The sequence below is a fragment of the Pogona vitticeps genome, chromosome 1 (genome assembly GCF_051106095.1).
Source record: "Pogona vitticeps strain Pit_001003342236 chromosome 1, PviZW2.1, whole genome shotgun sequence".
Taxonomy (NCBI): Eukaryota; Metazoa; Chordata; class Lepidosauria; order Squamata; family Agamidae; genus Pogona; species Pogona vitticeps.
This window is the reverse complement of record NC_135783.1, coordinates 284,973,684-285,045,772: the sequence shown is the minus strand read 5'-3', so window position 1 is coordinate 285,045,772 and position 72,089 is coordinate 284,973,684. Positions and strand designations below refer to the sequence as shown.

The 72,089-nt window shown below is 40.9% G+C and overlaps 1 protein-coding gene across 1 annotated transcript; it reads right to left on the bottom strand.

Moving 5' to 3' along the window:
* Nucleotides 1-35,299: 35,299 nt before the first annotated feature.
* On the bottom strand, nucleotides 35,300-65,434 carry LOC110082916 (cytochrome P450 2H2). The gene is made up of 9 exons (XM_020800875.3): nucleotides 58,281-65,434; nucleotides 54,338-54,500; nucleotides 53,285-53,434; nucleotides 47,995-48,155; nucleotides 46,531-46,707; nucleotides 43,608-43,749; nucleotides 40,516-40,703; nucleotides 36,947-37,088; nucleotides 35,300-35,842 (listed from the first exon to the last, which is right to left on the bottom strand). Exons 1-9 carry the CDS (start codon nucleotides 58,458-58,460, stop codon nucleotides 35,661-35,663), a joined length of 1,485 nt encoding a protein of 494 aa, XP_020656534.3. The 5' UTR covers nucleotides 58,461-65,434; the 3' UTR covers nucleotides 35,300-35,660.
* Nucleotides 65,435-72,089: the final 6,655 nt, after the last annotated feature.

Genomic DNA, 72,089 nt, shown 5'->3' with positions numbered 1-72,089 from the left:
CTTTTCTGATATAACAATATATTTGGCCCATTGCACTCCTCAAAGGTAGGTTAATACCTGTCCACACATATCCTGATGTCTTTGTCCATATGGCAAGGATTGGTTTATCTTCATGTTACCATTGTGATTTCCCCCCAGTTCTGCTGTCTTTATGAACAAAGCATCCATCTTTGTTGAAGAGAGAACTTCTTTTAGAAAAAGTGGAGTTTTAAAGTCTATGAGAAAATCAAAAACACCATACTATCCATCATTTTTGGATTCATCAAGGAGCAACTTTGTATCTCCTAGGCTTTCTTTTTCTTGAGCAATCAGGCAGGATACTGCCTTCCTCTGATTAAGATCTTATAGGAAAGCTTTTGCTCTAGGATGAGTAACCCACATTTCCTTTTTAGGTAAGAGACGTATACATAAAAGGGGCCCACAGAATTGTTGAACTGTGCTTAGAGTGAGAGGAGAAAAAGCAAGGTGCCAGCATCAAGGTATATTAAGGAGTATAAAAACTGAGGAAGTGTAGAAATAAATTCAGAATGTTCAGTATCAAATGACCTCCCTAAGTAGGATCATGTGATCTATTATATAGGGCAGTCTTTCATTTGAATGTCTCCCAGAGGACAGTTCTTCACTGGAAGACCTCAATTTAAAGGAAGCCTTAGTCATCCATCAAGTACTGTAATCACCTAGTCAACTAAGTATACAAGTCATATTCCTTCCTAATGAAGTGGAAATGTACAGAATTGCATACTATTGTAGTTATGCCTGCATATACATATATTCTCTTTTTATTTTATTTATTTATTTATTTATTTATTTATTTATTTATTTATTTATTTATTTATTTATTTATTTATTTATTTATGAATGAATGAATGAATGAATGAATGAATGAATGAATGAATGAATGAATGAATGAGGCATTTCTTACCTCTTCTGACCATCTTCATGCAGCCTGGCCCAAACATATCTATTCATTTTATACATTCTTAGTGAAAATTTCTGTTTTTACCAAGGAGTCTCAGGTTGTTCAACACGATCAAATAGAACATGTAGACCACCAGAGAAACTTACTAAGCCATGTTGAGCTTTATAGCCAAATTTTAGAACGTTTATAAAACAAAATATAAGAAAGAGTTATGGAAATCATATGTTATTTCTATACAGTTGATCCTAACGAAAACAGATTACTGGTGATACTCCCTTGTTAGTTGTTTGAGGAAAAGTCAGCTCTTGAGTGATCTCCACACAGCACAGTAAATATTGTCTTTATCATTTAATAAATAATTTTGCTTCTCTTTTTAAAAAATGCGTAGAGAAAACAAGCACAAAACAGAATTCTGTGTGTCGATGTATATGCACACTTAAATTATGTACTCATTATTTTGCCAACAGAAGGTGGTATAGGGTTGCGTGATACTCTGTGATACCAAATGCTAATCATCACTGCTGGCTAACTTTATATTTCCCACGAGGATACTGTGGTCAGCTCTGGCTGTGCTGACTTTATACAAATACTACTATAACTATTTGAGAGCACTGAGAGTGCTTTAATTATTCTGCTAGTTCCCTTTACCTTTCTTATATGCCCACACCTATATGTAAGGTCAGCATCATCTGCAATTTATATCACACACCATCACTGAAAATGCCCCGTTCATCATACAGTATGATCATAAAACTATAGAGCATAAGGAATAAAAGTACAAGCATTATTTTTTTCTTTTTTTATATAAATGTATATCTATATGATAGAAGCTCCTTAGCTAAAGAGAATGCATTTTTTCCCCATGACTGCTTACCAAATGATGTCAAATCTTTCACCATGTTTTACAAATAAGATCATACTTTCTATTGGAGTAACTGTGCAACATATTCCTCAAAATTTGGTAATGGGAAATTCCAGTCCTGGTCACAATTTTTTTCCTGCCTGCTGAACATAAAATCCAATGGTATGTACATCAACTGGCTTCTCCTGGTCCAGAAAGGGCAGTGATTCACCTTGCCATTGAGAGATTAGGCTTCACCCTGTTTGGACTACAACCTGCTCCTGCTTATACCTTTTCTCCTGGCAACCCCAGCTGAGTTTGTAGCTCTATACTGGGGCAAGATGAGCAACTTTGGAGTCCAGCCATGAAAATGAGAAGCAAAATACCAAAACAAAGCATCAAAAAAGCTACCATTGGAAACCCAATTCTAGTTCTATTTTCTTTCAGCTACATTGGAGAGTTTGTCTGCATTCCATGTTATTGCCAGCCAACCAACCCACCCACCCACCCCACTATTCCACGACACTTCTAGGAATTGAAATGACATTTTTTGTAGAACTTCTGACCCAGACGGACATCCAGGAACCTTGAAAACTGCCTTGTGGCTTAAATGCTGCTCTTTACCCACACCGACATACATCTAATCTTCTACTATGCATGCCTGACATTCACATGCAAAGCAATTTTCCTCCAAAAATCCAACAGAAAACATTTAAACTAGTGCAGACAGAAAATGGTGTCACAATTTTTGTGGCTCATGACAAGGAAGGGTTATTTTCAGCAGATAGGTGGCAAAAATGTGTCCAAGGTTTCTGGGGTGAGAAAAGATTCTGCTACAATATGCCATCATGGCAGGTGCCACAACCCCTAAAATTTAGAAAGCCATTTTCTCACATCCAAAAATGTCTGGCCATTTCACTCCCTCTTTCAAATTAATCATCTTGAATGTTGATTCAAGAGATGAAATACCATTTTTAAATTCAGCATTAAAATACTGAAAATAAATGATAGCTATTTTCCCCAAAACACACATGCTCCCTTTTGTCATATCTTCTAGAGCTATATAAAACTACAGTGGTGCCTCGCAAGACAAAAGTAATTTGCTCCGTGACTAGCGCTGTCTTGCAAAATTTTCATCTTGCAAAAAGTGTTTTCCCGTAGGAATGCACTGCAATGCATTCCTATGGGAACCTGGCAAGACGAAAATAATTAATTCGTCTTGCAAGGCATTGGTCTTGCAAAAAACATTTGTCTTGCGAAGTACAGCCATAGAAGAAGCCGTCTTGCGAGGCACCACATGATCGCAAAAACCATTCATCTTGCGGGGTTTTCATCCTGTGAGGCATTCTTCTTGAGAGGCACCACTGTAAATGTTTTACCACCTTAAACACATCTACAAAGAAAATTAGTTTTAACTCATTGAGGGCTTGTTTAGATCGGCTGTTTTGGGTGTGGGGTCAATCAGGTTACAAAGGGTCTGTTGAGGTCAGGGGGAGGGGTGATGTGCCATTTGGTGTGCTTCTCCCATCCAAACAGAAAATGATCTCTTGTAGCCCAGTCAGCTATCAATTAATTGCTTCCTACGATCAACTGTAGAGGATCAGGGAAAGTGAAATTGTGTTTTTTTTACATCACTCTTCTCTCTCTCTCTCTCTCTCTCTCTCTCTCTCTCTGTCTCTCTCTGTCAGTGTTGTTCCATTTTCTCCCTCCCCCATTCTTCACTTCCATTCTTCTTGCCCACTTTCTTTTTACTCTCCCTAAGAATCTGCAGCCATGATGAGGTGGCTGGATGCAACTAAACTATGAGTGTGCCAAAAAGAATGTATGTCCTACCTCTGGGCCCTGAAGGTGCAGAAAGCTCTTAAAGGGGAAGAATGGTTCATTCTAAATATAAACACATGCAGACATGGTATCTCTCTCTCTCCCCCAATCCAACTCATGCCCTCAGTGATCCCTGTATAATATCTATATACCAGTGTGGACACCCTATGTTTTTTCCATACAAAGAACTTCCACTGCAGAGCATTGTAGATAATGAATTAAAGCTGGAGTAGCTGATGTCAATAATAGGGAATGTTAGCATACAAAGTAGCACTAATGAGAATACAGAAGGGAGAGTGGAAAGGAGAACTGGGCTGAAAGTCTAGATTACATTACTTTCTTCGGTTTCTGCAAATTTGACTAACAGGCTCAGGCCCTAATTGATGGATATATGTCCCTATCTGTTCCATGTCCTTGGGCTTGGCATGCATGTTTGGCTGCTTGTTGCTGCTTAGCCTTCTAGCAAGTGCTTGGCTTCTTTTCGCATGTCCTACCAATTCCTCTTTGGATGTTTTTCATTTCTCTCATTGTGTTTCTCTTTCAACTTATTTGGCTTGCTCTGCCACCTACTTCACACAAGCCAGCTTGGCTAATTACAAGCTGAAATGATAAAGGACCAACACTTGTCCTTCCCTGAATATGCAAACGCAGTGCAATGCTTTGTTCTACTGATATCTCTTTCAAATAATTGTTCCAGATATTTTATTCTGGCTATGTGAGTCAGGGATTCTTGTCTTTTTAGATTCCAAACATCTTAATCTACCCTTGTTTTTAGACACCTTATTCAGGGAGAATGAAGCTTATAAAGCAGGCTATTATTATTTTTTTCCCCAGTGGTTCTCATGGAATAAACTGTCTGCTGTGTGTGGTATCTTTCTAACATCATGGGTCTCCATAAATTGATGGTGTGGAATTCATGAAAACTACCTCATTTTCTTGTGGATTGAAGTAAAGGTGTGACCATAGAGAAATGTGTCCCAGGTTGATGCAAATTTCAAATGATTTTAAAAATTCATTTTACAAATTATATTCCCGTTGTAGTCCTTACAATTTCTGCCAGCAGAAGGCAGGGAAAAGGAGTGCAATTCCCTTCCATACCACATCATACTCTGTGCATTTTGAATCATATTGTCTGGACATGACCACCAGATGCCCCAAAGGACTGATATAGTACTGTATTTAAAAAAAAAAAAAAAAAAAGCCCTGACAGTCTCACAAAATATAGCACAAGTGTGTGGTATATTTTGTGAGACTGTCAGGGCTTTTTTAAAAAAAATACTATATCAGTCCTTTGGGGCAATCAGATCCATTAGTGCTAACATTGTGTAGTCGATTGAACATGTTTTGAAAGCAACAACGAAGAACATGACACAAAAAGTGGAACAGATACTAGGCAGGTATCTGTGGGCCTAATGTCATGAAACATTAGGCCCCAGTAAGTGAATTAGTCTGTGCTGCAGGGTCAGAAGACTGGCAGTTGTAAGATCAAATCCACGCAATGGAGTGAGCTCCTGCCACTTGTCCCAGCTCCTGCCAACCTAGCAGTTCAAGAGCATGCAAATGTAGGTAGATAAATACTTAGCACCACTGTGGGAAGATAACAGTGTTCTGTGTCTAGTCGCGCTGGCCACGTGACCACGGAAACTGTCTATGGACAAACGTTGACTCTACGTCTTGGAAACGAGGATGAGCACCGCCTCCTAGAGTCGGACATGAATGGAAATTTGTCAAGAGGAACTTTTATTGTTTATTTATTTATTTATTTATTTGACTTATACACCACCCACACTACCCAAAGGTCTCTGGGCGGCTTACAACATTTAAAATACAATAAAAAGACAAAATTATTAAAATGCAATTAAAATATATACTCTAAAAATTGCCATCAGACCCACAGTTGATATTATTTCAATTAAAAGCCTTCTAGAACAGGAAGGTTTTGACCTGGTGCTGAAATGTCATCAGCATTGGCACCAGATGAATCTCAGTCAGGAGGGCATTCCATAGTCTAGGGGCAGCTGCTGAAAAGGCCCTTTGCCTACAAGCCATCCCTCTTACCTCCTTAAGGGATGGCTCTTTCAAAAGGGCCCCCTGGCTAGATGTTAACTGCCGGGTAGGTTCATATGGAAGGAGGCAGTCCTTCAGGTATCGAGGGCCCAAGCCGTTTAGGGCTTTATATGTCAAAACAAACACTTTGAATTGGGCCCGGGCAGCAGCTGTTAGCCAATATAACGTAAATAGAATCGGCTTGATATGTTCCCTAGCAGCTCCACCACTCACCAGCCATGCACCTTGATTCTGGACCAGTTGCAGTTGCTGGACTATCTTCAAAGGCAGCCCCACGTAGAGTGCATTGCAGTAATCTATGTGAGATGTTACCCCTGCGTGTGTAACTGTCATGAGACTCCTCTCATCCAGGTAGGGCCATAGCTTGTATAATTTCCGCATCTGAAGGAAGGCGCCCCTGGCCACTGAGTCCACCTGGGCTTCCAGTGTTAGACTGGGGTCCAGGAGCACCCCCAAGCTGCGGACCCTGTCCCTTAGGGGGAGTGTAACCCATTCAGGGCAGGGAAATGGCCCTCCAGCCTGTCCGGCAAAGCACCCACTAACAGCACTTCTGTCTTGTTTGGACTGAGTTTCAATTTATTAACCCTCACCCAGTGCATTATCAGGTCCAAACATGAGTTCAGCACAGAAACTGCCTCACCTGGATTGGGTGGAAAACGAGACTTAGAGTTGAGTATCGACAGCATATTGCTGACTCCTCAGCCCAAACATCCTGATGACCTCTCCCAACGGTTTCATGTAGATGTTAAACAGCATGGGGGACAGTATTGAGGCCTGAGGAACCCCATGATATAAAAGCCATGGGACAGAGCAACTGTGTTCCCCAGCACCATCCTCTGGACACGGTCAGCTAGGTAGGAGCAGAACCACCGAAAAACAGTGCCCCCAACTCCCAATCCAGCCAGCCTATCCAGAAGGACACCATGGTCAATGGTATCAAAAGCCACTGAGAGGTCCCAAAGTATCAACAGGGTCACACTCCCCGTCTCTCTCCCGGCAAAGGTCATCATACAGGGCGACGAAGGCAGTCTCTGTACCAAAACCCAGCCTGAAACCCGATTGAAATTGATCCAGAAAATCCATTTCATCCAGCAGTGCCTGGGGTTGCCCAGCCATAACCCGTTCCAACACTTTGCCCAAATAAAGGAGGTTCGCCACTAGTCAGAGGTTAACCAGCAGCCTTGGGCCCAGGTTAGGCTTTTTAAGTAGTGGTCGAATTACTGCCTCTTTCAAGGTGGTAGGGACCACTCCCTCTCTCAAAGAGGTGTTCACGGCCTCCTGGACCCAGGTGCAAACCCCCTGGCAGATCTTCCAATTAGCCAAAATGGGCAAGGATCAAGTGGAGTGGTGGTAGAACGGACAGATCCAAGCACCCTGTCCGCATCCTCAGGTCTCAACAATTGAAACTCATCCATTAATAGTTGACCTAAGCACAACACACTGGACACATCCTCTGATTCTGCAGTAACGGTGGAGTCCAACCCACTGCGAATCTGAGCTGCATTAATGGTGGAGTCCAACCCACTGCAAATTTTCCCCTCAAAATGGCAAACTCATCACAGTGAGTGGATGAGCAGTCCGGGACCTCCACCAGATTTCCTGGTTGAAGAAGATCCCGGACCACCTGAAACAGCTCTGCTGGACTACATTCTGAGGAAGCAATACGGCTGGAGAAATATTGCTGTTTCACCAGCCGTATTGCCACAAAATAGGCCCGATAATGGGCTCTAAGTCATGTTCGATCGGACTCCCAGCAGGATTTCCTCCACCTGCGCTCCAGCTGTCTCCCCTCTCACTTCATCGCCCACAGTTACAGAAGTATACCAAGGAGCTGTCTGGGCTCATTGTTCAGGGAGAGGGTGCTTAGGCACAAACTTGTCAACTGCCTGGGTCATCTCCCTATTCCATAGGGTGACCTGACCTTCGACAGGAGTGCCAACCATCTCAGACGGATAATCCCCCAGAGCATTCAGGAAACCATCTGGATCCATTAGTCTCCGAGGGCGGATCATCTTAATAGATCCCCCACCTTTGCAGAGAGGAGAAGAAGCTAATAGACTAAACTTGACCAGGAAGTGGTCTGACCATGACAATGGGGTCACAACCAGCCCCTCCACATCCAAACCCCCATCTTCCAGTCCCGTTGAGAAAACCAGGTCCAAGGTATGGCCCTTCTCATATGTCGGGCCAATGACACATTGAGACAGCCCCATGGTTGTCATGGTGGCCATGAAGTCCTGAGCTGCCCCAGTCAAGGCAGCCTTAGCATGAATGTTGAGGTCCCCCAGCACCAACAGCCTGGGAGTCCTCAACACCAGGTCCGAGACAACCTCCATCAGCTCAGGCAGAGAGACTGTTGGTACACAGCAGGGTGGGCAGTGCACCCACAGAATCCCTAATCTGTCTCGCAAGCCCAACACACAATACAGGCCCTCAAGACCTCCTCTCAAAGGGATAGGAAGCCTGGTCAAGGAGATAGAACTCCTGTAGACTATAGCAACTTCCCCTCCCCAACGCTCCGAGCGACATTGGTGCTGGATTGAGTACCCAGGCGGACACAGCTGGGAGAGGGGAACACCACCCTCCTCTCCCACCCAGGTCTCAGTAATGCACGCCAGGTCAGCATCCTCATCCTGAATTACATCATGGATGACGCAGTCTTATTTTGTACTGACCTGGCATTCATCAACTGCACTGTGTGGCTCGAGGGTTTGCTGATATGGTCACCTGATACCATCTGGTTGGGGGTAGGACTAGAAGAGGGGATAGATGTAAGTTATCTAATCTCTCTTCTCCTATGTGGGCACGTTCTACCACCACCACCATTCCTTTCCCTACCCAGCACCACCTCAATGGCTGCCCCCTCGAACACCCTCCCCCCTGCCTGTTCCCTCAAATCCACTGTGGGTCTCTCTTAATCGATGGCAATTAATAATCACAATTTAAAAATAAGCAAAAAAATAAAACCCTTCTAAAGCCCCTTCTGTCCCCCACCCCAGCCATATGGCTGATGTTGAGAGGGGGTTAGGCAGTCAGGAGCAGCAGGGCCCAGTCCTGCAATGATAGGGGGAGACTGAGCCAGCTCCCTTGGAAAGGAGCTGGCAGCCAGCAGGGGCCCAACCACAGTCCCACTGCCTCTCACACAGTGAGCTGTGGCTAGCAGATGGTCTTCGGCTCCTCTTGAGTGCAGGGACGCTGGTCCAGTCAGGTCTCAAGAGCAGACCTTTACCTTTACTAAGTGCATTAGTCACTAAGATGCCATAAAACCCTTAAGGCCTATTCAGTGACTTAAAATCATTATGAATATTGATGCATAATTTCTGTTGCTCTTCTAGACACAGAAGGAGATAGTTCTGCAGGGACTCCCCATTATCCATGGTGCCCCTTCACTTGAGTTTGGACCCAGAAAATCATTTACATGGTGAGCCATTCTGGAGGATCTTATCTTCATAACCATTGCCATCCGATGTGCAGATCACAGAGGAATCAGAGACAGAGCCCCTCCTAGCTATATATAAATATTCCAAAAAGTTTTAAGTGACTGCACAGGCCTTTTGTTCTGTTTGCCGTGACCAAGTAATATCACTCAAACTTTACAAGAGAGTGCTTCTTTTAAAAGGGACTCTTGTTTTTGAATCTCTTTCAGGGCCTTGATCATGTTAATCCATCCTTGCTTAGAATAAACAGAAGGACCCTGGATGATATCCATTCTGGCTTTCTCACTGACTGAATAGTGCAACCCTAATTGATTTTTGTCAGCCAGATTCTATTTGTGTGCAGTCAAGTGAAGTGAATGAGACACAGCATTCATCATTTTAAATGTCTATGAATTCATAATCCTAGTTACCTTGATTTTTTCTCTTTCTCATAAGATTATTTTAATGAGATAAAATTAGGGCATTTGAAAATTTAAGGCAGCAGCTCTAAAAATACTACAATGTTGAAAACATTTTTTTTTAAAAAAATGGAGAAAGTAGTGATGACTATTTCATATTTGATTAATGTGATTTGTTTCTTCATCCAAAGAGGCGGTATGGCACTGTAGTTTTACAAAATTGTTGCTATGAGTTGAATAGGGGGTAAAAGATTTCTAGATTTCTGAACTTCTTCATTTGAATTGAGTAGAATCATAAAATTCATAGAAACATGAAGTTGGAAGGGGCCTGTAAGGCCATCAAGTCCAACCCCTTGCGCAGTACAGGAAAACAGATCAAAGCATATCTGCCAGGTGGTTGTCTAAATTTGTCTCGAGTGCCACCAGTGTTGACACACTCATCATCACTTGAGCCAATTGATTCCATTGTTCTACTGCTCTTAGTATAGGTTTTTCCTGATATTCAACCAAAATCTGGCTTCCTATAACTTGAGCCCATTGTTGCATGTCCTATGCCCTGGGATGATTGAGAGCAGATCCTTTTCTTCCTCTGTATGTCAGCCTTTCATATATTTAAAAAGTGCTATCATATCTCCCTTGGTCTTCTTTTCTCAAGACTAAACATACTGAGTTCTTTCAGTCTTTTCTCATAGGGCTTGGTTTCCATCCCCCTGATCATCCTTGTTGCCCTCCTCTGACAAATTGTTGCCATCCAATTTGTCAGCATCATTCTTGAAGTGCAGTGTCCGGAACTGGACACAGTATGCATGATTAGGCCTAACCAGTGCTGAATAGGACGGAACTTCTACCTCAAGGGATCTGGAGACTATATGTCTGTTAATGCACCTTACAATAGCATTTGCCTTTTTTGTAGCCACGTTAGCACTCTGATTGCACCATAATGAAGACAGACAAGATGTACAGTGAATATATCAACCCTAAACAGTTATAGTGTGTTGATACACTTTTCAAAGGGGAGCCATTGGAATCCTTGCAATTTCCATTAGTTTATTTATTTATTTATTTATTTTATTTGTACCCCGCCTATCTAGTAATTGCGACCACTCTGGGCAGCTTCCAGACAAATAAAAATAATAAAAAAACACATATACATATAGCAAAATAAAAAAATACAAAGCAATAGACGATAAGCAATAAACAATAAACAGATACTTCAAGATGGCAAGATGACAAAGAATACAGTGGTGCCTCACTTAGCGATGTTAATCCGTTCTGGAAAAAAAATCGCTAAGTGAGTTAAGCACTAAGCGATATTAAAAAGCCCATAGGAACGTATTAAAACTCATTTAATACGTTCCTGTGGTCTGAAAACTTACCTTAAAGCAAAATTCCTCCATAGTGGTGGCCATTTTGGGTGCCTCCAAAGCGAGGCAAAACAGCGGTGGCCATTTTGTTTTTGTGGCGGCCATTTTGGAACTGCCAATCAGCTGTTTAAAAAAGTTCGCTTTGCCATGATTGCTTCCCTGCAATCATTGCAAAGTGAATTTTAGCCATAGGGGCCATCACTAAGCGATTACTCCAGTGATGGCCAAAAGTCCATCGCAAAGCGATTTCATCGCTCAACGGAGCGATCGCTAAGTGAGGCACCACTGTAAATGCAGAAAGAAGAATTAAGTATTATCTGGGGGGAAGGCCTGCTTAAACATCCAAGTTTTTGGTTGGGTCTTTAAAATAGTTTGTGACTTGATGTTCTATGAACTGCCATGGAGCCATCCTCCAGAATCTTGAGGTTTGTAGTTTAGAGGTACTTCAGTGAGTGGAATGGACTGGAAAGTTCCAGCAAAGAATTCTAAGTACATCAGCAAAATTACAGACTCTAGGATTGTATAGGGTAGAGCCATGGCACTTAATAAGGTATCCAACCACTATCATTGTGTAGATATGTTCATAGAGACTAATCTGCTAAAGTCATTCTAATGTTCACAAGGAACAGGCACTTATTTGGGAATTGTTTAGCAGGTAGATTCATAGAAGTATTTTACTTCATTCCTTTCTCAGTGGAATATTACATTAATGCTCTCTAATTTCTGTGGAATGGAGGAACTGTGTACTTGAATACCTTTCTCATCTTTCATAACAGATAGTTTTGAAGAAGAAATAACAAAAGCTCTGCCCTTTGCAGAAAAAGTGAAATGAAATGAAATGAAGCTGACATAGTCCCCAAGGCAGAGATGTGCTTATAAGTCTCAGCTGAGCCTTAGTCACCATCAATGCCAAATTAACTTTTCTAATATATTGAAATGCCACAAAGCTCAGATAAACAATGTTGAAAGAGAGATGTGGCTCTAAAGGGAATTGTATCTTTCATCTAGTTTGATAAAGAAATGAGGATAATGAAATGTTAGCTGTATGTCTCCTCTGACGTTAAGCTTGACATGCAACTAAACATCGGCCTTGGGTGAACTCAAAAGGAAATGTTGTTTTGCAGCAAGCATAGTGAAAAGACAGCTGAAGCCATTTATTGTCTTGTGGACATGAAGCTTATTGGGCAATGAATGTTATTGGGTAATGAATTCTTCTCACAAGCAATTCTTGCACTGTGATAGAACCTCCCCAGGGTCAGTCATGAATCTTTTTTCCAGACCCAGAACACTAGCTGTGATGTGCCCAGTTTCCCTCTTAATCACCATAATATCTGCTGCTCTACCAGATGTACTAATATTGTGGTTTCCTTCTGATTTGCCAAGACAGAATATTATTGGAGGGGGTTGTTGATACTGTATATACCATGATAGCAGCTCAATTATTGTGGGGAGAAAGTGAGGAACTAAATGCTTCGATATATAAAGCAAGTGGCAGTTGCTTGTCTGTTTGTCAGTTAGGTTGTTAATTGTCGGTAGAGAGGATGTCTGTTAGATGGTCTGGAAGTAATGTTAGTTGGAATTGTATATAAGAAGGAGTAACTACATTTGTCAAGTTTAAAGATAATATACTAATATAAATAAGTCAAGCAGAAGTCTGTGTGTAAAGTACGAAATGTCAAAGCACTGTTTATTCTAATCTATGTATTATACAATAAAAGTTCTTTAATGTTTTTTAACCGAGACTAAGTGATAATTTATTTTTAACCACTGGCACACAAACAAAAGGGAGAACACCATTTTACTTTGTATGGCTTTTTTATGTAACACTTTAAACCACTGTGTACAAATTCTCATGTACTGTACATATTTAACATAAAGACTATCCAGTTTGGCATTCTGTGTGCTAAATTTTTAGGGACCACTTAAAGGACTGTCCAGAAGGAGCCGGACACATTAAAAAGGGAAAACTACAGTGCAAGTGAATGCTGAAAAGTCCTATCTTTCATGGCCCTATCCTTACTAAACTTAAAGTAGATAGCGGATATATCTCCTGAAATTGATTTTTTTACACATGAAGCTTCATAGGAGCAAATTGTCCTTCCAGAAAATATGACCCAAATACTGTAGGACTGAAAAAGTTAACACCAGATCTCTAATCTGCGTGCAGAAATGTACCAGTGTCCCCCCAACCAGTGAGAAATATGTATCACATATGCTTCTGCCTCCTAATTTATTTATTATTTATTTATTTTATTTGACTTTTATGCGGCCTGTACCCTGCAAGGGTCTCCGGGTGGCTTCCAACATCAATTAAAACAGTTCAATTGAAACAAAGACACTAAAACCAATAGGGTTATCTATACTTTACAAAAGCAAAAATAAAACAAAAACAATCTACAAAAACAATCTAGAGCCATAACTCTATCAGTTAAAATTAAAAACCTTCAATTAAAAAACTTCTGGAACAGGAAGGTTTTAACCTGGCGCCAAAATGTCAGTAATGTTGGCGCTAGTCTGATGTTGTTTGGGAGGGCATTCTAAAGACCGGGGGCAGCTGCCAAAAAAGTTCTTTGCTTAAAGGCCATCCCTCTCACCTCACTGAGGGATGGCTCTTTCAAAAGAGCCCCCTGGCTAGATCTTAACTGCCGGGTAGGCTCGTATGGAAGGAGGCGGTCCTTCAGGTATCCAGGGCCCAAGCCATTCAGGTCTTTATATGTCAAAACAAGCACTTTGAATTGGGCCTGGGCAACAACTGGTAGCAAGTTTAACCTGGCCAGAATTGGCTGAATATGGTCTCTCACAGCTCACCAGTCGCACAGCTTGATTCTGAACCAGTTGTAGTCACCGGATTATCTTCAAAGGCAGCCCCACGCAAAGCGTATTACAGTAATCTAAATGAGTTGTTACCAGTGCACGTGTGACTGTCATGAGGCTCCGTTCATCCAGGTAGGGCCACAGCTGGAACAATTTCCGCAGTTCTACCCACTAACCGCACTTCTGTATTGTCTAGATTGAGTTTCAATTTATTAACCCTCATCCAGTCCATTATCAGGTCGAGACATCAGTTTAGAGTATGCCTCACCTTGATTGGTGGAAAAGGAGAGGTAGAGCTGAGTATCGTCAGCATATTGCTGACTCCTCAGCCCAAACCTTCTGATGACCTCTCCCAATGGTTTCATGTAGATGTTGAACAGATGGGGGACAACATTGATCCCTGAGGAACCCCATAACATAAACACCATGGGGCCAAGCCATTGTCCCCCAGCATCACTCTCTGGACATGGTCAGCCAGAAAGGAGCTGAACCACTGTAAAATGGTGCCTCCAACTCCCAACCCAGCTAATCTATCCAGAAGGACACCATGGTCAATGGCGTTGAAAGCCACTGAGATGTCCAGGAGTATCAACAGCGTCACACTCCCCCATCTCTCTCCCAGCAAAGGTAATCATACAGGGTGACCAAGGCATTCTCGATGCTGAAACCCGGCCTGAAGCCCAATTGAAATGGATCTAGAAAATCTGTTTCATCCAGCAGCACCTGGAGTTGCCTGGCCATCACCCACTCCAACACTTTGCCCAAATAAGGGAGATTCACCACCAACTGATAGTTAGCCACTGGCCCTGACTCCAGATGAGGCTTTTTAAGGAGTGGTCGAATCACCGCTTCATTCAAGGTGGTAGGGACCGCTCCCTCTCTCAAGGAGGAGTTGACAGCTTCCTGGGCCCATGTACAACCCCCCCGGCAGATTTTCCAAATAGCCAAGATGGGCAAGGGTTGAGTGGAGTGCTGGTAAACTGGACAGATCCAAGCACCCTGTCCACATCATTGGGTCTCAATAATTGAAATTCATCCATTAAAATTTTATCTAAGCCTGGTGCACTGGACACATCCTCTGATTCTGCATCAGTGGTGGAGTCCAGCTCACTGCAAATCTGAGCAATTTCCCCCTCGAAATGTAAAGCAAATTCCTCACAGCGAGCTGCTCAGTGGTCCTGTGTCCCCACCAGTTCTCCCGGCTGGAGGAGATCATGGATCACCTGAAACAGCTCTGCTGGATGACATTCTGAGGAAGCAATGCACGTGGTGAAATATTGTAATTTTTGCCAGCCGTATTGCCACAGAATAGGCCCGATAATGGGCTCTAAGCCATGTTCAGTCAGGTTCACAGTGTGACCTTATGACCTAATGACCTTAGTATCTAGATAGCAGCACCAGTTGAAGTTTCTACACCTTTAAACCTAAATAACATTACAGCAGTTTAATCAGAAGGTGACTAGTGCATGAGTAAATAAAATTATACCCAGACATTCTAAAGCAGGAGCCTCCAAACTATGGCCCACAGGCCACATCCGGCCCGCCTTGCTGTTTTATCTGGCCTGTTCCCTTCAGCCCATTTGTATGTGTGTGGGTGCATGCGTGCATGTGGCTATCCATGTGGGCAGGAATCTGTGTGAGCATGTGTGCAGGTAGGCATCCTTGCAGGCGGGCGCTGCTCATACATGTGCACATACTTTCCTTTGGCCCTCAAAAATGTGGAAAATATACGATATGACCCTCACACTCATAAGTTTGGAGCCCCCTGTGTGGTGTTTACCCCATGGCCCCTGTTTGTTTCACCAAACACAGAGCTCACATTTCCTATGAAAGACTGAGGCCCATTCAGTACTGAACTTTTAAACAGAAACAGGCTTATTGATTACAAGTTGTTTTAGGAATAGTTCTTAAGCACATTCTTAAAGTTACACAAACCTTCAGTATTTTACTCTTCTATCTTAATTAATACAGGCCACACTTTGACTAATCACTCCTTGCCTCAAACCCAAACTATCTTCCCTCTTCTCTGTTCCCTTGTTCTGCTTCAGCCCCCCTTCTAGATAGCTGGCTCCAACTCCCAATGTGACCGCTACACCCTGTTCTAGAGAATGGTGGTCAACCAGGCTAAGCTAGTGGCAGGTGCTCCTAGGCACTTAACTTCAGTCATGGAAACTGTGTTTCCACAACTAGAAAGTCCAAGAAAACCACCACATTTAACCTTGGTCTTTTGAGGGTCATGCAATCTCATTCAAGTTCCATAGCCAGTTACTGCTCAGAAACAAATTGAATGGGTATTATCACTGAAGTGCAATCCTATTCTTTTAAATTTGATTTAAATCAACTATTGAATCTAAAATACACAAATAATATAAAACTAATGAAAAAACTTCATACATGTAGCGAACACCCTGCATTCCCATATATGTAAAGGTATTAGCCTGCACCGATGGGAGTTGTTGGGAGGCGGAGCCAGAGTGAAACTAGAAGAGAGGAGTGAGTGAGAGTGAGGCAGTTGGAGTTACACAGTTGGAGTTAGAGGCTTGACAGTTGAAGAGTCATGGGCCAGGGCATGGACTCACCTCCCTCTATTACCATCTCCACACAAGAATTGGAGGTTGTTCTTAACTTTGTGTACCTTGGCTCAACAATCTCTGACACTCTCTCCCTAGATGTCGAGCTGGATAAATGCATTGGCAAAGCAGCTACCATGTTCTCTAGATTCACAAAGAGAGTATGGTTTAATAAGAAGCTGATGACATATACCAAAATCCAGGTCTGTAGAGCCTATTTCCTGAGTACACTCCTGTATTGCAGTGAGACCTGGACCCTTTGTGCATGGCAGGAGAGGAAGCTGAACATGTTCCATATGCGTTGTCTCCGACACATTTTTGGTATCACCTGGCAGGACAAAGTTCCAAATAGATTAGTCCTAGAATGAGCTGGAATTTTTAGCATGTATACATTACTGAAACAGCGATGTCTACGTTGGCTCGGGCATGTTGTGAGAATGGCTGATGGTCAGATTCCAAAAGACCTCCTGTATGGAGAATTAGTGCAGGGAAATCGCCCCAGAGGGAGACCACAACTGCGATACAAGGATATCTGCAAGCGGGATCTGAAGGCCTTAGGAATGGACCTTAACAGATGGTTAACTTTAACATCTGAGCATTCAGTTTGGAGGCAGGCGGTGCATCATGGCCTCTCCCATTTTGAAGACACCCTTGTCCAGCAGGCCAAGGAAAGAGGCAATCCTGAAACCAGTGAAATCAGGGAGCTGGACAGGGGACAGACTGTATTTGTTTTCAGTGTAGAAGGGATTGTCACTCTCATATTGGCCTTCTCAACCACACAAGATGTTGTTCCAAGACCTCTATTCAGAGCACACTACCATAGTCTCTAGACTGAAGAATGCCTAATACAATACAGACTGAAATCATGTTGCTTAGCACAATACGTCACAACTAGAGTAGGGGATACAATGAGTCAACTCTACAAGTTCCATTCATTCTATGGGTTCAGTGCCCATTCTTGTCACAACTTACTATGATAAGCAACAGGATTTTAGCCAGTTCCTTATTCTGTCTGCTGCTCTGTCCACTAAAAATTGGCCTAAAGTTAAATTTGTAATGAGTTTTACTTTTATGGAAAACATATAAGCTGCCCAGAGACCTTCAGGTGGTGTGGGCAGCAGATAAGTTAAACAAACAAACAAACAAACAAACAAACAAACAAACAAACAAACAAACAAATAAACAAATAAATAAATAAATAAATAAATAAATAAATATCTGAATTACAAAAACTCTAACAGTTTCAATAAGACCAGTAAAATTTGGGTGGGGTAGATTTGATATTTGTAGAGACATGTATTTTTAAGTTATATTCCTATGGCTTGGAACCTAATGGATGGTCATTGCAATTGTGTCCAGAGTGCCATTATTGTAGTAAAGTTGGAAAGAAAAGTGCTATCCATTCTTCATGAGCTAGAGAGTTTTAGTACTTTTTCTGTGCATTGGTGTGTATCTCACAGGAGGCAGCATCCATCAGTTTTGGGTAACAGAATATAGCCATCTCAATGTTTGTAGCTAATAATTGACCATATCTGATACCCCACCCCTTTGTGTCTGTTTGCAACAAAATGCATTTATTGGTCTTCTAGAACAGCCATTCTCAACCATTTTTTTGGCCACTGCCATAAATACAATGTGAAAGAAATATAGGCTGAATCAGGATTGTATAAATTGCATAAGCAATCTTATATGGTTTAGTGTGAAGAAATGTTTCCAGTCTGTGACGCCCTTCAAATACATCAGTGCTCCTCAGGGGGCCTTATTTCCCATGTTGAGAATAGCTGTTCTAGAAAAATCTATCTATCTATCTATCTATCTATCTATCTATCTATCTATCTATCTATCTATCTATCTATCTATCTATCTATCTATCTATCTATCTATCTATCTATCTATCTATCTATCTATCTATCTATCTATCTATCTGTCTGTCTGTCTGTCTGTCTGTCTGTCTGTCTGTCTGTCTGTCTGTCTGTCTATCTATCAGCTCTACACCTTTATTAATTTATGCTGTGAAATTCAAGACAAATTTGGAAGTTTCTGTTCAGGAGAAAAATCTGCAGTGACATGTTTCAAACGAAGTCCAAGTTGTTCTAACTCATTGTGAATTTTTTGAGGAAAATTCTACATTTTCCTGTTCCTAATTCCAAGTTTATTTTCTTAAAAAAAATACTAGACAAACTGCTGGAATTGCAATGTATTATTGGACAGATTTATGCAAAACATCACAAATCTGCCTTTTTATCCAGGTAAAAAAAATAAGTAATGTCCTATGTACAGTGATCAGCATGTTAAATAAAATATCTCAATCCTCTACAATAGAGAGTGTCTTCTGATTGTGATTAGCAAGTAACAACATTTGGGATAAATACAGCAGTTTCACAGACCCTTAAAATTGAAAGAAAGTTCTTTTATTAATACAAATACATTGTGTTTAATGGTTCCATACAATATATTTAATTCATCCTATTTTGTTTTTCAGTAAAACCTTTTCAAAGCTCATTAGCACATTGCTGCAGATATAATTACAATTTCACTTGGCACAGCATTTTCCTGCTGATTGCTGGGTAGAAAATGGTTCCCTTTGGGGCCTTTCTCTCTCATCTGGAGCACAGAACCTAACTGCTGTGACCACTTATGTGACAAAATTGGCAGACCGAGGACCCCAGATGGAAAGCTCTCCAATTTGTGTTTCCAAGAGTAGCATCTGGGCTTTTGATTGGCTTCCTGGCTTGATCCTTAGAAGTTCTCCTGAATTTTTCCACTGCCATTTTTAGTTATGGCTGCAACAGCACAAGATGTGGGAATGAGACATGAGAGGGTGGCCTGAAGAACATCTTAATAGGAGCAATATTCATTATTCTGTCTTATTCTCAACAAAGGAGGCCTTTTGCAATATCATTGTTGGTGATCTGTGCTGTGTAGTTGTTTTTGTCCCTGTGTAGGTGCTATGGAGACTATGTTTTGTATGTGCCAGATTTGTGCCATAACACTGTTACCTAAATGATCAGCATTATTGCAAAGGAATTATATGTAAACTTTGGGTACCTGCAATTACAGTAGTATGTCTGCACTTTAACTACCATGGCTCCATCATAAGGAATAGTGTGATTTGTAGTTTGCTAAGAGATTTGAAATTTTCCGCTAGAGAGCTCTTGAGCACTCTCCTGAACTGCAGCAGTTCCTCACCAAACTATGAATTCCAGCATTCAGTAGGTTGGGGACCTGAAATTTCAAGTGGCATCAAACTGCTATCACTGTGTATTATGAATACACCAGTTTCTTGAATGCTAGAGAGTGTGTTTCCTATTGGTAGCATTCTGTCTCATCTGGAGCAGATAGGGAAGTTGGGAATTGGTTGGTTGGTTGGTTGTAATAACACTTCTTTAATAGAGTCTTTAATACATGTTATCTTGGTAATCTTCTACAGCTTAACTTTAATATAGACACATATCAATGCATTCATACTTCAGTGGAAGATGGGGGCAGAAAATAATAGGGATATATACAATGAAAGTTTTCAGATGTTTCATTTTGTCTTCTTTCAAAGGGTGTCACTTTTTTAATATTTTTTCCACAACAGTCCTCTCATTTTTACAGAAATAATTCATCTTGGCTTTCCATTTAAGTTTTCAGGCATTTCAAAATCCCCAAAGAAACTGTAAACTAGTCCAAAATCAGCATAGAGGCAAACCAAAACAGAACCAGTGTCCTCTAAAGCAGTTACTAGTACAACCAACAACCACAACCACCCACATAATGGCAAACTGGCATAGTTATAATGTCTTCCCCTGCTCTCCTCCCCAGGAGCAAACAAAATAGTTCAGGGGGAAAAACACCAAAATATTCATCTTAAATAGAATAAATTCACAGTTAATTAACCAAACGACAATTTTAAATAATCACTCAAACAGGGAAAGCATCCCACATAGAGAAAGTGAAAATAAATTAAAAAAAAATACACACAGAGAGATCTCTTTTCCGAAACCCAAGAAAAGTAACTATGCATATAAAGGCAAAATAAAATAAAATAAAATAAAAAATTGAATGAAAGCCCCAGTCAAATCATATGGGAAGGTCTTCCTGCTATCACTGAATGCCTTTTCTTCCATTTATAGAGTCCAATGGGCCGAAGCTGACAGGTCAAGCCCAGGCAGCAGCAAAAATGATCTATGAAAGACAATGACCAAATAAAATCCAAAAAGGAAATGAAGGTGAGGAATAATAATATTCATAAGAATAAGAATAAGAATCCTAGGAATACACACTGGTTCAGGCAGGCTGCATGACAGAAGCAGCAAAAATAATCCAAAGAAATAGAGAAATGAAATATCTCAAAAAAAAAAAACCTGCAAGAAAGGAAAGGATCCAAGACTGAGGCACAAAGGCAGACAGTTAGATAGAACAATCCCTGATGGAAGGCATTAGGTGCTGAGCATCACACAGCAAATCTATCTAGAAAGAACAACTGAAACAACAACAACACTCCTCACTGCATTCTAACCAATCCAGACTTTTTAGTGGATTCATAATTCCCCTTCTCCCTCAGACATTTTGATAGCTTGAAGCTCTAATGACTTTATTGGATGAAATATTTTCTGAGTAATTTGACAGACAAAAGGTGAAAGAAAGGTTAAACAAAATAAGAAAACATGAAAAAAAAACCCTCAAAACTTCCATGTACCCATCTTTCATTAATACAAATCATTAGTATTTTACAGCAACAAGGAGAAGGCTCTTTCGTGTCTGTATCTTTCATTAAAGTGTAAAAGGCCAATCCCTAGTAAAGTCACCTGCTTCTCTATCATGACCCAGTGACTGCATGATTTCTGTGAGACTGGAATGAGGAACTTCATATCAAACAAGTTGTTCCATAAGTGTGGAACATCCTCACTGGCCCCATTCTCAATGTAGGGCTGTTCTATTTGTTGCTTGAAGATGAGCAGGAAATGGCAACTCAACCCACTCAACTCACTGTGCATAAAATCCAAAGCCAACCACATATGAAGCCCAAAATTCCACAGATTCATCTACTCCACCCCTAGCAGTGAACATGTAATAACATAGGTCAGTGTGCTATTGAACTTACTGTTTGTGCAAGGGAAGGTACAGATGTGGCTGCCACCTGCTACTCTTGTGAGGTCTGGTCACATGTGTGATTGGACTTCACCGCATTGCCACAGTCTCTTCTGTAATATCCCTTGCATGCATGATCATTTCAGAAGGATACTGGCTTTAGAAATGATGAACACATTACTGCAAAGATGCCAACATTTGATTATTGAGGCAGCAGCCTCATTCTGTCCACTGGTACAGCCACACTCCCCTAATGCCAATTCATTTTTCTGTTCCTACCTCTCTACAGATTAGGCAGAAATTTTGAAAGCTATTCCTATGCACTTGTACCTACTTTATATCTTTCATCTTTATAACTAGAACTGATATGCATATTCTTGCCTCAGCTCTATTTGTTTCTAGTATGCATAGAAGCATCAATGAAAATTTCTCTCTTTGTTTCAGGGACAATAGCAGGTTAAGGTACGTATTCTAAGCAGACAATTCTTCCTTCAAGCAATCCTTTATTCTTCCTCCCTGGGAAAATACTATGTAGGTATATTTTACAATGAAACTGCTTTACCAATACATACAATAAGTAGAAGATCTGGACACCTTCTGATCATAAACGGGGGTGGGAGAAACATGTTCCATTCAGAGTATGCTCCTGATGAGAACATTTCTTGGAGAAGTGATCCTGTACTTGGAATATATGTGTAAATCAGGCAGCAAGATATGTGAGTCAGACCGCCAGATTTCTTCAAAACATCTGGCCAATAAGTTTTAGAACTTAAGGATCTAAATACTTGGTTCTTTGTTGCAAGTACACTCTGAGCAATCTGTTCATTAATAAATCAGTGAAGACAATAAGTGGCAATAAAGACAATTAATTGGCTGTAGATTTCTCACACCAAGCAAAGACGATTTGTTCTGAAAGTGAAGCTTGCATCTTTGAGCTTGTTCTTCACAGTGTTTTCTTTTTAAAGCTATGAATTTTACAAGTAAATCTCTGCCTGCACCTAAGAGGAGGGTGGCGATATGTGCCTCTCCAGATCCTCTTTGAATGCAGTTCTCCTCAGGCTCTACAAGTATAGGGATTGCTGAGAAGTGAGATGGGATGGTGACAGTCCAACAACATCTGGAGGGTTGTCCACTACTGTAGACTACCAGCTCCATACTGTGTGTCTGCACATGAAAAGATTTTACAGATATAAATATTACTGGTAAATTGATAAACTTGTGAATAAATATTATGAAGTAGCACTGAAATATTACTTTGTATAATGCTTTTAGTGTCATTGGAATGACATATGGTAGGAGAGCAGGATCATGCCTATGCATTTGATCACTATCATTCCTGTTGCATTGTTGACATATTTCAGGAAGGAGGTTACACATGTAATTTTCATCTTTTCCTGAGCCAACCTGCCTCTTGAACAACAGACAGATTTGTCACCAAAACACACCTTAACCAGCCATGTTCACCCAGAACATAGTCCCTTTAGCCTCTATCTTCCAGTTGCTTGTGACAGATGAAGTGAATATAGTGGAAGTTGGGAAGAATGATTTATCTACCTTAGCCACATTCCTCTGATGCCCTGTGGTGTACAGGATTATGACAGAGAGGAAGTGGGAAAGTAAGTACTGCCATCTTTTCTTCCCTTTCCCCAAATGCATGTATTGTACCATTGTTTATCCCCCAATTTCCCCAGAAGTTTTTAGGTGCCCATGAAGAGGCTTCCCTTTCTTTCTCTCATTTTTCGAGCCCATTAGAAAGTTTTTATTTATGTGTGTGTGGAATTCTGGGAGTTATAATAATAATAAAAAGTAGGATTCCAAAGCTCTGGAAGTTATTGGGGAAAGGTTAGCAGATACAATCTTGCTTTGCTTCCATAAGTTTTGACTGTACATGTTCTAAAATAGACCTCATGTATTCTGTCCTTGCACAAGCACCAAAAGACTTGGGTGATGTTATTGCTGAGGAGTGTCTTGAGACAGGGAGAACAGCCTGTGTGCCTCAGGTCACTTCCTGAGTTTGCAACTGAAGTGAGATTTGAATGAGCACATCACCACCAGCTTGTGATTCAGCCTCTCAGCTACTATGCTGAACCAATTTGCTATGATGAGAAGTGGTCCATGAAAAGTGATTGTCTGCAAACAGTGTTAACAACAGAGCATGATGAAGCAGCATAGTTCTGAGCAAATCACTAATCAGTTCACATTCATATGGCTGTCACTGATAAAAATATATATATCAAGAGATCAGATGAATACTTTCTATGGTATTTCAAAATTTCTTTGAAAGGATAGATTTATATTTGCATAATGTTAGGAAACCCATGTGTCTATAGTGTTCCCATTAAAAAAATAAAACTAAAAACTGTGGAAGATTGCACTTCAGTTTTAGTAATCTGTTTGCAGTTGACAGAGCAGTTCCTCTATTCCTTTCCCACCATCTCTTGTCTTTATTTGGTTGGAACACTGATTAGGGTGCATTTGCTATAAAAAGAATTAATTGGAACCATATTGGCTAGCAACAGTATGTGCTCCGTGATAGTGGAGAATATATTATCTTGAGTCAGATGATAGACAATTCTTTCCATTTCCTGTGGCTAACAGAATCTTCAGAAATTATTTGGACTGGGGAAATGGCAAGAGAAGAGCAGGGAGGAAAAGGTTAAATGCCCTTTGCCAGAGGAAAGCCATTTCCCACATCTCAAGGATTTGTGGGGAATACATAATCATGAATCTTCTACATTATATTAGTTTGAGGCTTATTGAGGAATTGAGCTGGCTGCGTGACTTTGGATCAGTCAGTTTTTCCAACCTCACCATACCATTGAATGTTAAAAAATCCACATAGAGACCAGATTTGTGTTACTAAACTCAGTTGCCTGTCAACCGGAAGAACTGTAGATTGAAGCCAGAGATGATATCATAGAAGAATACAAAATAAAATTAATTTTAAAAAGACACTTCCATTAGCCAAAATAAAAGAAAGGCTAAGATGGATGATGGAAGAAATGCTTAAAAGAAGCTAGAAGGAAATTTAAAATATTTATTTATTTATTTATTTATTTATTTATTTATTTATTTATTTATTCATTCATTCATTCATTCATTCATTCATTCATTCATTCATTCATTCATCCCGCCCATCTGGTCTATTCGACCACTCTGGGCGGCTTCCAATAAACAGATATACAATAAAAACACAGAGATTTTTCATAAACAATCCATAAGAAGTACAGTACTAAAACAAATAATAAATAGAGAAAGAATAAAAGAAAGTTAGGTGTTAACAGGAGGGAAGGCCTGAGTATACATCCATGTTTTAAGTTGTTTTTTAAAGGTGCCCAGCATAGGGGCGGCACGAATCACCGGAGGAAGGTTATTCCAGAGGCGGGGAGCCACCGCCGAGAAGTCCCAATTTCATGTCTTTTCCTTCTGGGCTTCCCTCGGCGTTAGGCTCCTCAGCCTCACCTCCTGACTCATGCGGGTGATCCGGGTAGATCTTGGTGGGAGCAGGTGTTCCACCAGGTATCAAGGTCCAAACCATTTAGGGCCTTATAGGTAAGCATTAAAACTTTGAAGTCACTGCGGAAATGGATGGGCAGCCAGTGCAGCATAGCCAGGGTAGGAGAAATATGTTGGTATTTTCTCACTCCAGTAAGGAGTCTGGCTGCTGCATTCTGCACCACTTGAAGTTTCCGCATCAGCTTCAAAGGCAGCCACATGTAGAGCGTGTTACAGTGGTCTACTTTTGAGATTACGAGCGCATGTACTAAGGTGGTGAGCGCCCCGTGTCAAGGTAGGGTCGCAGCCAGGCAATCCACCTAAGATGGAAGAAGGCGGTGTGGACTATCAATGCCACCTGCATTTCCATGGTGAGCGTCGGGTCCAGGTGTACCCCCAAGCTATGGACCTACTCTTCGTGGCCAGGGCCAACCCCAAACATGAGAGAGTCGCCCAAGCCACCATCCACAGGACCACCCACCCTCAGAACTTCCGTCTTCTCCGGATTCAGCCTCAGCCCATTTTCCTGCATCCATTGCAGTACAGCCCCCAGGCAGCGCTGGAGGGACAGGACGGCATCACCTGAAGCTGGTGAAAAGGAGATGTAGAGCTGGGTGTCATCAGCATATTGATGACACGACGCTCCACACCTCCTGATGACCCCACCCAAAGGCCTCATATAGATGTTGAACAGACAGTTTGCTCTTACTCTGTGGGGTTTTTTGAGTTATGGTTTCTAGAAAACCATAATTCAAAAAACCCATTCAGAATAGGTGCCTGTTTAGAAATAAAACAAGATCACATAAATTGAAAAGGCTATTTTTGCTTATCTTGAAAGAGAATGATTGGCACCACTCCCTTTTTTAATCTTTAAAGAATCCAGGCTTCAAAGACTGAAATATTGATCCTCAAAAAAGATCTTTCAAATGGGTAAAACAGTTAATTTGTTATAAGACTGGACAGCTGGAACTTCACAAAATGAGATGTTGCATATATTCATGGTGGTGGTAGTGGGATATTTAGAAAGAAAAGTGATAGACTGATAAGACAGGTTTTGTTTAAAGAGTTAAAAAAACAGATTTGTTTTAAAGAGAGAAATGGAGTGACAGTCCTCCAGAAAAGAGGATATTTTGCCATGTATCATAAGTAAACATTTTCTCAGGGTTTCTCAGACCGAATAGACCAAAAACATGACAACAATCTTGTGATTATTTTACAATGTATTTTGATAGTTATAATGATGATTTTATATGATTGTATTTTATGATGTTTTATAACTGTTTGTAAGTCACCCCAAGTAGACTTTGTCTAGAGGGGTGGGGTAGAAGTTAAATAAATAAATAAACAAACAAACAAACAAACAAACAAACAAACAAACAAACAAACAAACAAACAAACAAATAAATAAATAAATAAAATTAGTTCAAGCTATAGAGACTGAATCTACAAAATCTTAACAAGAATAAGTCAACAAATATGAAAAACAAAACAGTGCCAATATACATTTTATTACCAAAGAAAAGACACATCAAGGAGGGCAGTACTGTTGCATTAATTTTCCCCCCAAACAAAGTGATGTTCAAGGTGTTGCAACAAAGACTTTTATTCTATGTTAAGTAAGAGGTGCCCAATCTTCTAGTTAGATTCTGAAAAACAAGTCACTAGAGATCATATTGCAAATATATATTCACTATGGGAGTGTTGTAAATAATTTCAAAAAAGGAATATATTAAGCCAAAGTTTTTAACTATATGGGGCATAGAAAACTATGGAGTCATCTTAAGGAAATGGTTGAGGCACAACATTTTATTGTCCTGATGTGTGGCCTATAGTCTGGACATGAAGTTACAATTAGAATATGCAGAAACAGAAGGATTTTCCATAGGCAGAAATGTCATACATGGGTATTTTATCTCCATATCTGTTCATCCTGAATGCGGAACATGTCGTACAGAAAACTGAGTAGATTCAGATGAAGGCAGAGTGAAAATTGGTGGATAGATGATACTATCTTACTGGCAGAAAGCAGCTATGATTTTAAACAACTCTTAAAGAAGGTGAAAAAAGAGAGTGCAAAAGCAGGATTACACTTGAACATTAAAAGAACAAAAAAGGGCTACAGAAAAAAATCACATAACTTTAATGTTGACAAGGAAGAAATTGCACTTTTTGAAGATTTTACATACCTTTGTTTAAGCATCATTCCAAATGGAGTCTGCAGCCAAAAAATCAGAAGACTAAGGTTTGGAAAGACAGCAATGGAGAAACCAGAGAAAACCACCAAAGCTAGGTTCATCACCACAATTGGTATTTCCAGTTACTAGAATGGATGTAAAGAAAGAAATTAGGGGTCCTAGATGAAATCAAGCCTGAATTCTCTTTAGAAGCAAAAAAGGATGCAACTCAGGCTTTTATACTTCAGGAACATCATGAGAAGGCAAAACTCACTGGAAAAGACAATAATGCTCAATTTGGAGACAGCAGAAGAAGAGGCAGATTGACTCCATAAAGGAAGCTAGATTTGAGACTGTAATTGCTGATAATATGACTTTCGGGGGGGGGGGTGTCACACATTCATAAGGTCACTGCAAGTTGGAGGTGACTTGATGACACATAACAACAATGTATCCTGAGCAATGTGAAGGTAAGTTAAGATACAACTATAACAACATCAGCCGTAGGTTTCATGGCAATACTTTATTTACTGAAATATTTTGAAAGATAAAATATATCTGTAAAATAAGTGTAGAAAGTAGGGTGTCCTGTAGTTTTGGGGTAAAGCAACTGTTTTGTATACTGAACTTTTCAGGGTTAATTTTTCACATGTTCACGTAGGGCTACGAAAACTGTCTGGAACGCTGAAAATCCACTTTTAGTCAGTGTTGGTAATTTTGAGATAGATGGACCAATGGATTGACTCACTATAAGGTGCCTTCCCATATTCTTATGGGATCTGAGGCAAGCAAACTCCAAAATGCTTAAAGCAGAGAATATAAAATGGCACAATTGTCCAAACAATTAAACCACTGATTCTTGTAGCCAAGCAGTCTCAGCATGGGGCTTTTAATTGAAGTTTTGGACCAGTTAACATCTCTGAATGTCTCCTTTCTGACCTCTGTGATTGTGGGCTCTTGGGAAACAGGGACCACAATCCAAAAGCTGACTGAGGGCTTGTGAAATGAATGGCTTAATTTGTAGTAACCATTTGCTGTTCTCAGTGCATTATTAGTATGAAATTCATCGATGTAATTCTCCTTTCATATGATATCTGTGTCCAAATGTAGAGAGCTGTTTCTATAGCTTCACCTAAATAATATATGTTCCAGGAAGGAAGGGGGAAAAAACACTATTCTCTTCCCAAGAGTAATTAGGAGGAGTATAAACAGGCATGGCATACCTCTTGCTTTGGCAAGAATGTGTGCCACTACTCCCTCAGCCATACATTAAAAAGACAAGAGTAAGGATTCCACCAACTGTTTATGCTCTTTAAAGATCCTGGGTCCTGGATAAAGTGTCATTTTATTTTGTTCATTACATTCTCCATACTTGAAATCCCTCGTCTGTCAATGTGATCCAGTATTTCTCCCTTTTTGCATGCATAATGTTCTTTTGTGCTGTTGGTACAGCTGTTGCATTCCGTACTAGTGATGACTACACTTTATGGCTCAGTGAAGAGTTTGCTAGATATGTTTACCACCACCCCCAAGGACTTTGTGTTCCTCTTGCATAAATGCAGACACAGTATGACACCACAAAAACTGAAACCTGCATTAGTTATACATCAATTCTGAGTGCAAATAGGGAAGGGGGGAAGTGCTAGACTGTAGTTATGAATGCTCAAAGGCAAACCAAAAAGGAAGGAAGGCTTAATTTAATCAGGTTCTTATAGCTTGCCAGCTTACGTAGGCCTTGCTGCAGGGAGCACATATAGTTGCAGGAGTAGAAAGGACATCTGCAAAATTAAATGTTCTTATTGATTTAGGCTGTCCTGATATGACAAGGCACCACATGGAGAAAAATAAGGTCCCATGAGATCCATTCCCTCCCACTGACAGCAAGACAAAGAGGTCTCTCTTTCTCAAAGTCTTTGTAATTTGCACAAAACTATCTCTTGTGTCTTTTTTCTTTGAGAAGCAAGACAGACACAAACACATAAAACAAAGGAATTGACTGATTGTTGAAAGATGCCAACAACCAATTTAGTGCTTCAAATTCCTAAAACTAGTGAATTTCAGCATTGTACATAATGTGTATCTGTTTAAAGCCCCATAAAATCCTTATCATTTGGATAAGGATAAAACAAATGTGAATTTGCATCCTTATTAGTATGCGACTGGAGTCATTAAGCTATATAAAGAGAGAGTGAGCAGCACCAAGACCACCTTTGTTCATGTTTAAGTTATGTTCAAGGGAAAGAAATCATGAATATGAATCAGGAGATGGGCATTGGTGTCCAGCAGGACATAACAACAGCCAATTTCTACCTCAAAAAGATGAACCTGCAGAAGACAATGACTTAACAGTTAACTTTTACAATTGGGAGACAAGGAGGGTAAGTGGGAAGGAAAGGAAGGAAGCTAGAAGAAAACAGAAGTTGCAGACTTTATTCTCCTTTAAGCATACACTATTTCTGCTGTAATTCCTTTCATGTATCAGAGTTGGAGGATTCTTTTGGCCTTGTTGTTGTTTAGTCGTTAAGTCATGTCCAACTCTTCGTGACCCCATGGACCAGAGCACGACAGGCCCCCCTGTCTTCCACTGCCTCCCGGAGTTGTGTCAAATTCACATTGGTTGCTTCGCAGACACTGTCCAGCCATCTCATCCTCTGTCGTCCCCTTCTCCTCTTGCCATCACACTTTCCTAACATCAAGGTCTTTTCCAAGGAGTCTTCTTTTCTCATGAGGTGTTCAAAGTATTGGAGCCTCAGCTTCAGGATCGGTCCTTCCAGTGAGCACTCAGGGTTGATTTCCTTTAGAATTGATAGGTTTGTTCTCCTTGCAGTCCAGGGGACTCTCAAGAGCTTCCTCCAGCACCACAATTCAAAGGCATCAATTCTTCAGCGGTCAACCTTCTTTATGGTCCAGCTCTCACTTTCATAGATAGCTACTGGAAAAACCATAGCTTTCAAGGAAGGGGAGCAACTGGAGCCTGCTTCGCTGAAGCGATTGGAGCCTGCTTCGTGTCCCAGAGCATGGGGAGTCTGTCTCCACGGGAGTCCCTGGGCTTGTTGGACCTGGCGCTGGGGCTTTGAGCGACGTAACCTAGTGTGGAGGGGTAGAAGAGCCCACCAGCCTGAGGACTTGCCGAGTGAACCGGGGGGAATTGGCGGTGGCCGGGAGGAAGAGCTCACTGGCTGAGCATTCACAGGGGAAACTGGGAGGAAAGCACACCAGCCGAGGACCCACAGGAGTCAGAAACCCCGTGCAAGGCCTGGAGGAATTCTCCGCAGGAGGCCCGGTGAGCCATATGTAGTTTGACTGCGGAGTGCCAGGAGGCCTTGTTGAGGGGTCCACTGAGGTCTCCGTGCTGACCTCACTGTGGGTTGCAGCTGGGATCTCACTGCTGGGCCTCCTTGGAATCTGGGAGACATTAATGATGCCAGTTGCCAGGGGAATCCTTTTTGCGTTTTCCCCTGGCATATTCAGCATTGACTCCTCTTTTACCCCCCTGCTGTGGAACATGGCAATGTCAGTGCCATCCCTACTGGTCGCTTTGTTGTTTCCACCTTTATTCACAATCTGGAACTTTGCTCTGTCCTTGTCTGTCTCTGTTGTAAACCTGAACTCACCTCCAAAAACCTCCTAGAGGAAAATAAGATCTATAATTAAAGTTCAGGGGGATAGAACCAACTGTGTGGGGGGGATTTTGGTTTTTGATATAATTTGTTTTATTCTTATTTTATTTATCTCATTTATACTCTTAGTTTTGTTAGTTTTGTTTTGTTTTGTTATTTTACTGATTAATTTAAAGTGTATTATGCATTATGATTTAATATTTGGATTAAGCTTTATTAATTTGATTACTGTATCACATCTTTATTAATTTTGTCGACTTTTTACTTTCTTTCTTGACATGGAGTGGAAGGTCTGCTCCCCCAGTGGGGGTCCTCATAACATCTGAGTGATCATGGGTAGAGGAACATATGGCGATGGCACACTCCCTACTCGTGTCAGAAGAATGGTGAACAGATGTTTGAAGGCTGTTCACTGTTCTGGGACTGTGACCGACTGCCAGTCTTGAGGTAGTCAGATCAGCTGGCCCTCCACTCTAAAGCTGGTGCTGCTAAATCCCAGGTCTGTGTCCAACAAATCTCAGATTATCCAAGATCTTATTCTGGAGGAGGATGCAGACCTGGTGTGCATAATTGAGACCTGGATGGGCGGAAAAGGGGGAGTTCCCTTGACCCTGGCCTGTCCTCCTGGTTATGCCATCCAGCAACAGGGTAGACTGGAGGGGTGGGGAGCAGTAGCCATTGTTTATAGAAATACTCTTGAGGTTACTGAGCACTCTACGGTGGTAAAGCTGGGTCTGGAGGCCCTCCAGGTGTTTGTTGGGGCCAGGGATGGTATTGGGATCTTGCTGGGCTACTGCGTTCCCCGCGACCCAGCCACCTCCCTACCGGAGCTGGTGGACTTTGTCTCCATGGCACTGTTGGAGTCCCCGAGGATTTTAGTCCTGGGTGACTTCAATATCCATGCGGAGGCAGAGGTTTCCAGTCCAGCTCTTGAGATCTTGGAAACCATGGCTTCCTTGGACATGTCCCAACATGTCAACGGTCCCACACATGCGGGCAGCCATATGCTAGACCTGGTATTTTCCACTGAATGGAGCGAGTGTGTTCTGATGGTGACTGACCTGGTGTCAGTCCCCTTGTCATGGTTAGATCACCACCTAATAAAACAGGGGTGGGCAATTAATTTCTATAGGGGGGCCACATGAAAAATCTGAACTGTGTTCGGGGGCCGAACCAACTTGACTTAAAAATAAAATGAAACAGTGATGTTATGATTGTTTTTATTTTGAACTTGTTAATCTTCACAAATACTAAAGAGGTTTTTTGCAGTATGTTAAAGATAAGCAACTGGTCAACTTTAGACAAAAAGCTATAAATGGTTTTGATGTTCAAAACTGTCCGTGGGCTGGACAGGAGTGGCTTGCGGGCCATATGTGGCCCTCAGGCCGCACTTTGCCCAGGTCTGTAATAAAATGTAATCTCAGTGACACTCCCTCCCCGCAGGGAGCATGGACCTATTTCAGTGGTCTGCCCTTGAAGGTTACTGGATCCATTGCAGTTCCAGGATACCATGAGAGGGATTCCAGCTGATATGTCTGGTGCCCCTGTCAAAGCTCTGGTTGATGGCTAGCTTGCCACCACCACTAGGGCTGTAGACATGATCGCTCCTAAATGCCCTCTCCAGCGCAGAGCTTGGCCAGGGGCCTGGTATAATCAGGAACTACGAGCTATGAAGCAAAATAGGAGATGGCTAGAGTGCATTTGGAGAGATAAACCAACAGATTATAATAAGAAAGCTGTCAGGATCGCAACTATTACCTAGCTAAGGTGAAAGCTGCTAGATTATCACATTTTGCTGACCGGATAAGCGAAGCTTCAAATCAGCAGGCGGGACTTTTCCATATAGTTCACGATCTATTCGGAATTGGTCTGGGTGTCAGACCTCCTACTAATATCTCACCTGACCAATTTGCAGCATTTTTAAATCAAAAGTGGAGGCCATCCGCCGGGATCTCTCTCCTTCTTTAAACAAAGTGGAGCAAGCAGAGATGTCTAGCGCTCCACCTTGCCCGGTGACACTTGAACTCTTTCAGCCTGTGACACCAGGTTTTGTGGACAAAGTGCTTGATCGCTGTCAGGCTACCACTTTCTCTCTTGACCCTTGCCCAGCCTGGCTAATCAAAGCAGCCAGGCCCATAACAACGAAATGGGTCACAGCGACAATTAATGGGTCTTTCCAGGAGGGCAACGTTCCTCTTGCCCTCAAGGAGAAACTCAGTAGGCCCATTAGGAAGAAACCAAATTTGGCGGCATACAATATTGGCTATTATAGGCCCGTCGCCAATGTTTCCTTCCTCAGCAAAATGGTGGAGAGGGTGGTGGCTGATCAGCTTCAAGCTCTTTTGGATGAAACCAATGCCCTGGATCCATTTCAGTTGGGCTTCAGGCCATGCCACAGCACAGAAATGGCACCGGTCACACTGTTGAATGACCTGTTGAGGGAGGCTGACAGGGGCAACATGTCCTTGTTGGTCCTCCTCGATATCTCAGCCGCCTTCAATACCATCAACCACGGTATCCTCCTGAGGCTCTCTGAGCTGGGAATTGGTGGCCTGGCACTTGCCTGACTCTGTTCCTTTTTGGAGGACCGTCCCCATAGAGTACAGCTTTGGGAAAATGTTTTAGCCCTGTGGAGTCTCAATTGTGGGGTTCCGCAGGGGTCGATGATCTCCCCAATGTTGTTTAATATCTATATGAGGCAACTGGGTGGGGTCATCAGGGGGTGTGGGGCTTTGTGCCATCATTACGCTAATGACACCCAGCTCTGCATCTCCTTTTTGCCTACTTCAGTGGATGCTGGTCTGTCCCTTCAGCGCTCTTTGGAGGACACACTGCAATGGATGCAGCTGAATGGGTTAAGGCTGAACCCAGACAAGACGGAGGTCTTGAGGGTGGGTGGCCCCTCCATTGGCAGTTTGGGAAACTCCCTCTCTTTGTGGGGGCTGACTCTCACTGCACGGAGTGGGGTCCGCAGCTTGGGGATACATCTGAACCCGGCGCTTACCATGGAAACCCAGGTGGCGTCCGTGGCCCGTTCTGCCTATTTCCATCTGTGGCAGATCGCCCAGCTGCTACCCTACCTTGATGGGGGGTCCCTCACCACTCTCATGCATGCACTCATAATCTTGAGAATAGACCACTGTAATGCGCTCTATGTGGGGCTTTGAGACTGATGTGGACGCTTCAAATGGTGCAGAATGTGGTGGCCAGACTCCTTAGTGGGTTGAGAAAACACCAGCATATCTCTCCCACTCTGGCTGCCTTACATTGGCTCCCCATTCATTTCCGCATTGACTTCAAAGTGTTAATGATAACGTATAAAGCCCTAAAAGGTTTGGGACCTTGATATTTGGCAGATCACCTTCTCCCACCTAGATCTACCCAAATTACTCAGCACAGCTAGGAGGGTTGGTTGAGGGGCCTAATGCCAAGAGAGGTCCAGAAAGAAAGAAGAAGAAACCGGTCCTTCTTGGCAGTAGCCCCGTGACTATGGAACAGCCTTCCAACAGAGATCTGCCTGGCACCCTCGCTGGGTGTTTTTAAGAGCCATTTAATTACTTGGCTCTTTAGGCAGGCCTTCCCTTCTGTCAATTCTTGAATTTTATCTTCTTTTTTATAGTTCCTCATCTTGAACACACCATCTTATTGATTTAATTGTTTAATGTTTATGATGTTTTTATTATATTTTATTATATATTTTGATATTTGTAAGCCGCCCTGAGTAGATGCTGTCTGGGGGGGCGGGGTAGAAATCTAATAAATAAATAAATAAATAAATAAATAAATAAATAAATAAATAAATAAATAAATAAATAAATCTATGCAGACCTTTGTCATCAAGGAGATTCAGAACTAGTAATCACCTCAGAATCCCATTGCTCTGCAGTGGGTGGGATCACATCCTACAAAAGGTTGGGCAAGCATACTATACAACAGGTGATACGCAACAGGTAGCAGACATGATTAACCAGAGGTTGAGTGCAGATATACTTCTTTTTGTCTTCCAGAATATTCCACTATTTAGCTTCACTGAATGATATCAGGTTTTAGGATTATAGCAGAAAGAAAAATTCTTGATAGCTGTTTCCCCACATTTCACTTGGTTTTTTACACTTATTTCATGTTCCCTTTACTTACCTTTTTTTTTGTATGTTAAAAAGCACAATATTATAAAATAATGGCCAGAACCTTGTTGGTGTAAGTTATACTGCAGAACTCCAGTGACCTTATGAGCTACAGTCATGTCACATAGTCATTTGGCAGGAATTAAAATTTCCTATTCTTTCCTGAGGTTCTGGGGATCCGTAGCAATTTAATTCATCCTGGGAGGCTTATGGAAGCCACAGGATGGGGAAAGGAATGATTTAAATCTGTAGAGCAGATACTCCAGGGAAAAAAAATGTTTCTCCTCTTCTGCATTTTTTACAGCTCCAAAACATCATTTTTCAGATGCAGTGACTAGATAGGTACATAGTATTCGAAGTTACAGCACATCTTTGTAGAAAGTTATTATAGTGTTGGAAGTTTTGTTTTCGGTTTCTTTCACAGAGGTCTCCAACCTTTTCCTACAACAGCCACATAATGGACTAACATTTTCACCAAGCTACCCACCACTGTTCCAAGGTTGCTTTGCTGGTCAGTCATCAGTACCTCAAAACCTAACAACATATTTGTGAACTCAGGGAATGTTCACACACACCAGATACTGAATATTTTCATAGATTTATTTTGTTTTCATGTTTTAGAGGTTTTGATAACATTTATCTCCCCAGTGTGTTGCATTCAAGCACACACAATGCAGAGAATGAATAAAAAGGACCAAGGCTCACAATGAACAAGAAAAAAGGGATAAAACTCAGGAAAGTCCATTAGCATGTGCTGTTAGGAGAAAACTTCGACTCCCTCATTCAGCAAAAGTTCCATCTCCTAACATTGCAGAAAGCCAATTCCCTTTTCATGTCTTTATGAGTTTCCCTCCCCAACAAAATACTAGAAAACAGCCTCACAACCATAAATCAGTCTGCTTCTCCTGTGATTTCCTTCCAAAATTTGGTGGGGATTTCCTCAGCGAGGGAAAACACAGAGCTGATAGGGTCGAGGGACATTGCCCACACTACTAAACAGTGGAGACAGATCAATGTTCTCTCTAGAGATAACGGATTTCAGTGTAAAGTTCTGCAGTATAGTGGTGAAAAACAGGAAGAGTTCTGCTCTGGCCAAACCTTCACCCACGCAGATCCGTTTTCCTGCAAGTGAAAGCCACATGATAAGGTAAGGTAAAGTAAGGTAAAGGGTTATTGGAGCCTAATTCTCAGTGAATATGCATGAGGTACCATTGCACTTAGAAAACAAAGGTTACACTACCACACATTGCTAAAGACCTTAGTCAGTTTTAGCTTGATCTGTGTTTCTTAATAGCTCAATTGCTTAACAGCCGTGGAAAACTAATTTTGGAGTTGAGCTTTGTTCCCTCTCTAGTACTTTAGACTGCATCGTATGTTACCAATTGAGATCACACATCACATTACAATTGGAAATAATTATTTGAGTTTGTCCGTAGCAGCCAACATGTCATGGCTTTACAAAATGTGCACAACATGTGAACTTGGTGAAAGATATATACAGTGGTGCCTCGCATTACGATTGCCTCACATTATGATGAAACCACATTACGATGTTTTTGCGATCGCTTTTGTGATCGCAAAACGATGATCTAAATGGGCGTGTTTCGTTTTGAGATGATTGGTTCACTGCTTCGAGAACCGATTCTTCCCAAAATGATAATTTTTCTACAGCTGATCAGCAGTTTCAAAATGGCCACCGGGTAAATAAAATGGCTCCCCGGTGTTTTCTGGGATGGATTCCTCGCAAGACAGCCACTGAAAATGGCCGCCCTATGGAGGATCTTCGCTGGACAGTGAGTTTCCAGCCCACTGGAACACATTGAAGGGGTTTCAATGCGTTTCAATGGGCTTTTTATTTTCGCATTACAATGTTTTCATTCTACAGCGATTCTGCTGGAACGAATTAACATCGTAATGCAAGGCACCACTGTATCTGAAAGATAATTTCAGCAGATGGTATAAAACAACAATAGGCAATGTTCCATCTGTGTTGTTCTCTGGCCAGCCTGCAAAGGGCCCACATAATTATGACAGCTGAAGACCGTCTCCTGGAAGCGCCCTTCCCTCTTCAGTGTTCCATGTGTCAGAATCAGTGTGGTACTACTACCATGATCTGCAGCTGGAAGCAGGAGACACATAATTCATTACCCCAGTACCAAGAATACTGTAATTAGCCTGATCAGCCTTTTCTGAGATGCTGTAAAGTTGGGCAGGAGCTGACATTACCTGCTGAGAAAGGCATGAAGTAGTCACTTTTCTTGAATGTGCCATCTTCATTCAAGAAATGGTTTGGGTCAAATTCTTGAGGGTTGGGAAATTCTTTGTTGTTGTATAGCACCGACGTTAGAACAAAATACACAGTAGTGCCCTGCATAGAATAAAGTAGTAGTTAAGCTATTACTTTGTCTGGAAAGGGTGGGATCAGATGCCTCACTCAGTTTTCAAGTTAAGAGGTGGTTTTGAAAATGTTATCCAACTATATGCAATAAAAGAAACTGCATGAACTCTGATCAACCATTTTGGGTTTTTTAATTGTTCAGTTCCCTGGGAACAGATAATATTTAGCCAGTCAGGCAATGCAAACAAGCACATCTCGAGTACTGAATGGTTCTGTCTGATGCTTGGTCAATCATTCATTCCCTGGCTGGCTGCTGGTTCTCTCCTCTTTCTGCTCAGTTTTCACACTGTACTATGAGGAGCACCACCAGAATCATCATTATGTCACCTGATGTGGCTCAATTCTCCTAGTGAAGGTGGGTGGAGCTTCATAACTGCTTCTTGATGAATGACATTAAATCTACCTCAGTCCTCAAAAACAACTTCTGCCTTCTTAAGTGCTTCTCAGTACTAAGTATGTTCTTTGCCTAGTATCAGTAGCACTTTGTCCATCAAAAACTTAGTAAGCCTTTTTGGAGCTATTAATATTTTCATATCTCTTATATCAATTTCCCGTGGGTTGGCATAAAGCAGGACCAGGTGGTTTACACTATTGGCTTGACTTTCTCTGAGCCCAATGCACAAATGCTTCGAACCACAATCTGCTTCTTTTTTATAACAACAACCTTTGAACTGCAGAGTTGGAAGGGACCCTATGGATCATTGAGTCCAGACCCTTTCAGGGAGGCACAGTGGAGAATTGAACTCCCAATCTGAGTTAAACACAGAGCTATCCAGCAGTTCTTAAATGAACAGAATTGAAAACAACTAATCTATTCTACTTATATAGGGTGCTTAACTTTGAAGAATAAAGGGTATGTAAGAAAGAATGTAAGACTTAAGATAAGTATTAAAACTTCATAATGAATTTGTTAATTAAAATTAATCATCATGGCCAGAATTCTGTTAGTGATTTACACGTAAGTTACAGGGGGGTCTTGACTTGAGAACTTAATCCGTATTGGAAGGTGGTTCGCAAGTCAAAAAGTTCGCAGGTCAAAATCTGCATTCCCTTAGGAATGCATTGAAAACCATTGTAATCCGTATCTGCTCTGTACCTTCCATAGAACGTAATGGGAAGCTGCTGTTCCGCCTTCTGCCACTAGAGGGGGATATTTTGTAATCCCAGGAAGGCGAAACAGGCAGCCCAGCCATTTCCTCCCAGCTCCGGGGGAATGGGCTGGGTGGAGATGGGAGCAGCAGCAGCACACGGTGCCCGGCCATCAAGGCTCCCCGCGGCGCTCCCTCCCTCCCTGTCCGGCCTCCGTTTACAGCCACAGCCCAGGAAGTTGGAACAGGCAGCCGGCCCCTGCGGCGCTCCCTCCCTCCCCGCCCGGCCTCCGTTTACAGCCCCAGCCAGCTTCCCTTCATTCAGGCAGCCATCACCCACCCAACCGCACTGCACTCGCCCTCCTCGCTCTCCTCCCCAGCCCCTCGCTCACCCAACCGCGCCCCTCGCCCTCCTTCCCCAGCACCTGTTCCCATCACCCACCGCCCGCGCCCGCCTTGTTCCCCGGCGTGGAGCCCTCCCAGCGCCAGTGCCATCCCTGAGAACTCGCTCCCACCCTCCCGCATGGGCTCACCGGGGCGCTTGGAGGCTCCTCCGCCGTCCTCGCTGCTCCCTTTTGCCACCGCCGCCGGAGCTCGGCTCAGCGAGGCCCACCCAGGACAGGCAGAGGCCCCGGCTGGGCTGGAATTCTGGTGGCCGGAAAGCCCCGAGGTGCCCCAATCCCAGATCAGGAGCAGCGCCGCCGCCTCTCGCCGCGCCGCCGCCACCCGGCTCCAGGTGCTTTCCCGCTTTTTTTTTTTTTAACTTTTGGGTTTGTACCTCAATTCTCCGTCCGCAAGTCAAAATGGATTTTTGCGGACGGAGAAGTACGTAACTCAAAAAGTTCGTACCTCAGGCCGTTCGTAACTCAAGACCCCACTGTAGTAATATTGTGTAATTCACCATAGCAAAACTGCTGACAATTAAAAAGACATTGGTTGCATTACTGGATATTTGCATGCCACATAGCCAAATACAGAGCTTGTAAATCAATTGGCACCTCATGAATTAATAGTGTTTTTGTTTGTTGTAGTAAGTTACACAATTTTCTTACACACACATAAATCACCAACAGTATTTTGGCCATTACATATTGTTACAACTGAAACAGGAGCTAGTGAAAAATATAAACCAACAACACACTGCACATGTATATAACAGGAAGAATATGTATCCTATGCCTACATTGGGAAAATGAGTATAAGTAAGAAATATATACAGCAGGGAAAACACATACAGTAAGAAAACAGTACATTAAAATACTTAATATTAGGGGGAAATGTACAAAATCTAATGCATGTATTTGTAGGCAATTTTTCCACAAATTTGAACAAAGACTTGCACCATAAATATGGAAACATACAAAACTGAAGTATAATTTTTCCCAATTTCCGTATCTGTTTCTTATTCCAAATTATTTTGGTTCATTTTTGAATGTGATCCAAATGGATTTCTCTTTGGTTGTTGTAGGTTTTCCGGGCTGTCTGGCTGGGTTCTTGAGGTTTTTTCTTCCTAACGTTTCACCAGTCTCTGTGGCCAGCATCTTGAGAGGACAGGAGTTAGAACTCTGTCTGCGTTCAGTGCTGGGAGCCAGGCTTGGTTGAGTTTTAGATTTTCTAAACTTTCTTTGAAAGTGGGAACTAGGAGCCAGGCTTTGAAACTCAATAAAGCCTGGCTCCTAGCACTGAAAAATACAGCCTGCAAAAGGTCAACAAACTCTACTCAGCCACAAGGACCAGTGATCACTGCACACAAAAGATCAGCTAATGACATCCATCAATCACAGTGACAGATCATGATTCACCTTTATCACAACAATTCACCCACAACAAAAAACACCATAAGGACAAAAGCTGATCCCACAGCTATAAATACTCCACTATCCCACAGAGTGCACCAGAGCACAGAGTTCTGATTTCTGTCCTCTGAAGATGCTGGCCACAGAGACTGGCAAAACGTTAGGAAGAAAAATCTCAAGAACACAGCCAGACAGCCTGAAAAACCATCGGATCCCGGCTGTGGAAGCCTTCAAGAATACATTGGATTTCTCTTTCATCACTACAACAGTGAGCAGCCATTTCTAAGGAAGGGTGGCCATTTGTCTGAACTTGCTGATGTAACATCATGGTTCAGTTAAACAATGGTTCCTACAGAAGTCACATGACACACAGGTACTCTAATTGGTGATCTATCAGAGTCACCAATTAGAGATCAACACACTTTAAAGAAACTGATCCTCATAGTGGATCCATCCTAGATCAATATCCTTGTTTGTCCCCGAAATCAAATTGTAGAAGTGGAGAGAACTAACCTTTGGAATTACATATTGTTGAAATGGAGTGTCTTTGATGACTGCATGAGGGGCAGCCAGTGGGGCAAGAGAGATGAATCTCTGGATCTCATGAACAACAGCATCTGTATAAGGCATCTGTCCCCGATCTGCCAGGCAAGGTCTCCGTGTTCGTCCAATCACTTGATCAATCTCTTTATGTACTTTCTCTGGGATGGGATAAAAGAAAATTTATCAGCATTGAGGAAAAATCACAGATATCATTTCAACTTGACTCTAGGATATCTGAGATATTGGTTTCTTCTGTGTGAGCCCTCCAAGAATCTGGGATCATCAACAGAACTTCTGTTGTGCTTTCTGCCACTCTGAGAGGTCTTTTTCTATAGCAGCATTTTGGTTGTGGAATGTCACAAAGTTCAGGCTGATTCCATCTTTACCGAGCTCTTAAAAAGCATCAGAATTTTATTGTGAGTTGTTTCTGGCTCATTTTTTAAAATAGTTCTAAACATGGCTTTTAACATTAGAACTTACTGTATGTATCAGTCATAATCAACCTGATGGTACATAATTATTATTTTGTGGTTGTTGTGGGTTTTTCAGGCTCTTTGGCCGTGTTGGAAGAACAACCTTCAGAACACGGCCAAAGAGCCCCAAAAACCCACAACAACCATTAGATCCTGGCCATGAAAGCCTTCGCAAATACAATTATTATTTTATGTTTGCATCAATGTTAGGAGAGTATGAGTACATTCCAACCCAATCTGTATCCAAATATTTGTTGTACAGATCAGAACAAGCCTGATCCAGGTTGTTTTGGATGTGGCCTGAACCAATTTGTTTTCAGGTTCATGCAGGTAGTTGTATGTTTCTGTATCAGCATTTAAACAACAACAGCAAACCTGGAAATGAGCAAAAACAAAGGGCTGTACCTCAGGAACAGGAGCTCCATACACGTAACATCATCAATTTTGGGATGTGCTATACCTTAAAAAGGGGGTTCAGTGTGCTTACATTTCAGATTAATGCACTTTTTCAAGTGTGGGGAGAGTTTCCTCCAAAAGACCATTTTGTACTGGGAAATCTGCTAGACCTCTTAAACTGGCAGCAGTGCTTGGCAGAGAATCCAGAGATGAACATGCTGTGTAGGTGATTCTCCCAACTGGTGTTGTAATATACATACACAGAGAAGACACCAAAAGGATTTTGTTCCCAGTGACAGGGGTTATTATTTAACCCCTATAAACAGGAAATCTCAAAGCTTGTAGTAGTGACTGCAGAGCAATGTTTAATGAGTCATTTTATTCTGATTTTCTTTAAAATAATTCATAGCAGAGTTCACAAGAAGTGGGAAAAACTGCTGAGAGACATACAGTTTGGATTCCGAAGAGCATTTAGAACCAGGAAACACTCTTCTATGCACACGTACGGGGGGGGGGGGGGGGGGAAATGTTTCATGAAATTACTAAGGGACTTGGACCTCTTCTTGTTGACTATGTGAAACCCTTTGACAGTGCCTACATGGTGTGTTGAAAGACTTATTGCAAATAAAGACCTTGATTCAAGGGTTATTTGTATGGCAAGTAAAATGCAAAGTATCGAATTGACCAAAAAAGAGAGAAAAGCTTTCAAAGTTGCAGGTCAGTAGACAAAGGATTTAGAGATATGAAGAGGAAAACAGCAAGGGTACACACTTTACAGCACTGCCTTTTAAATTTTGCTCTAAAAACAGTTTTAGAGAAGCACTAAATTGCAGCATCATTGTTGACAGAGAGGTAATCAATAACATTTGACATACATATGTTGTAATTTTTATGATTTTATATATTTTTATACTGTTTTGTTTTATTTTGTAAGCCGCCCCGAGTAGACATGGTCTAGAGGGGCGGGGTAAAAATCAAATAAATAAATAAATAAAATAAATAAATATGACACAGTATGATCAACAAACAATTTATATGGTCTGCAAAGGTTCAAGGTGCAATCCTTCAAGGTACAGGAATGGGCATGTGTGACTCCCAAACTTTTGGAAGTTGTCAAGTCCAGATCTACTGTATAGTTTGGATTAACAGACTTCACCGTAGTCAATTGTAAAAATAAATAAACTGAAAAGAAATGTGGATTCATAGTATGATGCTAAGAATGTATTCAAGTAAGAGAAAAATTGAAGGGTACTGAAATGAATGGCAAAAAGCTTTTTGTGGAATCATAAAATATAACATGCAGAAAGCTACGTGTAGTTGGTCACAAAATAAGAAATGAAAAATAGCCGCCTAGAGTGGTCCTGATCCGACCAGATAGGCGGGATATAAATAAAATAAATAATAATAATAATAATTTAAAAATGCGGATCATAACAGCTGATCATTCCAATTAAAATAATTTGGGAAAGAAATGCAGGAAAGAAAAAAACGTATAGCTTAAAAAAAACACCCTGGAGACTAACTCTTTAGAGAAAAATCACGTTTTCTCCTCATAACAAGATTTCTCTGCAGGAGGTCCCCTTGAAAAGAAGCCTTGAGAGTTACCCTATGGAATTTCTCAGAAATTTTGTGGTTATTTGGGGGGGGGGATAAATGCAAAGCCACGTATGATGATTATAGTTCTTCTGTAGAATGATATATTTCCTAAGCAGAAATAACCCGGAAAGGACTGAGAAACAGCAAGCTGTGCAAGACGGTTCCTTTATTATTATTATTATTATTATTATTATTATTATTATTATTATTATTATTATTATTATTATTATTATTATTATTATTATTATTGCAAAGAGCAGCATCTTTTCCTAAAAGGGATCCCCCAAAAGGGCATTATGCTGCACAGAATTAACAGTTTGACATAGAAGACAATGTGTGGAAGAGAAGAGAACAGAAGAGACTGGAAGCTGGTTTTAGCAGAAAGCTGCAAAATGTCACTGACATATGGGGAAGTCTCTACAGGAAGTTTCAGGTAGCAAGACTTGGACACTTGGGAAGAACAATTAATTTTGCAAGTACTCATCATGTCCCCAGTCAAAATATCCATGATGATAGACCAACCTCTGTTTATAAGGGAACAAGATGGCTGTTGATCCCAAAAGGTCTGACATGAGATGTAAACAACATTCATATTACCTTCTATCTCTGGATATTTCAAAAGGATCAACAGCCCATATCTCAGTGTGCTGCTGCTTGTCTCTGTTCCTGCAAAGAATAAGTCAACTGTAGAGACAAGCAAGTTGTCAATGCTGAACTCAGATGTGCCATTCTCTTTTTCCTGTAGAAACATGAGTATACTCAGTGGAGTCAACTTGACAGTGGTGGGTAAATTATATATTTAATATAAATACAACATCTATCTATCTATCATCGTCTGTCTGTCTGACTGACTGATTTATAGGCACCTTTCTCCTAATAAGGGGACCCAAGGCAGCTGACAGTATTAAAAAGAATAGAATTAAAAACATAATAAGCCACACATTAAAAACAATTAATCTTACTAAAATACAATTGAATAATTAAAACAAGTAAAGTGTTAAAAACTATCATAATTTTAAAATGGCATTTAAAGACTCAGTCATGATTGTTGAAAGCCTGCCTGAAAATGTGGGTCTTCAGCTGTCGGTGGAAGGATATACATATATTATAGACACAAGCACAATATTATATTTTACTTTTACTATACATACAAATGAAAGTATTTTGTACTTACATGTATGATAAAAGTACAAAATAATAAACAGAAGAAAAGAAGCTGGTGAGAAACTGGGAAATGATAAGCTTTTAAATCACTAGGAAAAAATGTATTTCTGAATGTGAGTGAAAGCAAAATGGTTGATAACGTTTCACCCACTTTGGTCATCTTTGAAAGAAGACGTTGATTGGATTCAGTTGGGGAAGCCAGAATAGTGCAGAGACTGTTACAGCTGGAAGCACACTCTGAGAAGCTCAGGACAGAAGGGCAGTCCTTGCCAAGGATAACTCAGAACATGAAGTTGCCACCTCATAAACATGGTGGCTATTTACTCAAAGGAACAACACTGGCAACAGCTTTTAGAGCTGAAACACAAATGATGTTTCAAGAGCTAACAAGCACCTGATAACTAACTGGAAACAGCTGGACATTTGTGGGAGGCATATTGAGAGCTATACATTCTGCTCTTACAATTTGCTTGAGTTCTGAAGACAACAGTCTTAATTAAGTGACACCTTGCATTATTTTAGCCTGCCTAGACTTTGGGTAATCTTTGTGATTGGCTGCTCTCTATTTGACAAGCTTTATGGTCTACTGGATGGAATTCTAAGCTTGAAAAAGGGAATTCTGAACAACAGCCCAGTATTTGGAAGTACTTTTTATGACAGAGTTTCCTGCATTTGCTGCCTATCAACATTGCAGACCCTCCTCCATTTATACAATGAGATATGCACCAGACACATGACTAGCATCTTGATCATGACTCCAATTTGCAAATTTTTACAGGAAAAAAAAATCTTACCAACCAGATGTAATGCTGTTATGGAATATTTTGTATACCAAGGATGTTTGTTATGTCCCAATTTCCCCCATACCCAGAGTTGTCTGTAGGTTTCCATCTTTTTTTAATACATTTATGACCATTGTGAGCTGGAGCCTCTTTTAGAAACTGGCCCTGTTTCTATTCTCATGATCCTTGACCAGGTATATGATGATCTGGGAAAGGCATGTGTTTATCATAGTTGTGCTGGCCAAGGCCAGCAACTTCAGGTAAAAAGCAAAAAAGGAAAAAGTGTGCTGGTTATATACCGTCCCATAGCTCTTGAAATACTCCATGGGCAGTTTACAATTTAATTATGCAGGCTACACATTGCCCCACCCCCTCAACAAGCTGGGTACTCAATTAACTCACCTCAGAAGGATGGAAGGCGGAGTGAACCTTGAGCCAGCTATCTGGGAATAAACCCTGGTCATGAGTGGAATTTAGGCTGCAGCACTGAAATTTAACCACTACACCATGAGGTACCTGGAACTGGGAAACTGTTGTGGTTTCACTTAAAGTACATGTGTTATCTGTCTTAAAGCTATAAAAGACACCTGGGGTCTTTGTTCGAGGAGTCTCCATAAAGGTCATGGCCAGTGGATGCTGTACACTCAGGTCATGCAGAATGACTTGCTCCTGTTTCTTGGGCCCCCAGCAGGCAAAAAAGTTTCAGATCTTGTCTTTGCTTTTTGTTCTGTTCTGGCTTCATTAAGGTTATTCTCATAGTATTTATCACAGCTGCTATGATATATGTATTCAGCCTACTATGATTTTTCTCTTTTCCCTTTCTTTTCATAAATCTTTGTAGCCTTACCTCACTAGTGCGGGAGATCCAAAAAGAATCTATTGCCCCTTGCAAGATACCAGATCAAACTGAAATTAAGGAAAAGCCACCTTGGGTCCTTTTAAGTAGAAAGGTGTGGTGAAAATATTTTAAATAAATAAAATGAAAAATTAGGAGAAACTGAAACTGACAGATTCTTCCATATATAAGTGATTATGCTCTGTAAAGATCTGGCTTACTTGCAGTTTTCTCCTCAGTCCAGACAGCTTGTCACAGTTACAACAACAATGGAGAAACTGCTCAATCTTTGCATTTTGTTCCTGAGGTGTTCCTCAATTCTGATTAGAGAAAAGTGGCTAAAGACTTCGACCCAATTATATGTTAGAAATAACTGATCACTAGGAGAGGGAAGTTCTTAATGTTGAAAGCATCTGGATGTCACAGCAGAAACTTGCCTCACCTCCTGAAAGCAGAAATTTAGCTTGCTTTATTTTGTGATTAGTCTTCAGGAACTAAACCAAATTTCTTACACATGAAGATCTTTCTGGAAATCCAAAGCCATTGCAGCTCTTGTAACAGGTTATCTGTAATGTGTAATTTGGCCCTTAATAATTAGTCACTTTAGAGAAAAGGTGCCTTAAAGGAGAACACTCAAGGAATCTCCATCTTCAGCAATTTTCAAGAAACACCACACAGCTGTCAGCCATTTGAAAAAAAAAAATTCATGTTTCCCTGAAGAGTATGATTTTAGTCTTACCTGATCTATTTTAAGAAGGAAGCAGTCAATAAAATCTCGAGGGGTGCTGGGGTCCAGAGTGACCCTGTGCTGTTTAACATGCTCCAAAACAAATTCTTTCAGTGCTGCATCACTTTTCACAAACCTTTGATGTGGTCCAGGAAGGGCATCCATGAAGGAGGGAAAGAAATTGTAGAGCTAAAAAAGGAATGACAAAAATGACAGATCATCACCATCAATTATTCTTTCTTCTCATGGACAAGTAGAGATGAATTGAGACTTCATCTCAGTGCAGCTGGCAATTCACATTACAGCCCCAAAGTAACTGGATTGCCAAGAGAAAAAGCAGGTACGTTCACCCATCCATTCTAAAGTAAAGGCACAATAGAAATCTCTTATTTGAAACAAGAAACATGGCATTTTTGTTCTTACATACTCAAATCTGATACTGCTCTTCTCATAACTAAGCCCATAGATTGCCACTCATGCATCTCCTAAACCTAGTGGGTCGAGCTGTCTGAGCGAAACAGCCTTTGACTTCTTTATTGCTTCTTTCTTTTGAACTCTTTTGTATACCTCCAAAAAGGCATGTGAATAATGTGATTTGTCTGTCCGGGAGTAAAAGGGTAGATAAAGGCCATAGATCAGTAGCAAAGGATGTGCTCTGCATGTAGAAGGACAAAATATTAATTCTTAGCTTCTACAATTAAAAATAGGAAAATACTACTGCCAATTCAGTGTAGACAATATAGATCTACATCAGTCTGAACAACCTCCAGAGATCTGCAGGCTATACATGTCCATTCCAGAACCACATCAGGTTCCTTGATTTCCTAACATGAAAAAAGCCATTTTAAATTTCATTTTATAGGAAAATATACTCTTGCACCATCTATATATATTTGTGTGTGTGTGTGTGTGACGTACTGTTAAGTTGGAAATGACTTAAAGTGACTCTAATAGGGCTTTCAAGGTAAGTGAGATATTTGAGGAATGGTTTTACCAGTTTTACTTGCCCAGTCAGTTTCCATGGCCTAGTGGGGGATTTCAACCCTGCTCTGCAGAATCCAAGTCCATCACTCTGCACTATGCCACATATTTCAATAGAATGTCTTTCATGTCTGCATTCAGGAAGCAAGAAATGCTGCACCGTCTTGCACACAAGTAGCACTGTGGGAGAGGGCTCCTCACACAAGACATTTAGCGTCCACATATAAATATAAAACATGAAGTCACAGATTCCGTGGAATGATAAGCTTTCAGCAGCAATTTGGACTACAATTTGGAAACTACCTCATGGTATAAAAGGGACCTTCTGTATGCAAAAAGCTCCAATAGACTGAAATACAGAAATGTAACATCAGTCCACATAAGCCTAAGGACATCATCAGCTTTATGCAGCATAACTGCATACTGGAATTGAGCTATAGTTGAATTATGCCACATAAAAATGTAGATTACATGGAAAACAGGATAACCACCCACCTGCCCCCAAGGGGAGCTTAGAACAGCAAAGGAATCATTTATGAAGCCGGTCATCTTTAGGAATTTCTTGTCATCATAATCATATCGGTTTCCAAAGACAATGGCACAGATGACATTGGACAAAGCACAGCTGAATAGAAAAGTTGGATCAAAGGGCTTTCCTGAAAGTACAAACAAACAAAAAATTAATCTGGATCAAAGCCAATAACTAAGCTGGGGACTTCTGAGCTTGCATCAGCTGGCAGCTAGCATTAATTAGATATTAACCTTCTCCTTAATGTTTTGCCAGTGATTTGGAGCAGTTCTCTATTCTTTTGGTGGGGTCAATCATCTTCATGTAGATTAAGACAGCACTGGAGAGATTCATCATTGTTATCATTCCTTAGAATAAATAATCCAATAGTGCCAGAGAACCATACCTCAAAGCATACTGTCTCTCCCCATATGAGCCTGAGGTTGGGGTGGGTGGAGAATCTGGGCACTGCTTGCTTATGGTTCCGATTCGGTTGTGAGTTTGGTTGAAGTTTAGAGCAGACCCTTCTCAAGGAAGAAGGTTTAAAATTATTCTACATTCATTCAAGAAATGCCACCCACAGAACAAACTTCTGGGTTCCAGAAACAAAAAATATTTTCATGCAGTATGCAGTTCTAGCTAAGAGTTTTTTGTATCCTTTTGTGTAAGAAATCTGTACAGTTTGAATACCGCCTGTAATTTCAATTTATTTTATTTTATGTCATATGAAGTTTATTTCTAGACAGATTCACATGGAAATAAATGTCAACATGCTAGTGAAGAAGGCACAGAAGAGGCTGTATTTCCTGAGAATGCTCGGCAAGTTAAATTTATCTCAGCATTTACTTCTGTCATACTATCGTAGCACCATTGAGAGTGTCCTAACCTATGGCATTCTGGCATGGTTTGGGAGTAGCTCTGTAGCGGACAAAAAAGCTCTACAGAGAACCATTAAAATTGCCCAGAATATCATCGGGCTCCAGATACCAACCCTGGATGACATCTTCACATCCCGCTGTCTGAGGAAGACACACAGCATCCTGAGAGACTCTTCCCATCCTGCTTATAACTTTTTTGAACTGTTGCCGTCTGGCAGAAGATATAGAACAATTAAGACTCGGACCACACGTTTTCTGAATAGTTTTTATCCCGGAGTTATAATTGCACTTAATAATGAGCTTAAAGACCACCAGTAGTGAATAGTTAGTTGGACGGTGTTACTTGGCCTGCGGTGTAGATGTTTGTATTTTTAGTCGGGACTTTTAGTGGGTGGGGAGTGTTGGGGGATTTTTTTTAGTGGGTGGGGAGTGTTTGGGGAATTTTATGTGTGTGCATGTGTCTGGTCTCTGGATGTTTGTGAATTTCATTGTATGGGTATACAGTACTGTGTATATACTTACAATGACAATAAATAAATAAATAAATAAATAAATAAATAAATAAATAAATAAATAAATAAATAAATAAATAGGATGAGTTTGGTAACTCCAGCCAGCAAGCATGACAGCTGAACGTTGCCTCTTTCCAGCTCTTTAAGACCACCTGAAGCCCCAAACTTTCACAATAATGGCATGCCACAATTCATTCTGCTACCTGGTGGAAAATACTGGTTCTGTTATGAGCGACCTGAGAAAGCAGGAAGAAATTTACTGGTAAATAGGGATGTAAACCTTAAATCATCATTTGCCTCATTTTTGCAAATAAGGAAGATTAGCTGCAACATTCTTCTCTTTTCCAGCATAGTAGGCAAGGAATTTCCTGGGAATTCTACTATAGTTTGGGAAGAATGATACCTTGTGAAAAAATGCCCGCTGATGCCTTTTCCTTTTCTGAAGTGGTTTTTCATATGCAAAATTATGCAGTTTGTGAACCAAATCAGACTTATTGGTACTTTATTTAAGACTCTGGGGCACTAGATCAGTTGTTGGCATGTTGCTTAACAATCAGACAGGTCTGTGTTCCTGTGCATTGCTTCTCAAATTGAAAGGACAGTAAAGGAGTGCCATGCCAAAAAACAAAACAAAACAAATTGTAATATTGGTAGTAGTAGCAGCAGTAGTAGCAGTAGCAGCAGTAGTAGTAGTAGTAGTAGAATTCCTACTACTACTACTAGTAATAATAATAGTAATCGTAATCATATAAACAGTTGCAGATCTCAGAAATAATACAATTAGAGCTTTAAAAACCAGCAATATTACGAAGAGCATACATACTGCACTGATATTTAATGGAGAGGTTTTTGGTTAAAACTTGCATATGCTATATAATACCAGTGAATGTTTTCATAATTTTGATAGACAGTGCCTGGTGTTTAATTATAATAACAGACACCTTGAACATAACATGAGAGACATAGTAGTAACAGAACAAAGATATATCTGGATCATTTACATTGCAATTCCAGGGGATTAAAAGTTAAAAAAAAATGGAAAAAACTAACAAAATACAGAGATCTGGCAATCAAAACATCTTGCTTGTCAGTGAAATACACTTCAGAGGACCCCGTCTCTCCATTGGGAACAATATCAAGATATTTCACATAATATTATAAGTATATTATAATATATTATTATACTAGTCAATGCTTTTATAACTCTAAATGACTGTGTATGGTATTTTTAATCATCTCCATCTTAGAATACAAAGCTGGACGGGACTCTGTGGATCACCAAATCCAGCCCCTGTCAGGGAGGCACAGAGGGGAACTGACCCGCCAAGGCCTAAGCCGCTGAGCTATCAAGCAGTTGCAGTAGGCTGAGAGTTTCTGACTCTTGGCTGCCTCACAACAGAGCAATTATTTGTGTCTTTTTCTGGTTCTGCCTGTTAAAATCCTTGACTTGTACGAAGGCAGATTTAGATTGGTACAGTGGTGCCTCGCATAGCGAGGTTAATCCGTTCCGGATTAACCTTCGCTATAGCGAAACATCGCTGAACGGGACAGGGAAAGCCATTGGAACTCATTAAACATCGTTTAATGCGTTCCAAAAGGCTCCTTTACTCACCGTTCAGCGAAGTTTCCTATGGCCGGCAGCCATTTTCGTGCCCTCGTTAAGCGAGGGGAGGGCATGAAAACGCTGCGCGCGGCCATTTTGGGGCTTCCGGCGGCCATTTTGTCCGCCGAACAGCTGATCGTCGGAGCTTCGTTTTGCGAAGATCGGTAAGCGAAACGCTTACCGATCTTTGCAAAGCGAATTTCGCCCTATCTAAAGCACGTTGAGCGATCACATTAGCGATCCCAAAAAAGGGATCACTATGCGATTTCGTCATTGTACGGTGAGCTCGTTAAGCGAGGCACCACTGTATATCCTAATATATATAGCTCATAGAGTGCAGGCAATAATCTGGGGTCCTGGTTAATTATCATCATCATCCCATATTCATTTTGACAAATAATACTTGCTAAACCTCTTGTGCCCATATCCTTTGTATTGACTCACTTAAAGGACTTTCAAGTTTTCTGAGAAGACTCTTCTTTGCAGAGGTCATGCAGGCTCACCTTAAGCAAGATTCATCCTTCTACATGGTTGATGACTTCACCTTTAATAATAGTTCCTACCCATTTCACGGAAATAGGGATTCAGCCTTATTGACCATTTCCTTTCCCCCGTCCTAATTATTTCCAAAATTGAGTTACACTGGTGCACTAGGTGGCAGACCTTTAGATCTTCTGTTACACAGGTCACTTTTAGGGGTATACTGCATGTATCTGTTACAACATAGCAACATGTTCACAATTGAGGTCTTTCACTCTTTATTAACTTTCAAATGGACAATACCTAGTTATGATGTGTTTGTTTTCGGTTTGTCAAAAAAGTTTAAGTAGAACATCATCTTTTATCAATGCTGCTGTTCTCACTTCCTCATACTTCCCAGTTCAGATAATGTCCTTTCCATCAAATGCAAAGTAGTAATTCAACTTGTCTGCAATCTCTATTTTCCTTTAGTACACACTTTAGTACCTAACTAGTTGCTTCCTTCTGATATATCTTTTTTTTAACTGATTGATCTTAATGTTAATGCTAATCCTCCAAATCTTGTTTTGCCTCCATTATTGCCTGCTTGTCTGCATTTCTTTTGTACAAGCTTTTGTTGGTTTAGCTCTCTTCATTTGAGCAACACTTTCATTTTCTGCAGGGAAGCTTATTTGTTTAATTATTTAGCTTGTATTCTTCCCATAGTGCTCAGAACTTTGGGGGCAGATTACAATGGAGAATTCAATCAAATAAACACAATATACAGTGGTGCCTCGCATAGCGATTGCTTCGTATAACGATGAAACCGCTTTGCGATCGCTTTGCGATGGTCCTTATGGGGGAATTTTGCTTTGCTATGATCAGTTCCCTGCTTGGGGAACCGATCATGGCTAAGCAATGCTTTTTAAACAGCTGATTGGCGCTGCACGCTACCCCCCAGAGCTCCTGCATAAATAAGAGATGGTGGGAGGGGGAGAGCGGGGGCGCTCCGGATTGGCGCCTCGGGAGGAGGGAGGGAAGAAGGGGCGAAGGGCCTGGCCCCGATCCCCGCGCGCACCCCTGGGGCACCAAGCCAGAGAGCAGTCATGGCAGGAGGCGCTGCAAAGGAGGAGGCACCCTCCCGGGACCAGGATCAGGGTGGCAGTGGCATGCCAGAGACCCCCTCCTCACCCCGTCTGTGCCCCATCTGTGCTGTTTTCTGGGACTGATTCCTCGCTTAACAGGCAGCGAAAATGGCCACACTATGGAGGATCTTCACTGAACGGTGAGTTTGAAGCCCATAGGAACACATTAATTGCATTTTAATGCGTTTCTATGGGCTTTTTATTTTCGCATTGTGACATTTTCATTTAGCAGCAGTTTCGCTGGAACGAATTAACGTTGCAATGCGAGGCACCACTGTACTATAAATGTACAATTTATAAAAACAATAATTAATCTCATGCCACAATCTATAAGGATCGGTGGCAATGATCAGAGGCTGCAGCTGGAACCAAGGAATGTTTATCTCCTGTCATCTCAACATTCCTTCCAATATATCAAAGAAAGAAAGAAAGAAAGAAAGAAAGAAAGAAAGAAAGAAAGAAAGAAAGAAAGAAAGAAAGAAAGAAAGAAAGAAAGAAAGAAAGAAAGAAAGAAAGAAAGAAAGAAAGAATTCTGATTTGAGACTGAGATGAAGCAGAACACAGTTATGGACTGCTCAATGGAGACAGATGAAGTGCTGAGAGAGTGAGGTTTTGTTAGCAGAGGAAGGACTGCTTAAGACTGACCACTTACATGGGGACAACGGGCAATAGCTACCTACCCTGTGTGTCCCTTAACTTTTCCAGGAGACATTGCGCTTCCTCCTGGATCCTTTCTTCGTTGCTTTTCTTTCCCATTCCAAAATCGCGCAAGGTGGTGATGGCAAAACGTCGAAGTTTCTTCCATCTCTCCCCATTACTGAATATAATTCCTGGAAATGGAAAGATACACACAGTACAATCAAAGGGAATATTATGGTGAGAAACACTACAAGCTGATCAACATGGACACACACATTTATATATGGTATATAGCCATTAATGTTTCACCCCATAATCAGATCTGAAAGCATATTGAAATGGGCCCAGAAAAATAGGTCTATCTGAAAGAGATTGGTACAGGACAGCCATTGCTCATCCAGTCACCTTCTCAGGAAAATATAGTCTGAAGAACATTTATATATATCTGAAGGATCCAGTTTTGAGGGGAGAGGGAAGGGGAAAATACTTTCTTAAAATGGCATATTACAGGCTGAAGCCCTTTCTATAAGTTACACCATGTAAGTTTGATGACATCTTTAATCATGGTGATTTTTGGTAAATCAAACTTGATGTCATCCTTTAGGCAGCATTTTTGGTGATTAAAAACATTTCTACAGGCCTACTGCTCTAAATGGCTTCTCAACAACGAAAGGAATTCTATAGGAATTCAGACTTTTGGGGAGGAAATGTTTCATTTCGGAAAAATCATTGCAGCTGATAACATTGTCAACCTTACATACTGAGTTAACTTCCAGAACAAGATTTCCATCAAAAAGTTATTAAGTTTCCCTGAACACTGTTCTGTTCTACAAAAGTGTCTGCGTGAATTTTTCCAGAGAGACGGTAAAGCTGCATAGTGGTAGGTTAGCATAATTGGAATTCATATTTCACCCTTCTACAACATGGTGTGCCTGCATATATTTAAATAATGAGCCTGTTTAAGATTGAGTTGAAGACACCCCTTAGAAACATACATGCTCCTACAGCCAATTTATCTCATGGCTCTCATTTTGACTAGCAACTTCACTTTGCCCTCCACCCACTCCCATCCATGAAAAAAAAACATAAAATACCTTGTCCCTTCTTGACTTTGTCAAATATTGGCAAGTTTCCCCTCCAAACAAATTCATCTCCATGATCAACCAGTGCTTCTTTTATTGTATCATAGCCAAACATTGCCACAACACGTTCTGCTCCAAAATGCAATGTGACCACAGGGCCATACTTCTCACTAAGCTAAAGAAAGAAAGAAAGAAAGAAAGAACGAACGAAAGAACGAAAGAACGAAAGAAAGAAGGAAAGAAGGAAGGAAGGAAGGAAGGAAGGAAGGAAGGAAGGAAGGAAGGAAGGAAGGAAGGAAGGAAGGAAGGAAGGAAGGAAGGAAGGAAGGAAGGAAGGAAGGAAAGAAAGAAAGAAAGAAAGAAAGAAAGAAAGAAAGAAAGAAAGAAAGAAAGAAAGAAAGAAAGAAAGAAAATATCAAGTTGGTCACTTACACATAACAGTTAGTGAAGAAATTTTCATTACACAAAGAACATGGAGTTGCATTTACTAATTTGTATGTACATACTTTCAAATCTAGAATGGGCTCTCTCAGACTGTGGTGGATTCTCCTTCACCAGTCTTTTGAAATAAAAGTTAGACAGTTACCTGTCAGGAATGCTTTAGCTGTGAATTTCCTGCTCCAGCAGGGGTTGAATTAGATGAATTTTAGGACCATTACTAGCACTACAATTCTGTGATTCTGTGAGTTACAATAATTTGAAAGGAAATGAAATACCAGGTAAGGAAATTGTAAAACAGCAGCCATACAGGACTTGATCCTAGATAAGCATGATAACTTGGGTCTGCACAGAGTTGCCCACTGGAGCTATTCTACGTTCCATCCAGTTTCAGGCCTGTTTATGGGTGGAGACTGCTTTGGTCATCTTGATGGATTATGTACGCTGGGAACTGGACAGGGAAGTGTGTCCTTGTTGGTTCTACTGAACCTCAATGCCATTGACCACGATATCCTTCTGGGTTGCCTCTCTAGGACTGCTAATATATGAGGTGATAGGGCATGTCTTCATTACACAACCACAATACACCCATACACTTTGTCAATCAGCCACACTTGTCAGACTATGTAAATATCGATAGGATTCTGGCTGTTGTTGTTGCTATTCTTGTTTTTATTGCCAATACTGTTCTGTAGGGGATGATATGCTTTTCTTTGAGCAAGCTTAGTGAAAACATGTTTTGCCTGAATAACATAGGAGGGCAAGGCTAGTGACAGTTCTTAAAGTGGTCAGTGGTTTAAACCACTGGTTCTTAACCTTGAGTTACTCAGGAGTTTTGGACTGCAACTCCCAGAAGCCTTCACCACCAGCTGTCCTGACTGGGGTTTCTGGGAGTTGCAGTTCAAAAGCATCCGAGTAACAAAGGTTAAGAACCACTGGTTTAAACCACTGGTTCTTAACCTTTGTTACTCAAATGTTTTTGGACTGCAACTCCCAGAAGCTTTCACCATCAGCTCTGCTGGCTGAGGTTTCTGGGAGTTGCAGTTCAAAAACACCTGAGTAACAAAGGTTAAGAACCACTGCTTTAAACTGTGGAACCAGTAGTTGGGAGTTCAATTACCCACTGTGCCTCCTTAACAGAGCAGGGCATGATGATCAATAGAGTTCCTATTATTATTATTATTATTATTATTATTATTATTATTATTATTATTATTATTATTATTATTATTATTATTATTATTATTATTATTATTATTATTATTATTATTATTATAAAATCCAGGCAGTCAAACTTATAAAAACATTGCCTGGTATTATATAACAGATACACGTTTTAACCAAAAACCTAAGTATCTGCTAAATATTGGTGCAGTACTATATGTATGCTGTTCCTAGTATTGCTGTTTTTTTGTAGCTCTGATGGTGTGATTTCTGAGATCTGCAACTGTTTACAGTACTGTGTGAAATTTCTTGATATTGTTCACAAAGCCCGATAACTATGGGGACCACTGAAGTCTGTTTCTTCCAGAGGCGAGATGTTTCAATGGCCAGGTCTCTGTACTTTGTTAGATTTTCCAATTCTTTATTTTCAATTCTGGCATCCCTGGAATTGCAATGTCAGTGCTCCAGACATTTCTTTGTTCTATTACTACTATGTCTGGTGTGCTATGTTCAAGGTGTCCATCAGCTTAGATCCGGAAATCCCACAGGATCTTGACTTCCTCATTTTCTGACACCTTCTCTACCTGATGTTCCCACAGGTTTTTGGAGGCTGGCAAGTTATATTTTTTGCATAATGACCAGTGCACTAACTTTGCCACTCTATCATGCCTAACGTTGTAATCTGATTATGTAATCTTTGGAAATTCACAGATGAAATGTGATACAGTTTCATCTTTTTCTTGGCAGAGTTGAAGTTTGCTGTTAGCACTCATTCTTTGGATCTTAGCTGTCATCACGTTGGTTTGGAGTGCTTGTTCTTGTGCAGCAAAAATCAAGCCTTTGTTTTCTTTCTTAAAATTTCTTATTATTATTTGGTTTCTTCTTCTTCAACACCAGACACAGTCAACAGAAATTATAAAAACATTGACTGATATTATATCACTGATACAAGTTTTAACCAAAACCTTAAGTATCTGTCAAATATCAGCACAGTGTGTATGCTGTTCCTAATATTGCTAGTTGTTGTAGCTCTGATGGTGTTATTTCTGAGATCTGCAACTGCTTATTATACTGTGTGAAATTTCTTGATATTGGTCCCAAATTCCCAATGACTACAGGGACCACTGAAGTGGGTTTCATCCATAAGTGAATTGTTTTGATTGCCAGATCTCTGTACTTTGTTAGATTTTCTAGTTCTTTATTTTCAGTTCTGACATTCCCTGGGATTACAATGTCAATGATCCAGATATTTCTTCAATCTATTACTACTAATCCGGTGTGTTATGTACAAGGTGTCTATAAATTTGTATCTGAAAATCCCATAAGATCTTGACTTCCTCGTTTTCTGACACCTTCTCTATCTGATGCTCTCAAGACTGGCAAGTTATTATTATTATTATTTTGAATAATCACCAGTGTACTAATTTTGCCACTCGATCATGTCTAATTTTGTAATTTGTTTGTGCAGTCATTGGACATTCACAGATGAACTCCTGGCAGAGTTGACATTTGCTGTTTACACTAATTCCTTGAACCTTAGCTTTCTTCTTGTTGTTGTTGTTAAGACAGTTGGAAATGAGTGAAGGCAAGCATTTATGGATTGAAAGGGAGAACAGGAGCAGCAATGTTAACTCTGCTTTCATCCCCTTGAGGAAAGTCCAGAATAGTATGGTTTGAAAACTACCACCTGAAAATTAGAAATGTTATGTGGCTGAATTATCGTGCAACAAGTATATCACATTTCAGAGGGTTTTTAATGCTGTGTTCTTGTTGTTTTAAACAGTTTTATGAGAAGAAAAATAATCAACAAAAGAGAATTTATAAGATACAGGAATGTCCATGTTCAGTTGGAACCTATCACACATACTTGTCTACACAAACTGAATTGTGCTGATCATGGTAGTTCACTATCTAGATATGGTGACTTCTAGCTAAAGAGGGGTGGGTACCTCAGGGCATGTATGACATTCTCTTTTCCCATCATTACAGATCTTCTGTGCCATCAACTAGCTAAAATAAATACAGATTCTCTACATGCTAATCACACACAAAATCTCTTTCTAAAACAATGAGATCCACCTTTCATTCAGTAGTGAATTATAGACTGCCCTGAGCCATAGATATGACATTTCTTAATTTCCAGGACTACAAATCTATATGTTCTTTAATTCAGAATACCGTAGAATTACAATTTGACATCTTACCACTATAGTTTCTCAGAATTTTGTAGCATATGTGAACGCAGAATTTTCTTCTGTAACATGTTTTATCAAAAAGGATTTTTGTTTTATGAATAGTACCTGGTGTGTTATCACAAAGATCTTCTGAGGACAGAATTTAATATTCAGCCTACCTCACAGAGAGCCTTGTCCAAGTTGTTGATCTTCAACTGTAGAATATTCCCTATGATGGGCAGAGGTGTTGGGCCAGGTGGTAGCTTCCCATACCTTGCGTTCTTGCTCTTGAAAGCAAGCAGAAGAAGACATGAGATACAGATAATCAGAAAAATTGTGATGCTCCCCAGAGGCTCCATAGTATTAGCTTATAATGAGTAAAATGGCTCTGAAATCTAGTTTGGTGAAATCAATGTTTGCTCTTTGACTTGATCCTTATAAAGAATGTGAAAGCTAGGCGTGGGGTGAAGTTTGCCAATAGGCATTTCAAATTAACCTTTGTATATAAGATTAACTTTTACATAACTGGACTTGTTTACCTCCTTTTGGCAACAGCCATAACTAAATGTCCCTGAGTGTCTTTGGCAATTATAAGCCAGAGTGTATCCCCTTTGTACATAAGGTGATGATTGGTTGGTTTCTATTGACACACCTTGTCATGCATGTTTGAGGTGGCAAAATGCCTAGAACTAGGAGCAGCTTGTTCAATTTCTAAGCAATGGGAGTTTCAGGCAACAGATCCACATTTTCGATGTGACATAAAAACAAAGAAGATTGTGGATCTTAAAATACTTAACCTATTTTATAATAAAAGCCTTTTGTGGACTACAGTCATTGCATTAGATGTTTGAGATATTTTTTTCAATTGACAATTACCCCATGCTTGGGTGAATGAGGGACTGCTGCCCATGTAATCAGGGGGAATTTACACTTCAGCTTCCTCTGAGAACCCTAGTTAGACTCTCCCACCCACTCCAGCATGGGCATAATAATTTGAACTAACACTTGATGGATTGCAGCTGTAAATAATATGTCAGGCCAGAGATTCTGATGCCTGAAAATACCCCTACAGAGATTTCTGTAGAGATTCCTATAGATCTCTAGGAGAAAATCAGAAACCTGTGTTCATCACAGATGGCATTTTCCCCAGTTAAGGGTTAACTCCAGAATGAAACCAAACAATCATTGACACTTATTAAAAAATTCATCTCAGTATCAAGGTATATGCACGTTGTAATATAAAGAGCTCATTATAACATAAACACATTTTGCTGTCATGAATGTTGTTATTCAGGGACCTTGGTGGTTGGAGAACTGGCTAATTGTTTTGGACCAAATATAGTAAACTATTATTCATGCCTCCCTTTTAAACACAATCTCATTTTCAAGGCTACTGTTTTCCATACCCACCTCACTTATTTTATCACTCTAAACACAAATTTTCTAACCTTGACAAATATCTCTGCTGTTGAATCCAACTTATGGTGACCCTTTCCAGTGTTTTGTAGGTATTGAATAATCAGGAATAATTTTTCACTCTTCTCTTCAGACTGTGAAGCTTTCCCAAGGCTACAGAGACTAGCTCTTCTTCCAGGTGACACAGTGTGGATTCAAAAGCCTGCCTCCAGCAAAGAGAGCCAACTCAACAGTAGTCCACAAATGCTTGCAATATGATAATATTTGTTAGATTCTAAGGTGCCACAGTGTCTATGCATGTCTGTGCATGCCTTGGTCTTTTCTTTACATCCTGTTGCTGATCAAGTCTGACAGCCAAACTGTAATGATCACATGGACAGCAAAACTTAACGAATGTATAAACTGTATATAGAATCAATGTCAAAGCTGTTTGCTTTCAGGCACTCAAGCTGCCAACTGTGAATTCTTCACCCTGCTAGTAAAAAGAACACAAAGAAGCATTTTTTCAAACTCTTGAGAACTGAAGTGGGCCTCTCCTGCCCCTTCTCCTCCCTTCATTGGCTGTAGTCAGCTTTGTTTCTGGAAATATCTGAGAGGAGGAAGAAACTATGAAACCTTGCTGCTTGTACCTTTGCCTTCTGCTGCCTGCACAAGGATACGGTGAACATGCTTGCCTCTGCAATTGTGATCTCAGAGCTCCTTTGCTGTTGTGCTTCAAAGCCCTTGTGGAAAGGACAAAGGATGAGCTGCTTTTGCACATGGAGTAGTCAGTAAAGAGGAGAGTCACAAGGAATGGATTTTAACAGGACCACATGTAGTTAAACACATCTAAGCCAGACAATAAGCCTCCAAAACACCTGCTGGGCAAAGCCGTTCTAGCTTGCTTCAGAAGCAACATTAGGTCACTGTATACTTACTCATCACCTCCACCCAATGAATCACAATTCTGAAAAGGGTCCCAAAAGTGGTCTCTATCATACCACCTGGTCCATGAGTCATGAGCACGAGCCTTGGAAAACACCAGTTACTGTACAAATGTTTATGGGTGCTTACTAGGATGTGAACACTATTCTCTCTCTCTCTTCCCTCATCCTCTCACCATAAGACCTTTCAGTAAGGGATGTGCGAAAACAATGTTTCTCATGGAAACTTGTGCAGATTTTTCTTATGTCCTGTGCAACATTTCGGCTGAAATCCAAAAGTAGGATCACAACTAGAGTGGGCCTGTTGAGTCAGTGAGAATTTGCTCAGTCAACTCTTCCATAATTTCCAGTGATTCAAAAGGCCTAATCTAGTTATGATTTACTACTGGATTTCAGCCATTGTTTAAAAAGCAAAAAATGCACCCATTTTCTATGCAAGTACAATCAGGTGCAAAATGTGTTCTCCAGAACTGATAGGGAAAGCCAGGCAGGCTTCCATCAACAGGCAGGAAAGGCAATGGTACTGGCTTGCAGCTTCTTTTAAAAAAAGATCCTTTGCTACTCTTTCAGCTGCTTTCTGTCTACCTTGGGCCACCTTTAAGTTTTTCCCGGCTATCTCTAGGGATCTTTTTAAGGTGTTCATTACATTATCCATGTATTCTACAATCAACTCAGAGTCCTTTTCTATATAATCTTCCCAATTCTGTTGTAACAAATCTAAAGGCCCTCTTACTTTATGACCAAACAAATGTTTAAAAGGACTAAAGCCTGTGCTTTCTTGAGAAATATCTCAGTAAGCATATAGCAGTGGTTGTAATTTATTATCCCAATCATTTGGGTTCACTGCCACATGTGCACATATCATTCTCATTAAAGTTCCATTAAAATTTTCCACTAACTCATTTGTTTGGGTGTGGTAAGGAGACAACATCACATGGGAAATTCCAGTCCTGCCACAGTCTCTTCATTAATTTGGAAGCAAAGGAAGTTCCTAAATCTGTTACTATTTCTGATGCAAAACCCATTTGAGACATATAAATAATTAAGGCATCTGCCACAGTTTCCATCTCTATGTTTCTTAGGGGTACTGCTTCTAGGTATCTGGTGGCAAAATCAATAAAGGATAAAATATATTTATATCCTTGTCTAGTTTCCCTGGGTAGGAGTCCCACCAGGTACATACCTAAATGTTGGAAAGGGGTCAGTATAACAGGCAATGGGCATAACTTAGCCCTAGTCTTGTCATTTCCAGTACCGCACTTCTGGCAAGCGTCACAGGTTTAGCAATATTGCTTAATTTGCTGCCCCATCTCTGGCCAATAAAAATTCTGTGTGGCCCTTTGCTTAGTATGAGAGACCCCCATGTGTGCTCCAAATACATCTTTGTGTTGTTTTTCCAGAACCTTTTCTTGGTATTTAAAAGGGACAATTAGTTGTTTGTAGGGCTCTTCACCCCTACAAGGTGCCATAACCCCCCATACAATAGGCCTTGGTCCACACAATACCTCTCTTGTGTGTTCAGAGGGCAGTGGAATGGGTTTCTCCATGACTTTTTCAAAGCAATAATTTAAGGTGCTATCTGTTCCTTAGTAAAGGAGGAACTATTAGGAATTTTCATCAGCACCAAATCAGCAGTCTCACTTATTTCAATACGTTCCCCTAAACAGGGCCTTTCAATGAGAGTTTCAGTGGCTGGGATTCCCATGCTTTCCTCAGTGGCTACAATCTGCCTCCCCTGAGAGCAGGTTACCAAGCGAACACTCTGCACATGTTTTGAGAGATCCAAACCAATCAGACAAGGGGCTGGGATTTGATCTGACACAGCTACTTTCCATATACCAGACCACCCATGGTAATTCAATGTTATTCTAGCCATTGGGAATACTACAGGATCGAAACTTATATCTTTGAGGGTGATTTCGTGTTCCAACATGTTTTCTTTAGAACTTATGTCTTGGTGACAAATAGTTATTTGAGAGCATGAGTCTCCAATTCCTAATTTTTTTTACCATCAATTAAAATTATTTCTCCACAGCTTTCCAGTAAAGCTTGATCACACTTGATTAAACAACACTGTATCACTCTGCTCTTAGGAAGCTCTGGGCTCTCCGCCAATTCCGTTTCCTTACCTACACTGCAGCCATTAGAGTCCTCAGCTGTTGATGGCTGAAGGCAAAATACTTTTTTAGGCTGACTGAAATTTATATTCTTCTAAGTTTCAAATTGGGCCCAAAATGTTCTTCTTTATCACAAGCATAGTGTTGCTTATTTGCCTTACATTTAGAGTGAAGGGATTTATTAATTTTTCCCTCATAGTTATTTGATCTCAGTTGACTTTGCTCTGAGAATGAAGGTCTTGCTTTAAAATGGTTTTCTCTCACTTGAGTATGACTGAGGTAATTCCTACTGGAAGGGGAGACTGTCCTCCTGTTGTCCCAAACTTTTCTATCAAGTTTTACCTCAGAGAATCGAAAATCTCTGATCCCACTAATAAAATCAGCATATTCAGATGCCTGTTGCACATTATTAGGACCCTTGTCCTTGACAAGATAGCACAACTCCCTTAGTAAAATTGAATAAAATTGTTCTAATCTAAACACATTTGGTCTAAGGAGGTGACATGTTCTTTTCATAGCCACTTATTAAGATACTGAGTTAACCTTGCCCCAAGTTGAGCAAGACTCCTCAGGTTTCTTTGAAATTGATCTACATTTTCTCCTGAGATGCTTCGAATTAATCCCAAATCAGGAATATACCATCTTTCTGTAATCTTCAAAATCGCTAGCTTGTTCAAGAGGCATCTGAGAATAGATCTCAAATAAAACTCCCCCTATCTGTGACCTTAAAATTATCATCCTCTCATCATCTTTAACCCCAAAGTCCCAACAAGCTCTCTCAAAGGAAATCAGGAAAGATTGGGGAAATTTCTTTATATTGGGGAAATTTCTTTAGATCGATATTTGAGGGATTTCCCACAATTTTTATTATTATTATTATTATTATTATTATTATTATTATTATTATTATTATTATTATTATTATTATTATTATTATTATTATTATTATTATTATTATTATTATGGGCTGCTACTGTATTTCCAGTTTTTTCATCTCAATTTGAAACTGCATTTCTCTCTGCCTGTTTTCTTGCTCAAATTCCCTTTGCCTTTCAAGATCTCTGACTTTTTTCTTTTCAATTCTTGCTCAAATTCCCTTTTCCTTTCAAATTCTCTGATTTTTTTTTCTTTTTCCAATTCTAATTGGTTTTTCATAGCTAACTCCTTCAGTATGAATTCCTGTTCTAGCTTCCAATTTTCCAAATTTTTGGAGCTTTTGAGGAAATGATTCTTCTGAAGCAATGATTCTTCACTTTGAATTTGAGGGTTCCCATTTCCCTCAGCACTCTGGAGATCAACCTGTGCCTCCATAACCAAATTTTTACCTTGTTTGGGCAACATAAACCATACAATTTTTAACATTTGTATTTATTTTTTTATTTTTTAAAAACTAGGGATAAGATAAGAAGTATAAAAGGTAGGGGGAATATGGGGGCAAAAAGAGGGGTAAGGAGAACATAAAATGTACTGTCATCCAATCTGTTTGTTCATGTTGCAATATCAAGTGAACTTTTTGCCTTTCTACCATTTGATTGCCCTCCAGGTTTCAACTTACAGTTACATCTTAGTTTAATTCCATGTTATTAAGAACTATGTGGTGACTCAAGCCATTTATATAATAAATCCCATTGTTCAGTTGCCTTTTGTATTGGACAGTCTTTCAACACTTCTGACAGAATATCCATTTCTGCCGTATCTCATATCTTCTCAATAAGTTCCTCCTGTTTTGGTATCTCTGATTTCTTCCAGTTCTTACCATAAAGAATTCTGGCTGCAGTGACTATATATATAACTAGGTAGTTCTTTGTCTTATCTATATTATCTGGGATAATGCTCAGTAAAAGCAATTCTGGGGTTAGTGGAACATTACAACACAGTATTTTTTGTAACAGATTATGTGCTGTTATTCAATATTGTTTCACTACTCTACAAGTCCACCACATATGGTAAAAAGCTTCCCTCTTGTGCTTCACACTTCCAACAAACATTTGACACTTTTGTATAAATTTTTGAGAATATTTCCAGAGTCATATGCCACCTATAAAACATCTTATATGTTCTTGAAATTTACCGATTTTGTGAGCTTTATGTTATTTTTTCCATATTTGCAACCATTGATCAATATCAATATTATTTTTTATATTCTGTGTCCACCTAATCATACATTCTTTTACCATCTCATCTTGCATTTTAGTTTCAAGCAAATAATCATACATTTTCTTAATTACTTTATCATTTGAGCCCAGCAGAGGTTTATCAAACATCATTTGTTCTGTGTAAAAGCCCTCTATTTTATCTTTTCTATAACTAGATTCCACTTGCGCTCTGGACCAACAATCTAGATATATGTTTTGTGTTTCTAAGTTTCTTTGGACCTTAACTCACAATCATTTTTAATAGATCTTGATATCTTAATAGTTTCACTTCTGTCATGAGGTTAGGTTGTATAAAGGCCTCTATGAGTGATACCCAGCCTGGTGTTTTTTGGTAAATCTGCTGGATGATCTCTTTCCAAGTCCCTAATAGGGCTCTTCTTATCATATGTGAGTTGAAACTTTTCTGCTCTTTATCTTTTTTGTACCATAGAAAAGCATGCCAAGGCGAAAGATTTATGCGATCTGAAGAGAAACCAGTTCCGGTTCCGGCTCAGCCAGGCAAGACGCTCATGGCTATGCAGCGGTGATTTTATCTTTATTTTATGTATTTTTATATGGTTTTTATAGCTTTTGTTTAGTTGAAGCTCCTATTCTACTTCTTGGCTGGAGGTATGATTTTAACCTTGGTAAAAGTAAACACAGAGATAATGACCACTGGAGCTGCCAAGAAATATTAGAAATACCTCTGTACGACAAAATTACACAACTGCAGCCTTGGGAAGAAAACAGAAGAAAATAACACCGCTATTGCGGACAGCAATCCCCTTCATGGATTGCTGCCTTGTCGTGGCGAAGGGGCTTGAGTAACTCAGAGAAGCTATGGGCTATGCCGTGCAGGGACACCCAAGACGGACAGGACATAGTGGAGAGTTCCGACTAAACGTAATCCACCTGGAGTAGGAAATGGCAAGCCACTCCAGTATCTTTGCCAAGAACGCCCCATGATCAGAAACAAAAGGCTAAAAGATATGACGCTGGAAGATGGGCCCCTCAGGTCGGAAGGCGTCCAACATGCTACTGGGGAAGAGTGGAGGACAAGTACAAGTAGCTCCAGAGCTAATGAAGTGGTTGGGCCAAAGCCGAAAGGACGCTCAGCTGTGGACGTGCCTGGAAGTGAAAGGAAAGTCCAATGCTGTAAAGAAAAATACTGCATAGGAACCTGGAATGTAAGATCTATGAACCTTGGGAAGCTGGAGGTGGTCAAACAGGAGATGGCAAGAATAAACATTGACATCCTGGGCATCAGTGAACTAAAATGGACAGGAATGGGCGAATTCAGCTCAGATGATTATCATATCTACTACTGTGGGCAAGAATCCCGTAGAAGGAATGGAGTAGCCCTCATAGTCAACAAAAGAGTGGGAAAAGCTGTAATGGGATACAATCTCAAAAATGATAGAATGATGTCAATACGAATCCAAGGCAGACCATTCAACATCACAATAATCCAAGTTTATGCACCAACCAGCATTGCTGAGGAGACTGAAATTGAACAATTCTATGAAGATTTACAACACCTTCTAGAACTGACACCAAAGAAAGATGTTCTTCTCATTCTAGGGGACTGGAATGCTAAAGTAGGGAGCCAAGAGATAAAAGGAACAACAGGGAAGTTTGGCCTTGGAGTTCAGAACGAAGCAGGACAAAGGCTAATAGAGTTTTGTCAAGAGAATAAGCTGGTCATCACAAACACTCTTTTCCAACAACACAAGAGGCGACTCTATACATGGAAATCACCAGATGGGCAGTATCGAAGTCAGATTGATTATATTCTCTGCAGCCAAAGATGGAGAAGCTCTATACAGTCAGCAAAAACAAGACCTGGAGCTGACTGCGGTTCTGATCATCAGCTTCTCATAGCAAAATTCAAGCTTAGACTGAAGAGAGTAGGAAAAACCACTGGGCCACTCAGGTATAATCTAAACCAAATCCCTTATGAATACACAGTGGAAGTAAAGAACAGATTTAAGGAACTAGATTTGGTGGACAGAGTGCCTGAAGAACTTTGGATAGAGGCTCGTAACATTGTCCAGGAGGCAGCAACAAAAACCATTCCAAAGAAAAGGAAATGCAAGAAAGCAAAGTGGCTGTCCAACGAGGCCTTAGAAATAGCAGAGAGGAGAAGGGAAGCAAAATGCAACGGAGATGGGGAAAGTTACAGAAAATTGAATGCAGACTTCCAAAGAATAGCAAGGAGAGACAAGACGGCCTTCTTAAATGAACAATGCAAAGAAATAGAGGACGATAACAGAAAAGGAAAGACCAGAGATCTGTTCAGGAAAATTGGAGATATTAGAGGAACATTTTGCGCAAAGATGAACATGATAAAAGACAAAAATGGGAGGGACCTAACAGAAGCAGAAGACGTCAAGAAGAGGTGGCAAGAATACACAGAGGAATTATATCAGAAAGATTTGGATATCCCGGACAACCCAGACAATGTAGTTGCTGACCTTGAGCCAGACATCCTGGAGAGCGAAGTCAAGTGGGCCTTAGAAAGCCTGGCTAACAACAAGGCCAGTGGAGGTGATGGCATTCCAATTGAACTATTTAAAATCTTGAAAGATGATGCTGTTAAGGTGCTACATTCAATATGCCAGCAAGTTTGGAAAACTCAACAGTGGCCAGAGGATTGAAAAAGATCAGTCTACATCCCAATCCCAAAGAAAGGCAGTGCCAAAGAATGCTCCAACTACCGCACAATTGCACTCATTTCACACGCTAGCAAGGTTATGCTCAAAATCCTCCAAGGTAGGCTTCAGCAGTATGTGGACCGAGAACTCCCAGAAGTACAAGCTGGATTCCGAAGAGGCAGAGGAACTCGAGACCAAATTGCTAACTTGCGCTGGATTATGGAGAAAGCCAGAGAGTTCCAGAAAAATATCTACTTCTGCTTCATTGACTATGCGAAAGCCTTTGACTGTGTGGATCACAGCAAACTATGGCAAATCCTTAAAGAAATGGGAGTGCCTGACCACCTTATCTCTCTATTGAGAAACCTATATGTGGGACAGGAAGCAACAGTCAGAACTGGTCATGGAACAACTGAGTGGTTCAAAATTGGGAAAGGAGTACGGCAAGGCTGTATACTGTCCCCCAGTTTATTTAACTTGTATGCAGAATACATCATGCGGAAGGCTGGACTGGAAGAAGCCCAAGCCGGAATTAAGATTGCCGGAAGAAATATCAACAACCTCCGATATGCAGATGATACCACTCTGATGGCGGAAAGTGAGGAGGAATTGAAGAACCTTGTAATGAGAGTGAAAGAGGAGAGTGCAAAAAACGGTCTGAAACTCAACATCAAAAAAACTAAGATCGTGGCCACTGGTCCCATCACCTCCTGGGAAATAGAAGGGGAAGATATGGAGGCAGTGTCAAATTTTATTTTCCTGGGCTCCATGATCACTGCAACTGGAGACAGCAGCCCCGAAATTAAAAGACGCCTTCTTCTTGGGAGGAAAGCGATGACAAATCTTGACAGCATCTTGAAAAGCAGAGACATCACCTTGCCAACAAAAGTCCGAATAGTCAAAGCTATGGTTTTTCCTGTCGTGATGTATGGAAGTGAGAGCTGGACCATAAAGAAAGCAGACCGCCGAAGAATTGATGCCTTTGAATTGTGGTGCTGGAGGAGGCTCTTGAGAATCCCCTGGACTGCAAGGAGAACAAACCTATCAGTTCTAAAGGAAATCAACCCTGAGTGCTCACTGGAAAGACAGATCCTGAAGCTGAGGCTCCAGTACTTTGGCCATCTCATGAGAAGAGAAGAGTCCTTGGAAAAAACCCTGATGTTAGGAAGGTGTGACGGCAAGAGGAGAAGGGGACGACCGAGGATGAGATGGCTGGACAGTGTCTGCGAAGCAACCAACATGAACCTGACACAACTCCGGGAGGCAGTAGAAGACAGGAGGGCCTGGCGTGCTCTGGTCCATGGGGTCACGAAGAGTCGGACACGACTAAACGACTAAACACACACACACACATTGCGGACAGTAAGCACCTGCTTGAATCAAGTCTGCAAGAAAAACATTTACTTTGTTTAAGAAAAGCCATCTGCCTTCGGGGGTTGTTTGGCATACAGCAGGGGCTGATCCGCTGACTCCGTCAATCTACAATTGACTCACAGTGAGTAAAAGTCCTCCAAGGAACGGGTGGAACAACCTGCCCTTTAATGGTTTATGTTTGAGTGTTTACTGGAGCTAAGAAGTGTTTTTATACAGCTACTACTGACCGTAATTGTGAAACCCACATTCCTCTCCCTTTGAGTGGTAGTTTGCACCTGCAGAAGTAGAAGGGGACACTAAATAAGCTTAATTTGTGGAGTATAACTATGGTCACTACTAGGACCAAAAAAACCTATGGCAAGTTAAAAAAGGCTCCCAAAAAGCGAAATCAGAAATCTATAGCAGACTTCTGTGTGGTCTCAGATCAACGTGAACATGTACCCTCCTATAATCAAAGGCCACTGAGGGAATTTACATCAAGTACCCCACTTACTATGGACAATGTAGGCATAAGTAATGGAGAGACATACCAGGGGCTGCAGTCGGAACTCCGCACTCCGGAGGAGAAATCGGAAATTGGTCTCTGGACCCAGAACTCCTAGAGAAGGCTCTCTCTGCCTCTATGGAATCATTCTATAAATACTTAAATCTATCAACACCTGGGCCTAAGGAGAACCATATGGAAGGAACAGTAGGCCCCCAAGATGCTCAAGGGCCCGAGAGTGAACAAACTAGGATTATTTACACCCAACTACGTGATCAGTGTCTCCTCTCAGCTAAATCCAACCAGACAATTTTCAATAATCTGCATGATCTAAAGAAAGAAATCGCTGATACTAAAGCAATACTACAATGCATTGCTGACATGATAAAGTTGGGGATTTTAAAAGCAGCACCCCCCTCAAACCCTCAGAATACTGAACAGAGAGGACTTCAGGCAAAAAAGCAGCTGGGTACAAAAGATCAAACACACAAAGATAACTCCCTAGCCTTTAAAGGTCAGAGTTACCCACAGTTATCAGAAAAAGCAACTCAGGACCGAATGCCCATCTCTGGGAAGACCCCAAAGGCCTGGGCTGACCCATATGAGCGAAATGAATACACAGAGGACACAGAGGGACCTGACGTAAGATCCTCTAATCTAGAGCTAATAACCATAGACGAATGGTGGGGAAACACCCCAGAAGAACCCTATCCCCAGCATCCACTTGCTGTGACAACATGCAAGGAAAATATACAGCTTAAAAAACCCCAATGGTCAGCAACCTCAGACAGTGAAGGGTCCACCCCTGCTGAAAGCCCATCACTCAAGCCTGTGAACCACATCGCCATCTACAACTGGCCACTAAGAAAACTAAATGGCACCTGGGCCTCCAACTCAGAAGTATTGCGGACAATAACAGAAATTCTGGGCAAGGATTGGGATGCTCAAATGAACACAAAATGTTACTGCATCTATCCCAGCAAGCCCGGGCAACTAAGAGGCAGGGTGCACTTGATCTTCGCCAGTAGTGAACAGGCCCATCATTTTTGGAGCCTGTTGTACAAGTTTGAAAAAATAGCAGTATCATTCAAATGGGGAATACATACAACTTACTCAAATATCAACCTAAGACCGATCACAAAAATGGACACCTACAAACTAACAAATACATCCAGAGAAATTCAGGTTCCAGAACAAAGAGATGGCCCCACAGCCGCTTCCATAAGGAAGATAACAGCCGAAAATCCTAGCTATGACCTGTACAGAGATAGGGCTGAAGCTTCCACCATTTACAACAGATCACCTTCCAAAACCAAATCAGATGGCAGAGGAAAGGAAACGCAGATCAATGTTGCAACCTTTCCAAACAATATCCCAATTAACAAGCCTCGTGATCTTACAAGCAAAATCAAAAACCAGAGTAATCAGGTGAAAATGCTCTCAAGGCCGAGGCATATTTCAAAAGGTATTACACCCTCCAGAAAAAATAGAATATGCCATCCATACAAAGAGAAGTTACATCCAGCCTGCTCGATGGGAACTATTTCCGACTCTACCTCCGAGTGGCATATGGGCAATAGATATGCCCCTTTAGTAGCTTATCCCCAGAACTGACTATTGGAAGGCAAAAAATAAAACAAACAAAAAGTCCAACTCCACAAAGATACCACAGTTCCAAACGCAACAACGACTACCTACCTGGGTAGAGCTGAAAGATATCCCTTTAGCAGAGAGACACAAAGAAATCAAAACAACAAAGACTGGGCCCGTAAAGATTATCCTTTTCCCACACCAGTTGCTCCCCTCACCTACAGAGGATGTCAGTCATCAGATGTATCCCTGCCTGCTCTGGAGAAGCTAACGTTATACAAGGAAGGGAACCCCGTTAAAATGCTCTCTGCCACAAGAGGGGAAATGACCAATGTGACAAACCCAGACCTACTGGGATATGTCACACAGTTACACTAAGCTGCCACCAACCATTCCCTTTAAGAAGTCACACAGACCAGGGATGGATTTTCAAACAATAAAAAGAATAAGGTTTATTTAAATACACACACAGGAAAATAAAATAATCAGGTGAATAGGATAAAGTAACGTGGCTTATTCTCACTCATACAAGCATACAGTTTGGTTCACCCAGAACCCTTAACTGGAAGCACAGACCCTGAACCTATCAGTTCTGGCTAACCAACAGACACCTGAACCTATCAGGTTGGTACTCTGACACACAGAAGTACCCTGTCTGACACACAGACTCCCACAACAGCTTCTTCTTCCCAGCTGCTGCTTCGTCACAACCCAGTGTCTCTCAGTGTCTCATAAACTCTCCACACAGGCATCACATATTTATACAGTACAGCCCCTCCTCCTGATGTCCCGCCTTCCACTCCCCATAAGATGGAACTTTCCCTCCAAACCCATGACAGACAGGTAACATCAGTGCTGTATGTAACACCTCCCCTCTTTATAAGTTGTTTTGTAGGGGGAAAGCTAACGTGCTTTTCACCAAAAAACAACCTTGATAAAACACACAAAACAGTTATACATACCATATTATACTTACTTATACTTACATTCTAAGTTAAACCATAGCAAATAGGCATTTAAACATTTACCATCTACATTACATCAATTTACCTTTATTCATACAAACCAAATTCAAAACCAGGTACATTTAACTTTTGTCATCATTATATACACATAGTCCATGTTCTTTCGCCGTCTTCAATCTTCAGGTCTTCTTGATAAGGCGTCAGCAACACAGTTCACTGACCCTCTGACCACCTTCACTTCAAAGTCATAGTCCTGTAGGTTTAAAGCCCACCTCATAAGTTTGCTATTGTGGGTTTTCATTGTCTTTAACCATTGCAATGGTGAATGGT

What these genes read in the sequence shown, in the direction of transcription:
- LOC110082916 (XM_020800875.3), bottom strand. Translation starts at nt 58,460, where the DNA reads ATGGAGCCTCTGGGGAGCATCACAATTTTTCTGATTATCTGTATCTCA. An exon ending in TCCTTCTTAAAATAGATCAG is followed by an intron (nt 43,750 to 46,530) that starts GTAAGACTAAAA and finishes ATGTTTCTACAG; the next exon opens with GAAAAAGAGAATGGCACATC. An exon ending in AACAATATGTAATTCCAAAG is followed by an intron (nt 37,089 to 40,515) that starts GTTAGTTCTCTC and finishes TATTCTATGCAG; the next exon opens with GGCACTACTGTGTATTTTGT.